Source organism: Petromyzon marinus, chromosome 8 (genome assembly GCF_048934315.1).
Source record: "Petromyzon marinus isolate PM22_M1 ecotype Great Lakes invasive population chromosome 8, UKy_Petmar_22M1.pri1.0, whole genome shotgun sequence".
Lineage (NCBI taxonomy): Eukaryota > Metazoa > Chordata > Hyperoartia > Petromyzontiformes > Petromyzontidae > Petromyzon > Petromyzon marinus.
Genome location: NC_133674.1, coordinates 15,490,334 through 15,548,500, shown reverse-complemented (window position 1 = coordinate 15,548,500; position 58,167 = coordinate 15,490,334). Strand labels below are relative to the sequence as shown.

Genomic DNA, 58,167 nt, shown 5'->3' with positions numbered 1-58,167 from the left:
CTTGACATGCTCTATTTGATAATTATTTAAGGAATGTAATTGGGGAAAAATAACTTCCTGCTTTAGTCCTGGTGAGAAGCACAGCACCTTGGTTTTGGAGGTATTCAGGACTAGTTTAAGAGCAACTAGTTGATATTGTAGTATGTTGAAATCACCCTGTAGCTTAGCAATCACGTCATCCGGAGAGCGGCAAGCAGTAATCAGTATCGTGTCATCTGCAAAAAGATTTACCCTGGAATGATCCAGGTCAGTGCCCAAGTCATTGACATAAAGAGAGAACAAAAGGGGGCCGAGGATGGAACCCTGTGGAACCCCTTTTGTTATCTTAACACTGTTTGACCTCCAACCATCTGTGAATACAGTTTGGGTGCGAGAAAGAGGTAATTTTGTAACCATTTTACTGCGTTTTCGGAAAAACTGAGGCAACTTAGTTTACTAAGCAGGGTGTTGTGGTCTACTGTATCAAAAGCTTTGGACAGGTCTAGAAAAAGACAGGCACAGTACTGCTTATTATCAAGGCTACTGTAAATGTGATTCAGATAGTTTAATGCAGCAAATGTGGTGCTGTATATTTTTCGGAACTCAGATTGTTTTAGATGTAGTAGATTGTTGGTGGACAGGAAACTGCTAATTTAGTAGGTCAATAATTTTTCAAAAATTTTCATCAACGGGGACAAAATTGAGATAGGTCGGTAGTTATTTGGATCATCTTTAGGGCCCCCTTTGTGAAGTGGACGGACATAGGAATGTTTCCATTCAAGAGGAACGGATGCTTCTTTGATGGACAGGTTGAAAATAAGGTATATTATGTGACCAACAGTTAGTAGAGCAAAGACGGGAATACTATCTGCTCTGGTAGAGGAGGACCCTTTGAGGTAGGACAGTTGTTTCAGAACATTACTTTCGTGGATTGGCTGGAAACTAAATTCGTTTAATGTTTGACAGGGGTGTAGGAATTTACATGAGCAGGGGTGACTCCCAATACATTATCAAAAATATTACCAGCTTCAGAAAAATGAAGATTAAAATTGTCAACTATTTTTTTGGGATCTGAAAAATATTCCCCATTTCGGTTAAGCTCAGCGGGCAGATTGTCTGTTTTGGATGCCTTTTCGATACATTTGATTGTTTTCCAGAAAATCCTGGCATTTCCATGTGATTCCAGGCGAGTAGAGGAAAAGTAGGCATGTTTTGCATGCCGTATTTTTTTTTACGCATCTATTCCTTAAAATCCTGTAATCTAGCCAGTCATTGACCAAATTACTTTTTTGAGCACATGCCCAAGCCTTGTCCCTAGTTTTCATGAGCTTTGTAATCAAAGGATCAAACCATGGTGGGCGGTTGCCTTTAGTTTTAAATCTAACCAACAGTGCAAAGTGTACCTGAAGGTCTCCCAAGCCGTAGTCAGGTTGGGGATATCACAGACCTTGTCAATATCCGAGTGAAGCACATCATTAGTAAATGCCTGAGTGCTGAAGTGTCTCATAGAGTGCTTCTCAACCAATTTAGGGGGGGCTTTGGGTCCGGCTGATGATCTCACCTCCAAAATGAACGAGTGATCACTAAGGTTATTACCCAGAACACCAGTCAGTGTGAAATTGTGAGGGGCATTTGTCAATAGGACGTCAAGCAGAGATGATTGTCCCAGATTTTTTAGGTTGGGTCTTGTGGGGACATTTATTAATTGAAACAGATGAAATTCATCTGCAAAATTTGTGGCCACGGCCGGCGGGTTTAGCCAATTCCAATTTAGATCACCCACTAAAACGATTTCACCTTTAGGGAGTGCAGATGCAGCTTCAACATCCTTCCCACTAGGCGGTCGATAGCAGCACACTACCAATATCTGTTGATTATTTGGGAGAGTTATTCTGAGAGCCAGAACTTCAAAGCAATATTTTTTTTTAAATAAGGAGTTAGCTAGTGAACATGCAATAGTATTACGAACATAGATGGCAATTCCACCTCCTTTAGATCCTCCATCAAGCCGAAAAATGTTGTAGTTGTCAATCGCAACCTGCAAGTCATTGACGGCAGGCGTGAGAAATGCTTCTGTTAGGCAATAAATGTCCGGGTCAAAATTTGCCACTTCTAGTTTTAGTTGACTTAATTTAATCACAAGCCCTCTGATGTTGACATGTAGACCACCAACACCTTTCCTGCCAGAAAAATCTACAGAATTATACGAGTTCTTTTCATTTGGGCCAGGATGAAGCTCAATACCAGCCAGAAATAAAAAAAGAATTAATAGTTTGCACAAGTATTTTCTGTGAAAGGATGAAGCGTGGCGAACCTTGGACGAATAGCAGCAGCTCGCAGATGGTGTTATTTTTAAGAGCAGAATGAAGTTTGGAAGGAGTGCTGGTGAAGTAATGGGACAAAGATAGGGTTTAAAAGGATACAATGATGGAGTGTAGAAGTGTCTATGAGCTGTTTCATTAGCAGGTGTAGTGGCAAATCGAGCAACAAGTATGGACGCAAAGTAACGAGGGTAGCCGTTTGTAGAGTTGAGTGTGGCACTAGCTATGGCCGGGAGGGACAGCAGTAGGACACACAGCAGGAGAATTGCCATCTCTAAAATATCCGGGGTAAACACAGATTAACACACAAGCGGAAAATAAAAAAAATATATATACTTGTAGGCCGAGCGCGAGAAAAAGTCTTGCCGCACTCGTCATACATGCACGGCTTCTCGCCCATGTGCTAGGGTTGAACAGATACGATTATCGTGGTACCTTGCACTGGTCAACAAATCATAGCATCGCCAAATCGCGGCCGTCCTTGTGCCACCCCGACGCTGGGCAAGAACTCGGGCCCGGCTTCAGCTCCTCTCAGATCCAGGAAGGTGGCAGTGGAGCCCCGGTGTTGAGTGTCACCGTAACGGTGACACTCACCGCCAAGGACGGTGAACCTGACTCGGCCCAAGGGGCAGTTGGTGGTGCGGGGCGCACCCCAGCGGCCCCCTAGCGCGTGCCCTGCCGCACGGCTCCTGCTGGGTCACGCCTGGAGGCTGCCGAAGCAGCGCACGTTGCAGGCCACCTCGAGGCGGCCCTCGTGAGGGAAGGCCATGGCTTCCACGCCGGGGAGGCCGCCCGGGCTGGAGGCCCGAAGGGCGCGCGCGATGCGGCGACCCAGCCTAAGGTCGGTCGAGTCGATTGTCACGTTGCAGTTCATCACGTACGGCATCGCGCTCACACCGGCGATGCCATAGCGAGGGCCCGGCACGGGCCCCACGTCCGGGATGGGCGGGGCGACCTCGGCAGCGGTTTGGCCGGGGCCCCCCGTACCAGGCCCACTCGCGCCGGCACGACACCAGACTCCGGCGGCCGGGCTCGTCGGCCCAACCGAAGAGGAACACAGACGTGCCCGGCACCTCATTTCTGAGAAGAAGGAGGGGCGATGTTGATGTTGACAGCGCACGAGTTGACAGGCAGGACTGAGAAGAGCACGCAACACGGCAGTGCAAGAAAAGAGGCAACGATACAAACGCCGCGGTGGGCGAGGTTGTTAACTTACCTCGGCTGGTCGCGTGGGGTTCAATGCCTACCCGGGACGCCTGCTGTATACAGGGTGTTTGAAAAAGATGGACCCAATTTCAAAGCAGTATATGTGACGATGGCAACATGCTACAATTACACAAAAATTACAAACGGTTTAATGAGTTATTAAGTTTTACTGACCATTTTATGAATGCTCTATGTGACCTACACCTGCTGTACGGACAACATCGAGACGATAGTTGAATTCGTCCCAAAACGCCTCTCAAAGTGTCTTCTTCCACTGAAGTCACCGCTGCCGTGATTCTGTTTTTGAGGTCATCCAGATCAGTCGCTAACGGTAGCACAAAACACGGTCTTTGACGTATCCCCACAAGAAAAAAGTCGCAGGGTGTGATGTCTGGGGGATCTTGGGGGCCAAGAGTGTAGCCAAGTCTAGGGGTCTAGTGCGACCTATCCAACGTTGAGGCGAATGACTGAGGCTAGGGGCTCTTTGTGCGCTGGGAGAGGCATCTAGCGGTCATCATTTGTAACTCTACGCCCCGCCCTTTCAAGAGGTAAGAGTTTCATGCAGAGATATAGCGATTTAAAATCGGGTCTATCTTTGTGAAACACCCTGTATTTAGAGTTTGCGTGTCTCTCGCGCTCATAGTTCTCATCACCCCGTGGTCTTTGTACGTGGAAATTGAGTGTTCAGGTCCATACGGCGTACAGCCGTTTCAATACGGGCAAATATTATTTTGTGTGCCTTATTTGTTTGTGTTTCTCCCTTGTGATGGGACTTTGTAGGATGAACGTTGAGATTTATAAGGGGCACGGGGTGACCAATAAGGTCTGAATGTGTCTGCAAATTGGTAGGCACTGATAAGGGGTTGACAGGTAGTGAGGGAAAGTAGTATTTGATCCCCTGCTGATTTTGTACGTTTACCCACTGACAAAAAAAATGATTAGTCTATAATTTTAATGGTAGGTTTATTTGAACAGTGAGAGACAGAATAACAACAAAAAAACCCAGAAAAACGCATGTCAAAAATGTTATAAATTGATTTGCATTTTAATGAGGGAAATAAGTATTTGACCCCTCTGCAAAACATGACTTAGTGCTTGGTGGCAAAACCCTTGTTGGCAATCACACAGGTCAGACGTTTCTTGTAGTTGGCCACCAGGTTTGCACACATCTCAGGAGGGATTTTGTCCCACTCCTCTTTGCAGATCTTCTCCAAGTCATTAAGGTTTCGAGGCTGACGTTTGGCAACTTGAACCTTCAGCTCCCTCCACAGATTCTCTATGGATTAAGGTCTGGAGACTGGCAATGTCACTCCAGGACCTTAATGTGCTTCTATTTGAGCCACTCCTTTGTTGCCTTGGCCGTGTGTTTTGGGTCATTGTCATGCTGGAATACCCATCCACGACCCATTTTCAATGCCCTGGCTGAGGGAAGGAGGTTCTCACCCAAGATTTGACGGTACATGGCCCCGTCCATCGTCCCTTTGATGCGGTGAAGTTGTCCTGTCCCCTTATCAGAAAAACACCCCCAAAGCATAATGTTTCCACCTCCATGTTTGACGGTGGGGATGGTGTTCTTGGGATCATAGGCAGCATTCCTCCTCCTCCAAACACGGCGAGTTGAGTTGATGCCAAAGAGCTCCATTTTGGTCTCATCTGACCACAACACTTTCACCCAGTTGTCTTCTGAATCATCAGATGTTCATTGGCAAACTTCATATGGGCATGTATATGTGCTTTCTAGAGCAGGGGTACTTTGCGGGCGCTGCAGGATTTCAGTCCTTCACGGCATAGTGTGTTACCAATTGTTTTCTTGGTGACTATGGTCCCAGCTGCCTTGAGATCATTGTCAAGATCCTCCCGTGTAGTTCTGGGCTGATTCCTCACCATTCTCATGATCATTGCAAGTCCACGAGGTGAGATCTTGCATGGAGTTTCAGGCCGAGGGAGATTGACAGTTCTTTTGTGTTTCTTCCATTTGCGAATAACCGCACCAACTGTTGTCACCTTCTCACCAAGCTGCTTGGCAGCTTGGTGGAAGTCTACAACCTTGTCCCTGACATCCTTGGAGAGCTCTTTGGTCTTGGCCATGGTGGAGAGTTTGGAATCTGATTGATTGTTTCTGTGGACAGGTGTCTTTTATACAGGTCACAAGCTGAGATTAGGAGCACTCCCTTTAAGAGTGTGCTCCTCATCTCAGCTCGTTACCTGTATAAAAGACACCTGGGAGCCAGAAATCTGATTGAGAAGGGGTCAAATACTTATTTCCCTCATTAAAATTCAAATCAATTCATAACATTTTTGACATGCGTTTTTCTGGATTTTTGTTGTTGTTATTCTGTCTCTCACTGTTCAAATAAACCTACCATTAAAATTATAGACTGATCATTTCTTTGTCAGTGGGCAAACGTACAAAATCAGCAAGGGATCAAATACTTTTTTTCCCTCACTGTATGCACTCCCCAGGGCCACGTGGATATTTCTCCGGGTTTCAGAGTATTTGGCTGATATTAATTTCCACACAAAAAGCCACTTGAGCAATAATTTGTGGCCAGGTCGCTTCTGAAAAAAGAGCAATATAATGTAGTTCAGTGGATCCTACCTGGAAATATAAAACGTTAAAACTACAAATCAGACCACACAAAACGAGACAACAAACCAGAACAAACGAGCATGGAATTACACGCAGCACAGACAGTACACACGAGAAATACATTCTACTCGGCACATTGACGAGACAGACGGTGGTACAACAAGCTGGCAAGATTAGAAGTACATACGAGACAGTATACATAATCAATCGTGACTTAAAGCTTTCGTGACTACAGGAATTCATATTCTTTGGTTCTTTCGGTAAAGTCACGTAGATAGAAAATATAACCTTTGGCAGCAGTGGCTATGCCTTTGGCTGCAGTAGCTCTCACTATATTTATCTCAGCAAGTCCGCCTGATGCATTTGTTCACCGGAGGACAAACGCTTGTGTTGCGATCGAAGCGTCGTGGTTTTTTTTACCTTTTTATTATTTTCTATCTACGTGACTTTACCGAAAGAACCAAAGAATAGTACATAATAAATGGAATAAAAGACGACAACCAAGGCAGAATATGCGAATTACGCAGTACAAACAGGATGAAACACAGGGCTTTGACCAAGCAGTACAAGCAAGACAACACGAATCGAAGTTTTAATCTGATCTTGACCCTCCAACAGTGAAAATTCATCGAATCTGCTCTGCATCAATTTTATATTTGAACGTCATTCCTCCCCAGTTTGTACTCGATACTGGATCAACTGCACAGCACTCACACAAGGACAATTTAAGGGTATAAGCCATGCCTAATTTTAAATTGATATTAAACGTACTTTATAACCTCAATGACAAAGGAAGAGGCACAGAATAAATACGCACGTGGGGAAATACAATCCGAGCATTCGACCCGATACAATAACGGAACTTTTGGCCGAGCAGATTGAAATTTCAATATCGTCGCGCATTTAGCTTTGCTTTAACTTTTTTTGATCCTGTAATTCCTCTATATTGTATTCTCTTTTGTTTCCCAGGTCCCCCTTGATAAAATATATCTTAGCCCCAATGGGCTCTCACCTGATTTTTTTAAAATGTTCTTGCATGGTGTGGCTATATTTGAATAGCAGCTATTATAAATCTAGATACATTCGATAGTGATACTATACAGGGAGTGGTGCACAAGCAAAAACAAACATATTTGCCAATAACACTGGCTTTCAAAGGACAAATATATAATATGCAACAATATTAATACGTATGTTATGAAGATCCTTTATTCACAAAGTTATTTAGCTTCTGGTGACACTGAAGTGAAGGCATATTTTAAAGACATTTCTCCATTAAATATCTGAGCGGGCAGGTGCTGATGGTGTTCTCCATTTGTTTTGCAGTCGTCGGTTTTTAAAATAAAAATTTCCATAAGTTTAGTAGGCGTTGCGATAACATAGGTCAAAGTCAGTGAGGTTTCAGTTTGTTTATAAAGCAAGTTAATGTATTGAGTGCTGTTACAGTCAGCTCGCAGTCACACAAATCGTGAGGTGATACTGAAAGTTATGGGGCGTTCTGGGTTTACGACGAATAAAAAAAACGGTTCGAGCTTGGCCGTGTTACAGGTGATGGCGGGTTTTTAAATGAATGGGCTTAAATCCCTAGGGGATCAATCAGTATGTATACAGCACTAACCCTACATACCAACCCCACCCTGGTGTACACTTGGCGTTTTCAACAGTGGCCCGCCTTTAGTTCACCAGCAGAGACCCACTGACTCAAGGTTGACAGCAAAGGTTGTTTCCTTTCCCACAATGGTTCTGGCATTGGTGAGCCCAGGGGTTGGCAACATGCGTCTCTTTGACTGCTTCGTGACGTCATTGAGCAAGGACCGTCTCTTATTAATGTGTATTATAGCTCTTTGGTTGCAGACCCCTGGGTTAACCCATCACAACAGCCACTAATGTAACCATGAAGTTGCAATTAACAATCTGCAGCACATTACATATGTACAGTATTGGGACTAATTTAGTGTTGTGCATTTTTAATGTGCACAAACGAATCCATCCGCTCGAAGTTATTACATTTCCATGCATAGATACAATCACTCCATTTTCATAATTTAAAGTTTTAAACTACTTGTTTCACATGTAACTGTTCCGAAAACTATAAACGCCTACTAGTTTCCTACACTTAAATAACATAAAATATTTGTTCTATGAGCACCCATTTAACATTAAAAAACCACCCCTGACAAGCCTCTCAGGGGATGCGCATGTAAACTTCAAAGTAAAATATCTAATTCTAATACGTTAGCTATAGTCTTGGTTCTTTCGGTAAAGTCACGTAGAAGGGAAACAATAAAATAATAAATATAAAACAATAAAAATATAAAACAATAAAATATTTTATATTTTGATTATTTTATTGTTTCCCTTCTACGTGACTTTACCGAAAGAACCAAGAATATGAATCCCTGCAGTCACGAAAGCTTTAAATCAAAACGTTAGCTATACATTAATAAATTATATTCAGTTGCGCGGTGCACCCCCCCCCCACCCCGCGATCCATACTTAATAAAATGTAACACCAGATGAAGCAATATCAGTTTAGACGTCAGGCGCGTATGACATTACTCAGTCCTACGTACGTTACAATGCCTTTTCCCAGCTGCCTCAAGAGCTATGGGCACCCTGCACGTACAATGCTGGAAGACAGCCGAGCCATAGAACGGAGTCATAACAATGCGTCACCGCGTTTTAAAACGCCAGCCTCGACTGGGTAAGTGGGAAAGCATTGTAAAGTGCATCAGCAGGCACACAGCCAAGCCGAGAGGTTACCTTATACAGGGTGCTTCAAAAACAAATGTTAACACATTTCTGAGAATTTGCAACAACACCACGTGACATGTGCTGCTGCCTCTGGGCTCTGGAGATCACCTGGAGAAGATCCCAGGCCACATGTTGACAACGAAGGCGAACAAGTGGAGACTCTTTGACTTTTTGAAGCTATTAACATACATTTGTTATGTTACAGTGTATTATCCGTTCTTTCTTCCATGAAAAACGATAGTCCCATGTAAGTGTTAACATGTTTTTGAAACAACCTGTATTTAATGACTGGATGAAAGTCAGATCCCTGTGTAGAACAATGCCGATTTTAGGGACGCAAGCTTAAATTCGTGAGCACTATTGCAAGCCGTTGTATCAATACAATAATACGTACTGTATTGTCTACGCTTAAACCGTTATTTTAGGATTAAATAAAAAAAACTTGTACAAACAATACTGAAAACGCTATAAATTCAGATTTTCCACAGCCGATATGCACAGGACATTTAGAACCCTATTTTGCATTTCTGTACAATTCCTACAATAAAATTAGTCTTGAATAGTAGGCGTTCTTAAAAGCAATGTTTTATTTTTAGACTTGAGGTAAAACATTAAAAGGTTTGAAAATCTGATGGGTGAATGTAATATGAAAAGGACCTCAAAATAGATAACATGCAGCATGTAACTTTGAACTGCTGCAAGTGGCTTTACACGTTTAAGATATCTATCAAAAGTGTAAATGGAAATTTTTGTACTGCTATCATGAGAAATGCGGAGAAACAAATAGCCTTAAGAGCACTCCACACTGAGCAGGCTTCTTTTATTTACACGATTCCTAGGACAGGTTTTTTTTGTTTTGCAAGTTTTTAGCATATTATCTTTTCAAGAGTAGGAGTGGTGGCAGAGTGGCTACCACACTTGAGTTTGATTCCCAACTTCAGCTAACATCAGTGGTATGATAGCTGAACCAGTTCAGCACAACTCTACCCACCTGCACTGACCAATACGGTTAAATATTCAAAATAAAAGGTTTTTGGGTTAGACCGCGTCAATATAAGTGTCAAAACCCACCACCACCACCACCACCCAAAGCCAACCAAGTAAACAAAACGTGCCAATTCGTTACTTCAGCCGACCGGTGGTGTAGAGTAAATCCACCTTTTAAATTTAAGTACTACGTTTCACTGTTAAATCGCCCGATGATGCTGGATGCAGCGAAACATAGTACTCAAATTGTAAATGTTGTGGATTCACTCAACACACCAGTGGGCTGAAGTAGTAACTAACTGGCACGTTATGTTTAGGTGACAAACTTTACTGGTTGGCTGTGCCGGGTGGTGGCAGGTTACGACACATTTATATTTACGCTATCCAACCCAAAAACCTTAATTATGAATATTGGTCGTGAAAGCCTACGTGTCAAACTGACGGTGGAATATCGTGAAATCCTCATGACTGACATGGAGAGATCTTGACTTAAAGCTTTCGCGACTGCAGGAATGAATATTCTTGGGTCTTTCGGTAAGTCACGTAGAAAGGTTCAAAGAAAAAAACTAAAAACTACGACGTTTTGAAGACGACCGCTTGTGTTGCGATCGAAACGTAGTTTTTGAATATGTCATGGATGGGTCTTCATCCAGCAGTGGATTTACAAATGGCTGTAAATAAAAAAAACACACTAAATCACACTTGTGAGGTGCACTTCAAACCAAGAACGCTTAAACATCATTAAGACACGGTGGATACAAGAACGTGTAGCACACCCTGAACATTTTATTCAAGTTCAAACATTGATAAAATTGTACACATCACAGCTCTTTGCAAAGTTTCACAAGTTCAGCCGATTAAGGCATAACTGTGCTTATTGTACGACTGTACAATTAACACGTACAAAGCCCTTTTACCCAGGCACATCGTCATGACATTTAAATCCATCCTTTGCGTCACGTGAATACCAGATTTAAAATGTGTTTATATAAACATCTTTAAATATTTCATATTTCAGAAAATGCACTTGCAATAAATTCAAAGCACAGTGGATTTCAACGCTTGAGAACAATCTTTATGTCAGGACAGATGACTGTCAATATTGTAAATTACAAAGTCAACAAATCTCTTTTTAGTGTTTTGCTATAAGCAAAATTGATGTGAACTCGACTACAGATATATAATGAAATGTCTAGGCACCAAACCAAGAAAATAATTACAAGGTTTCAATATTACGCTCACGCTAAACTTATAAAGGGGGGAAAAGAACACACAAACCAAAACGCCAAGTGTGAATAATATGAAATGCTAACAGGCCTATTCATGTTTGCCAATGCTAATGCACAAATAATTAAAACAAGAGTTGTGTATCTAGGTACGTGCATCAAGACCATTCAATAATTCATGATGACTATCAATTACAAAACGCTCTAATCAAATTATATACAGTACAATGAATTTCAATTGAGCACTGCATTGTAGCAGATGTAGCTAAAGCAGGTTTTTTTTAATTTAGGCAATATACCAAAAATGTAATTGCTATCTTAAGTACCATATTCAAAATACAGATAATCCAAGAAACATCAGTAATTTAAGTTTAGTTGCAATAATTATTCACAACTAATGCAAAGAGTAAAACGGCACACACAATGCAAAAATGGCTTCATGCCATGTATCTGGGGATGGTATGACAGGGACGTGAAAGATAAGGTCACAATTAAAGTGGATCTTATCCCTAATAGTTCAAGAGATTTGACAAAAGTCAACACGACTTATGACAAATTATAATGGATTCCCACCTACACTATCTATTCAATGTCAGTTGCTCTTTCGTTTTAGTAAGATAGCACGCATTAACTGATTTGGCAACACAAGAGTTTTATTTTTTTGGTGGCAACAAAAGGTATGAACTAAGGAAAAAATAAGTCATCATATATACTTATGTCTGGTGCAAACTCAATGCAGTCCGACATGGCACGTTTAATTTGAGCGGATAGGTGGGAATCTAGCTTCATGATAAGACCCGCACTTCTTTAAGTCCTCTCTCTCAACGTTTCACACGTTCATTTTGCGGGCACAATTCTACTTAGGATTTAGTACAGCAGATTTTAACCTGCCTAACAATCGCATTAAAACCAAATAAGCTAGTCCCAAAAATACCCAGCTGAAGCTTGTATAAGCCACTTTGCATGCCATATGCCAAGAGACCAGAAACGACTATGCGCTCCGTAACAAAGATACAATTTCCATAACGTAGTCCGACATTCAACATTGCATACCTCGCACATTTTTATTCCAGACATGGTAATAATGTTGGGGTGGAGCAGTGGCGTGTTCGTTTGCACAATGCACTGTAAAACTGGTGACCTGAGTTACATTCCCTGACACGGCTAACATCAGGGGTGATTGATATATGAACCGGTCTTGAATAGCCCCAATCACCAACCCGCATTGACCAGTATGGGTAAGTATGGTCAAAGAATCTCTCAGAGCCACATGGCATGTTGATCCTTTCGCACTGGATTGAAAATTTGTATAATTATATGGCTATAATTAAAAATGAAATAAGATTATACTTTCACAAGACAGATGTGTAATACAGTAGTTGCATAATTTAAAGTGCACAGTTATAACTATGCACAGTAGTTGTATACACAGTACAATTAAATTTTTAAAAGCATTTAATCATAAAACTCCAATCCATTTTATTAGTCTTCAAAGCAAACATCACGCGAAACACTTATGTGAATGGCATACGGGAGAAGGTAGAATAATTGCATCTGCTGTTTTGAGGCCAGCAACAAATAGTTTACAGTTATACAGCATATAAATGCCACTTCATTCTCATGTCACAAGAGGAAAAGTGGGGGGGGGGGGGGGTTCAGAAGCTTTTTGACTTTTGCACATTTATTAAAATCTCACTTCAATACTTATGTGCTCATGTAACACTATGCCACAGTTCATAACCAAACCTTTACAGCTTTTACCTGTATTTAACACCTACAGAAAAATAAACAATCATTACTTAATTTATCAAAGCCCATTGGCCAGTATTCACAAGTATTCAACATCTAACAGCATTTCAAACATTTACAGAATTTTAATAAGTCTTGCTTTTTCACCAGCTGTGAGATTTAAATTGTTACTTTACGAGTCTTAATTGGCAGGGCTACACTGCTTGATACCAACTGCTCAACTTTCCGTCACGCTCACAGAATTATAATTGTTCTTTTGTTGCCAACCATGCCACAACTCCTCAAAGCCTGTATTCTCCTACAATCTACAACAAATGCATGTAGAATGAGAATCGTGTACACTTTTACTGTAGCTAGACATAAAATGACACCTCTACATATGGTTTTGTTATGAGTAAAGTGATAAACCGATTTCCACCATTCTTCCTCAATAGTACTTTGTTTGGAAGAACACAAATTTCACAGCAGCCCTTGAAACATGGTCCATGGGATAGCATGTCTCCCTCTACACATCCCTATATACCCTGTACACAAGATTCGTCATTTTATTTAAAATAACATATTCTATGTTAGCAGATCAGTGTCTCACAAGACAGAGGTAGCAAAATAGCGAGCAATGCAGTCTCCCATGTCGTGGACCATTACAGTAAAAGGAAAATCAAAGCCGTCTTCCTGCCTTTAACACAGTACCTTGTGTCTGTCCAACTGGTTAGTGTTTTGTAAAATGTACTCCTTAAATTCTTTCCAGTTGTCTATCTTTCGAGGAACCATCTACAAAAAACATCTATTGTTGCTGGTTAGCTGCGTACATACCTCTGTTACATTTTTTGATCTTAAGGATTTCCCAACACAATAAGCTGTAGAAAATATGTACACGTATAAAAATTATACATTCTCCACCCCCTCGTCGATCGAATCAATAGCATCCATAGCGTGACAGTTTTGTGTTTTACAAATTAAATTTAAGATTTTTCACAATGTCAAAAACAAGGCATGATTTTTTTTTTACTTCTAAGCCACCTTCACAACAGGCCCTTCAACAAATGCCCGAAGGAGACGTTGTTTCTTCATCTGCCAGAACTCATACGGTAATGCCAGCGTACAGGCTGTCTATTTCTGAATGAAAGAACTTGCATACCTCGGCCCGTTTCACTTTGAATGTTGGCGTCAGAAGTCCGTTCTCAATGCTAAACAGGTCTGAGTGCAGGTGGACAGCTCGGACCTGCAAGCACAACACCACATGCAAACATGGCACTCACACTTAGATTCAGACGAGGTTCATCAATGCAAATTTACCTTCAAGCAAACTACAGTTGTCACAATTTATCCAATTGTCAAAGAATAACATTTCCAAATCGCTTGTGGTAGAATAGATTTTCCCCAGGGGATTTGGCCAGGATAAAAAAAAACCTAAATAACTCCCCCAAGTCAAAGGTACCATGCCCTCTGGAAGGCTGGGCTTAACTTTACAGATATGCACATGCATTCCTATCATTCTTACACAAGCATATGCTTTCTGCTTTTACATTGATTAAAAGACCCCCCCCCCATAAATGTATGGAATTGTAGCTGAATTTCCAAATATGAATCGACATCAGTGCAAAATTGTATTACGTGATTATAACAAGCGTAGTCCATGTTTTTAGGTTCGGCCAAGTAGTGTTTTTCGAAAATATATTGTCACCAACGATGCCACAAGTGACAAAATGTTTGGCATAAAACATACATACTCCTAGCCCAAGAACACAGTATTGGCTATGAAGGCCTGCTTTAAATAAGGTACAGTGCTCTTATTTAATTGGTGGAGTGGTAGCGTAATGCTTAGCACAGTATATGACCTTACCTGGTGACCAAAGTTGGATTGGTGGTCGCGGTTAAGATAAGTGGCACATAACTGAACCGGTCCTGGGCATTCTCAAGGTAAACTCAGCTCTTACCATGTAACTGGAGCATGTGTGTAAACTTCAGCATTTGAGATACATATGCGCTGGGCGAAGCAGTCCACACCACCTTATCTTGTGCTGTGCCAGTCCTCATTAGGTGAACAGTAAAGCTATCACCCCAACCGTTGGGAAAGTACCATCCGAGGACCCAATCAAAACCATCACCTTGCCATACATAGCAGGGGCCACTAAAAAGATATTCAAAATCATGAGCAATCACAAGGTCCAGGTTCGATTTAACAGTGCATAAAATTCATGATCTGATCCCATCTGTGAAGGATGTGATCCCTGACATGCAATACCCCGATGTCTACAAACCAAGCTGTATCTGCCAATGGCAGAGCCAGGATTTTCAGGTAGGGGGGCAACCCCTCCAGCAATGAAAATTGATAGGAGTTGTTCGAAAGTAAGGACTTGTCCCTTGCTTTTTATTCGACGCGTGTGCGTTGATGGCGCAGCCATCGATCGAGGGTCGAATTCGAACCGCGGTGTGTGATCAGCATCGCGCTCGCTGAATCTATGCCTTCGGGGAAGTCGTGTACTGTATACGCAACTGCAACTGCGCACAATTCTGAGTCACTTATAACTGCTTTGGGTCCATAATTGGCAGTATGTAACGGCAGACTAATGTCCTATCATCTCATAGAGTCCCTGGCACATAATAATATGCTACACAGTGGCAGTGGGGGGGGGGGGGGGGGGGGGTCGCAAAATGCCGATTTATTACTAATAAACCTGAATGATCCGATCGAAATCTATAATTTCGATCGGATCATTCAGGTTTATTAGTAGCACGTGCCACCCCCCCCACCCCACTGGCTCCACCAGCGGTGTCTGCGGCAGTAGTTACAATGGGGAAACTAAGAGACATGTCTTGGACCGTGTTCGCGAACATAAGGCAGATCTGAAACACGGTATGACCAATACCTTGGCCGTGGCTGATCATTGTTTTAATGCGGTGGGCTCACACGAAATTGATTTCTCTCAGACGAAGATACTTTGTAATACCACTGGCTATCAACAAAGATTCGTTCATGAAGCCATCCATATATATAGATAGACACAATTTCAACCGAAAAGATGGGTACAAACTGAGCAATCATTGGAAGGACGTCATCAACCAGTTTAAGTCATAATTGGCAATCATGTTCCCATCCTACCACCTTCCTATGTTAGTTGCGCTTTACGCCCATTTCAAACTTGCGCTTTCACAGTCACTTCACGCGCCGGACCCCTTGGTTGAGGCTCTGAGATCTCCCATTAACATGCTAATCTCTCTTTAATATGCTAATTTTCACCTGGCAGCCCTTTGATTGGTGGAAAACGAACCACCGTCGGGTTGGCTGTCCACCACTTACATTATCATTTGCTGCTGATATTTGGGCTACGCCCATTTCAAACCCTTATAAACGGTTTGCCTTGGAAGCTAACCCCCATTTTTCTGAAGACGACCGCTTGTGTTGCGATCTAAAAGTCGTAGTTTTTTGTTATTTTTCTTTGAACCTATCTACGCGACTTCACCAAAAGACCCAAGAATAGGTGAACAGCACTTTCCCCAAACGATCTGTTCAGTCTAATTTGGAGACTGTACACATTATGCAATTTCTGTGTGCGTAGGGTTGCCTGGTGACTGGTGTTGTATGTTACCTGCTCAAACGACTTGAGCCCAGCCTCCTTGCCCAGACGCACCATGTCGTGAAGGATGGCTGCACGAACATCCTGCCGCGAAAATTACACTTTTATTACCGACTGCGTTGAGGCCACTGCGACAAAACACGTGACAATTGGCGCACTAAACTTTCACTGACTTTTATAATTGCTGTTAAACTTACAAAAGTTAAGTTTCCTCGATTCAAAGACTAGTGCTCTCCCTAGCAAAGCTGCTGCAAGAGTTAGGGGCATTCACCTTGTTTATGAACACAGAGTTTGGGTTACACTTGATGCCTCGTTTCTGCACCCAGCTTGGCAGAACCTCCATGTCCGGCACCACGATGCACACCAGGCAAGACTGAGCAACCAACAAAATCAGCTTGCGTCAATATCAAATACCTGCCAAGAAAGGCATTGGTGGCGTGCCAGCGCAATGCATTTGCACGGTTTGCGTAACGCCGAGCATGTACACACTCGATTGTATGCATAATTATGCTTTGTTGCAATTTTTACACAAGTCTCAAAATTAACATTTAAGTAAAAAGGCTTCGTCTTTAAATTTAAGTAAAGCCAAAAAAACCTGATGCTTTCCTGAAACGATTCTTTGCACTCAAGAACTAAAATGGGAATGTCCATTGTTTATAGTTCCGTTGCAATCAGTGGGACAGTGTGTGCTTACAAAAGTACTTCGTCTCATTTCCAGGCCACCAACTGCTCCTTTGCCAACACCACACAGTGGTCACATGAGAGATTATTTTCCAAACCGCTGCCTATAGGACAAAATGTAAAAGCCCATAGCGAACAGGACCGGTCCAGATATCACTCATCAAGAATGTTTGTGAACAGGTCCTGGATTCAGAGCATAGTGCGGTAACCAGTGCGCCATCCTAATTGTTTTGTAAGTCATATATATTATTTAACACAATTTACACGTTTTAACATGATCCTTCACTTTGCAGCTTTAGAATAGTGCTATAAACTGTACTGACTAAAAAACACATTGCTTGCACAATTCAATGGCGGAGCTGTTTACCTGCAGGCTGTCTCCGTGCACGAACACCTGGGCCACGGGCTCACTGCGCACGTACACCGTCTCAATCTTCTCTGGGGCGATGTACTCTCCCTGCGACAGCTTGAAGATGTGCTTCTTCCGGTCAACAATCTTCAGTGTTCCATTCTAACAAACAAACACACAGGTCCGAAGCATGGCAAGGTGAGCGAGTAAATGCATTTTTAGTTTGTTGTTGTTCACCATGCTGCTACCACTATAACACAAGCAGATGTCCGAGTGTTATTTTTAATAATAATCTGCAATCCACTACTGGATATGAGGCTATTTTTTCTTTAGCATTTACATGTGACCATATCTGAAGATGCTATGTCGAAACAGATTTATCTTATGGACAAAGGCGATTAATCATAGGCAGAGGAAAAACATGAATGTCCAAGACTTGAACAGGGGGCGAGAAGCCAACAGCATGGATTTTTATTTGTGCATTTATTTATTTATTTCAGGAGGAAGGGCCCAATGAGCTGTCAGGCTCTATTTCAAGGGCGTCCTGCAACGGCACACGGTATAGATCTTAGTTACAAGCATGGTTATATAGGCATGATATAAACAGCAAGTATCGGGAAGTGAGATGAGGGCCTCCCCATGCCGTGTCGGTCATATCACACCTATGTTAGCCGTGGCCGGGAATCGAACAGGTCGCCAGATACACAGTGAATTGCGCTAACCACTGCTCCTTCATTCTAGCCATGAGTTTTGTTATGCTGGTATTAATATTCAAAGTGAAAAAGTATTGTATAACTTTATGTTCATGTCAGTAGCAATTCATTTTTCAAGCACTGTATCGTTAATACACGAATTATTAGTATGCATAATGCATGTTCACAAAAAAAGCGTAGACTGTTTAAGAATAGAGTACGTTTATACAAATGAAAACATGAAACAACACGATGGTAAGAGAGAGAAAAAAAAAGCACTCGGTGGCGAGATGTCATTTCCCCTTGTCTGATATGCAGTAGCTTGTGGAGTTTGCATGTTCCTGCTACCTGTGGTCGTGTGGCGTTTTCTCCAGGTCCTCGATTTTTTACCCTCCACATTTAGAAACAAGCATTTACATTATTTGGCTCCTACAAATTCCAACATACAAGCTACTTTGATCAGCTATCATGTGGGACCAGATTGCCTCTGAAAAGCACCAATAGCCAAGTGGTCTCTACCTGGTGAACAAAAGAGGTCAGTTTTTTTTATTATAAAATTGCAACAATAACTTTCGAGAGATTTCATTGATTCACTTGGGAGGGTTGAATTGTTACGTAAACTATTAACAAACTTTTATCCAGCGGTATATTGTCAAAAGCCTGTAAATGACTAATTTCTATTATCGTGCTATTACAGTGCCCGTATAGGCATGCGTAAAAGGGGCAGAACTCACAGGCAGCCACTTGCCGATGTCGCCCGTGTGGAGCCAGCCATCCTCATCCAGAGCCTCAGCGGTCCGCGTTGGGTCCTTCAGGTAACCCTTGAACACATTTGTGCCATAAACACACACCTGCACACGCACACACACAAATGACCATGAATATATTTTCATGTTTCTATAACTTACTTTTACTACGAATATTTTTTGTTTAATGTGTGCAATGCAAAATTTGTTGTTTATAGTTGTGCACCGTTTTTCTGCTACGTAGTAATTTTTTGTCCCATTTCTATTTGGTTACATTTGCAGATTTATATTTGTTTCATTGTTGTTGTACTCATTTTAATGCGATTGCTTGTCATTTTGGCAAGCCAGATCGCTCTTTCAAACCAAACTTGCATTTGTCTCTTGATTTCTCACCTGGGTAAACAACATACACATGAAAACCCAAAACGGTCACCCCACTTAAAAACTGGATCGACGACTAGCCACGTAGTTCTTCAAATTGTTCTCGTACAATGTGGACTCAAAACGATGAAATATTAAAGGAAATCTAACCCAAAGTATATTGTGTAAAGTTTCATAATCGTATTAATAAAACATCACAATTATAACTTTTGAAAATTCTGGCAGTTCTCTATATGTATGCCAAGTTTACAAAAGTTGCATGCATGGACACGTGAAATTACATTCATGAGATTATGCACACACACGGTCTTACCTCTCCCTCTCCGTTGGCAGCAAAGTAGTTCATTTCTGCTACATCCACCACCTTGATGTGGTTACACGGCATCGGAGGTCCCACGTGACCTGCAAGACACCGGCAAATAAAACCCTGCAGTTTCAGTGCCAAATGCAGTGGAAGGCTGAGTGGGATTTATACAATATTTATGAAAGAATACATGCCAGTGGCCTAAATGTAGGATTCATACAATGTCATCAACCATGCCTTAAAACAGGGGCCATATAAAAAAAAATGTACGTAACAAATTCCAACAATTCGTTACTTATTGTGGCAATATCATGACGAGATCTGTGACAATAATGGCTACAGGAGCTCTGACTGAGGGGTTTGGACCTCTGGTGTAGTACTACCTATACCCCCCAAGGTGGATGATCTTCAAGGAGGGAAATTGCACCCACAATAAGGTCGTGAGTGGGGCCCTGGTTAAACCCTTCATGATGAACAAGTGATTATTACCTTCAAATGAATTAAGTCTGTCACCGCGGTCTTACAAATTGCACACGAATTGATGCAATGAATATCACGTCGTGGTCTGCTTTTTGCTTGCAAGTTTCAGATTTACTGAAATACACCCGTCCTTGGATGGGCAAAAGGCTAGTTATCCATAAAAAAACATGAACCTGTAATGCGTATTTATCATTAATCTGGAGCAAATGAACTCTAAAGCATGATGAGAGATTTCTTAGATTCATGCCCCCAATCATTAGATTACATAAATGTCACAATTTCAGGGTCAAGAATCAATTCAAGTATTTTTTTTCCATTTCAGTTATATTGTTTATTTTTCCCCCTCTCTTGTTTGTACAGTTATCTTTGTTGAATCAACCTATATATCATTAGTGTAAACGATAACTTATTAATTATACCATGTACAATTCAGTGCATGCATATTAAGCATAACTGACGTATTATATGCTTAGAACTACAGCTTAAAGCAGGTTTCAAATGCATATTCCAAGCGTATAACACTAAAAAAAAATTCTGATTAAACGAAACCAGTATGCTCCTTTGTTGCAACAATTTGAAATTGCTTTCATCACAGCTCGTTTCCGTAGCACTGTGAGAACAAGGGAGATTAAAGGTAATCCTTACAAGAGCTTAGTAAGTGCTGGTGCTTCACACTGCCCTCCCCCTCCCCCAACATTCTATATTCATCCAATATCCCCGTGCATGCCTCAGTCCACACGTGGAAACCTGGAGCTATAAACTCTAGCAGCTGGAACAAAAATTCACACAAAAAGTGCGCGAGTCACGAGTGGAGCCCAGACCCAGGAAGAGTTACCCGCGGTGCTGTCGCTGGGCATGGTGAAGGTGCACCCAGCTGTACACTCGGTCTGCCCAAAGCCCTCGTACACCTGTGTGGTGTGAACAGGCAGAGGCAAGGGTGGACGAGGTCCATTATAAAATGCTGCTCTCTTCCCCCCACCCATCATTCTTTCCACTTCTATGACCAGAGGGCAGGACTTTAACAATTCAAACACAAACAGTCCAACATCCTCCCCACCACCACCACCTACTCATCCCATTACTGCAAGAACAAAGTAAAGTCTAAAATCGGCATCAGTACACAATGAAAACAAATACAATGTGGATTTCAGTGTTGCATATTTTCTTATGCTTATTTATCATTTCCATTTTCTATGCAAATAATATGGCTCCTTTGTAATATCGATTTTTTATCAACGAAGAAAAATTATGTAATTGTGACATGAAATATACTTTACAGAAATTGTGCTCTTTTACAAAATAACATATTCAATGAGGAACTCATGTTTGCAGTGGAGCGTGTAAACTTTAATGGCCTGTAAAAGTCCACGTTTTGCACTGAAGACAGCAATAATTACAAAAAATAAAAGCTGAGAAATATAAAAAAACCCCAAAAAAAGCTTTTCCAAATATATGTTGAGTTTCACGTTAGATAGTATAACAAAAAAGATCTATTCAATAATGAATGCCATTTAATCGGCACTTTCTAGAGGTGAATTAGGATTCCCCTTTCAACGTTGTAATACCTCAACAATCAACGTGCATTGTTAAATGTAACTGGTGTGAAATTCTAGATGTTCCAGTAATAAGAGAAGACCACTTACAGTGAGGGAAAAAAGTATTTGATCCCTTGCTGATTTTGTACGTTTGCCCACTGACAAATAAATGATCAGTCTATAATTTTAATGGTAGGTTTATTTGAACAGTGAGAGACAGAATAACAAAAAAATCCAGAAAAACGCATGTCAAAAATGTTATAAATTGAGTTGCATTTTAATGAGAGAAATAAGTATTTGACCCTCTCTCAATCAGAAAGATTTGTGGCTCCCAGGTGTCTTTTTTACAGGTAACGAGCTGAGATGAGGAGCACACTTTTAAAGGGAGTGCTCCTAATCTCAGCTTGTTACCTGTATAAAAGACACCTGTCCACAGAAGCAATCAATCAATCAGATTCCAAACTCTCCATCATGGCGAAGACCAAAGAGCTCTCCAAGGATATCAGGGACAAGATTGTAGACCTACACAAGGCTGGAATGGGCTACAAGACCATTGCCAAGCAGCTTGGTGAGAAAGTGACAACAGTTGGTGCGATAATTCGCAAATGGAATAAACACAAAAGAACTGTCAATCTCCCTCGGCCTGGGGCTCCATGCAAGATCTTACCTCGTGGCATTGCAATGATCATGAGAACGGTGAAGAATCAGCCCAGAACTACACGGGAGGATCTTGACAATGATCTCAAGGCAGCTGGGACCATAGTCATCAATAAAACAATTGGTAACACTACGCCGTGAAGGACTGAAATCCTGCAGCGCCCGCAAGGTCCCCCTGCTCAAGAAAGCACATATACATGCCCGTCTGAAGTTTGCCAATGAACATCTGAATGATTCAGAGGACAACTGGGTGAAAGTGTTGTGGTCAGATGAGACCAAAATGGAGCTCTTTGGCATCAACTCAACTCGCCGTGTTTTGAAAAGGAGGACGAATGCTGCCTATGACCCCAAGAACACCATCCCCACCATCAAACATGGAGGTGGAAACATTATGCTTTGGGGTGTTTTTCTACTAAGGGGACAGGACAACTTCACCGCATCAAAGGGACGATGGACGGGGCCATGTACCGTCAAATCTTTGGTGAGAACCTCCTTCCCTCAGCCAGGGCATTGAAAATGGGTCGTGGATGGGTATTCCAGCATGACAATGACCCAAAACACACGGCCAAGGCAACAAAGGAATGGCTCAAGAAGAAGCACATTAAGGTCCTGGAGTGGCCTAGCCAGTCTCCAGACCTTAATCCCATAGAAAATCTGTGGAGGAAGCTGAAGGTTCGAGTCGCCAAACGTCAGCCTCGAAACCTTAATGATTTGGAGAAGATCTGCAAAGAGGAGTGGGACAAAATCCCTCCTGAGATGTGTGCAAACCTGGTGGCCAACTACAAGAAACGTCTGACCTCTATGATTGCCAACAAGAGTTTTGCCACCAAGTACTAAGTCATGTTTTGCAGAGGGGTCAAATACTTATTTTCTTCATTAAAATGCAAATCAATTTATAACATTTTTGACATGCATTTTTCTGGATTTTTTTGTTGTTATTCTGTCTCTCACTGTTCAAATAAACCTACCATTAAAATTATAGACTGATCATTTCTTTGTCAGTGGGCAAACGTACATAATCAGCAGGGGATCAAATACTTTTTTCCCCTCACTGTATTCGTCCTGAATAAGCACAAAGTCGCGTTTTCTTAACACTCATATTTAAGCCATTATTTTGCGTAGGAATGTTTTTTTTACCCAACAACACTACAATCACTTCCATGGAAACCATATGCACGAGTCAACCCAAGAAAAATGCTACACCTTTAATTAGGCATGTTGGTCAATATTTTCTTACAAAAAAAGCAAAAGGTCCTTTGAAAAGTTTTTATTTTGATTTCTATTGTAAACACAAATTATATCATTGTATTTATCATGCAAAAGCTTTCCAGTGACAAGTCAAGGCTAAGCAGCAATATATTGACACAACGTGAACTACGGCCTCCCAATGCCGTGCAGGTCACGGGGGTTTACTCGACCATACTTCACAACACGGTTGGTGAAGGCGGGCCATAGCATAGACACAGGATAGCAACATGAGGTTTTTGGGTTAGATCGTGTAAATATAAATGTGTTAAACCCACCACTACCCGACAGCCAATTAGTAAGGTTTGTCATGTAAAACCAAACATGCCAATTCGTTACTAGTACACCACACCACTTTTGGAGAGTAAACCCACAACATTTACAATTCGAGTATGACGTTTTCGCCAGTAATTACAACAGCATCATCAGGCGACTGCCAGAGTTGTGGAGAAATCCTCTTGTTTCGGTCTTAAATAGCGGGATAAATGTGATGTCATCGCTTGGGAGCCAAACTGGTGAAGGCCAGTGGAGGGGTTAATGTAGGCATACAAATTACAATGGATATAGCAACACATTTCGATGCACTGCCCCCTGCTGCCCACCACATAACCCCACAGCTGCCTGTGACAACTTGGCCTGCGTGTTGGTGGTTGGCCACCCAAACACTATCCCGAATCAACTCTTGACAACATCGGGCCATTTTCCTGGCGATTTGGTCATAGGCAAACAATAACATTCTCGTGTGAAAACCGACTTTGCAGGGAGACTCACCTGGCAGCCAAGGATGGCTCGAAGGAAGGTGAGGATAGACGCGGAGATGGGGGCGGCTCCAGTGACCATGAAGCGGACACGACCTCCCATGCTCGCCTGCACGGCGCAGGGGTAAAAAGGCATGCATGAGAGACCACGGCACGAGGCGCCGTCAACCCTACAAAAGGCAGTCTTTTCTCAGCAACTTGGAGCCAAGAAAATATACCCCACGAGAAGCATGTTTATTTATGACATGATTAACAACGACATTGGGCTCATGTTTAAGTCCACAGGTTAACCTCCGATTAGCAAGGTTGGCTACGTACAGTGAAGGAAGTTCAACATACATTAATATATTTAAAAAAATGTTTTATCAAGGTGTGCCCCAATGATAGGACTCGTGTGACAATGCACGGAGGAAACTCTGTAGAAATCACTCGATCGAAATTCCAATGGAAGTCCTTGTCTGTCTAGAATGCAGAATATGCTGTGCAGCCAGAATTGGTATTAATAATAATATGCAAACCCATCTTTCTGGACCTGCCCAGCAGTCATCATTTCGATGACAGCCATCACACTTTTATTTTAGGGCTTGCCCCTACGGTGTTAATAATATAATTGTTTGCCGAATGTATTATGCAAAACAAAGTGGAAGACCATTGGCCCTATACAGCTACCCGGTTATGGCAAGGCCAATGGTGAACAGACGAACACGTGAATGTGGACAGCAGCGGGCACCTGCACACGGTGGAAGATGAGCTTGTCCCAGATGCTGTCCTTTCGCACGACGCCGCAGCGCAACTCGGCTATCTTCCGGCTCACGGCAAACTCCAGCAGCCAACGCTTGAAGTGAGATTTGGCACCGCTGAGCACCTGCAGCATACAACATTGGCAGTCATACTCCTCCTCTACCATTGCACTCATTAGGGTCGGATCATCACGCCTGAGATAAACAAAATCTTTTTGAGCCTGGGCCAAATTTTGAAGGGCTTAGCCACAGGAGTATAAAGGTAAATGTGAGGCCTTGCAGCAATTACCTGGTCATGCCACTGCTGGCAGGAAGTTCTCTGCAAGAAGGGAGTTCGAGAAAGCCCCTCGATGAGTGTATTTTGCCAATGCTGGCAATACATTTCGGATCTGGCGGGAGTACCCACCGTTTACCCCACCACATGCAACCTGCCAATAGACGAACTGTGCTGTACCGATTTAAACCGCTACACTTGGGAGATCGAACCGGTCACCTGTAGAATGGAAGTCCAGTGTGCCACCATTATACCACGGCAGCATCCATCAGCATAGGAGGCTGCTGCATGGAATAGCATTTCCAAGAAAGGGCATTCCTGGTGTCCATTAGATGTCATATCATGCTGCCAAGAGTTACGATGAAGCAAAGTTAAGTAGGGTTCTAATGCACCTACTTTGTCATGGATTCTAATGCACCTACTTTGTCATGGATTCGGTTGAGCAGACGTGGGACGACAGGGAAGACGGTGGGTTGCAGAACCTTCATATCATCCATGAGTAACCTTATATCACCCTGATAAAAACCTACTCGGCCACCGTTGCATAAAATGGAGGCCTGAACACGTACACACGCAAACACACATACCCTTAATGTTTGGTTATTTAAAAAGGTGCATTTGCCTACTTATGGAGACTTTGGAAAGCAACTCGACTAAAACTTTATTCTCATGGGGATATCAAATGGCACTCGTATGGTATTCAGAGAGACGATTGAAAGACTGTCAATACATTGCTAACAAAATATACCAAATACTCTATGTATATATACACATATGAATGAAGGACTGCGAAGGTTTTCCGATTGCGCTGTATAGCTCTCCAAATGTTTACGGGCCATACCGTATGTTTTTCCTTCAGGAACTATTTTTCTCTTGAAGAAGCCCCCAATACTTTCGGCAAAACGTCAGACATGTTGAATAATACGCGAGGAGCTCTATGAACTAATTGCACAAAACTCTAACGGCAATATTTCACCTTGCACTAAGATGGTTTGAAAGTTAAAGGGCAGGACATTATTACCGAACAATATACCACACTGTACCCAGCGGCATGGTAACTTGGACAGGGAAGCTCAATCGGTGCAGGACACAAATTTAAGAACCTCTAATAATTGTCAATCATTGAGCCCGGTCAACAAAAAACGTTGACTTATATTACCTCAACGAGCCTTTCAAACATGTGAGCCAGTGGGAGGAACGAGATTAAAACGTCGTCCTTGTTGGGTAAAAACGTTTCCTGTGAAATAAAAAAAATAAAACCAGTTAGTCTCCAAACCAAACAGATGTGGAATTACCCAGCTTGCACTTAGTTAAAGGAGTACTAATTCCGACAAGCGTACACAGTGTAGCGTAGAGTGGTGTAAAACACAGCATGAGTACTGCACATGACAAACAATTTAGAATAGTGCAATCGACTTAAAACTTACAACACAAGAAGACTAAATATGATGGAAAATATAACGTATAACCGTTTGTCAATCCACTGCTGTAATGGATGTTGTTCGACCAAATTTCACCACGCTGGTCTGTGCAGGGTGGGTGCAGTGGTGGAGGGGGGGGCCGAAGCCCAGGATGAGTACAGTTACAGGTGTCAGCGTGACCTCGAAATGAACTGGGGTCACAGTCCACAGCACAGTGGCCACACCACTGTGCCACCACAAGGGTGGCAGGGGCTAGCTAAACCACAACATTGCCATTTGCTGTATAAACACAGCGAGTGCTACGAACGCAAGGCTGTGTACCAGCTCATACCGACCGTCTCGAATATGAAACTCAAAGTTAAATCGGGCGGGTCAAGTTGTAAACAGGAGGTGAACGCTGGAACACTCCAACCTCAAATAAATCAATGGTGCGAGAAAACAGCAAAGAAAAGAGCTTCAAGAGTTTAGCACAGATTCCACACGACAGACAATACGGTTTGAAGACAAACAATGTAAGTATGCGATACGCTTTTCATGGCAGTGTTGTTACCTTAGTAATGGCCAAAAAAGCAGAGAAGTCGGAAATCATGTTCTTGTGGGTTAACATAGCACCCTTAGGATTTCCTGCCCAACAAAAACAAATGGCATGAGAGTTTACTGTAGTCACCACAGCAACTCAGCAAAGGCATTGCATTGCATCAACTTAACCGTTTCGGTTGATAAATTTGACTATTCCTCAAATACGTACCTCACGTAATTTTTGAAGTGGTCATAAATTCTGCAGTGTACATGACAACACATTTCCAATACTGGCACTTTCAAACACTAATTTCTTAAGTAACATTACCCTCGATGTCTTTTAATGCTTCAGTAAAAACTTAATCGATCTTTAAAAACAATTGAACTTAACATTTACACAATAAAAATACAAAATAATTCTAATTACACTTGTTATAACAATCCTCTCTGCTGATGAGACCCAACCGTTTTAACCCAGGTCCTATTTGCTGTGCTTACACAAACGCTGCTCCATTAGGCTAAACACATTTTAATTTTCACAAAGACACGGAGGTATCATTAAGAAAAATATAATTGAACCACGAATCAATATCTTTATGAATACTGGAGGAATAAGACTGGCTATAGTTATTTTTCAACAGATGTCCCACACAAAACACAATGCAACACCGCACTTATTTTTGTATTGGTCAATACTGGTGTTCACTGCATGTTGAACTTTGCAAACACAGCGACTGAACCATCAAAGATGTTTTACGGTGCACAGCTCTCCCAACGTGTTTTCAGGTTGTAAAAGAGTGTTCTTTGACACATTGTCCGACGCTTCCCTCCACCTACGTACGTACCAACCGATTAGCACGGTTGCGAAAGAAGTTCAACATACATAGAGTGGGATGATTTCAGTTTCTCATGAGGCTCCCACACAGCATGGTGCAGCGAAACGATGGGACAGCTTCGACAGCAACTTAATTGCTCCCAGGACGTTAGGTGTAAGTTTTTGGTCTAAGATTAAACGGAAAGTGAAACATCATACACCATGCCAAACACGCAGAAACAACCCAAAAACACATCCCAGAGCTTTAAAGCACAACGCAGTAGTATAGTCTTCGTGCATTTTAAGATCCACCCAAGGTGTGTCCCAATGATGTTGCCGGTGCTTAGACATATATTCTGTGTGTGCACGACCGGAACGGTGCAGAGGATATGACAGCCAGCTTGCGCAAGTGGATGCTCACCTGTCGTTCCACTTGTGTAACAAATGATGGCGATATCATCTGGCTGAGGCGGCTGCAGAAAAACAAGGAAATCCATTTGGCGAAACCGACTAAACACATCGTACGTATTACTCTTGATTTGAATTATATTTTGCCACTGTGCGATACAGATTTTCACCGTACTTACAATTGGCTCTCTGTGATTTGTCTTTCCAATGACCTGAAAAACATGTTACATGTTTACAAACGTTATTTGCCCCATGTAAAATCGCACGACACCTGCACACTCAAATTCACTGCAACAAATTAAGAGCCATACAATGCAGACAAGGCAATGACGGATTAAAATAATAATTACCTCCTATCTGGCGGCACACGTGAGACTCGTCCCCCCCCCCCCCCCCGACTATTGTCACATTGTCAAGACTAGTCGACGAATCAAACTGACAATCATTACATCCATAAAAAGCTTCAACAACCAGATAGCAAGTCTACAAGCAAACTGTTATGACAGCGTTGGCCCATAACACACATACGCGCGAGGGCTGGAGACACGCGCACCTCCGATTAGCGAAGGTGGCTATGTACGGTACGAAAGAAGCTCAACGTACGTAGTTCATACAAATGGGCGACATCGGGCCACATCTCACCTCAAGCTCGCGGAAAAGGATTAAGTCGATTCCACACTTGCGGGCGCGCTGCTCCATCACGCCGTCGAAGGGATCCATGACCACGATGGTTTTGACGATGCGGATCGCACCCTCCTCTATGCTCTCCAGCAGGCCCTTTACCTTCTCCAACTTGTCACAGACCACCATGGAGATCTCCGCTAAATGTTCAGACCCCCACAATGTGCACACAGCAATCAACAGAATTGGAGGAATAAAGCATACGTTTTGGAGGAATGAGCAGAGTATTGAATGACTGTGACAAGTCCATTACACTATGGGGACCTCTCTTACCAGTATCAGAATATAAGAAAAGGTTTCACCCCTTCTGGCAATAAAACAGTTGTGTTAAGATGTTAAAACAACAAATTGAAACCTTTTGCAAGGAATCATGCCTGCGTGAACCACACATACTTGTGGTGAACATGCAAACAAAAAACATGCTCTGGTAGTATATGCGTTGTCTTTGAAACCGATTGGTCCACACCAGCGACAGCTTTCTTCAGAGCCTAGCAGCTGCTCACCCCGAGCTCTTAATGCCCTGATAGTGGCATTGTCTTTTTGTGCTGTACGCCCTTTGGCGTCCTCTGGTCTAACACCGTTTGAGACGAGGCTCTAAAGAAAGCCGTCTCTGGTGTGGACCAATCAGTTTCAAAGACAATGCACATAACTGTCAGAGCATGTTTTTTTGTTTGCATGTTCACCACAAGTATATGTGGTTCATGCAGGCATGATTCCTTGCAAAAGGTTTCAATTTGGTGTTTTAACATCTTAACACAACTGTTTTATTGCCTGAAAGGGTAAAATATATTCTTATATTTAGACTATTACACTCTCCATGTCTTATTTTTTTTACAAATGCAGAAAATTGTAATAAACGGTGGCTCATTTAAACCATCTGATCAGAAGAGAAAGTGTTAGAATTGCTACAATGGGCCGGAGACTTGACTTGAGATTTTGTAGTATAAATATGGTTTGATAATATCCAAATTGCAAGTCACAATGCATAAGCAGCTGCAGAAAAACAAACCCATCCAATTCATGTTTGTGCACCCCACGTGCACCATGTTTGTAAATAAACTTGAGCCGAATATAAACACAACAGTATATCTCTCGTCACTGCAGGGTTTTTCAAACTTCAGCCCTCAGATCCACTCCGGTCCACATTTTCATATTTACCACTCTTCTCCGTTATAATACAATTAAGTCATTACAAAATTGCACAATCCTGACGATTGACAATAATCGCACATGATTCAGCAATTGCCAATTCAACGTAACGCTGTCATTCGCCACCAAGTGACCGTGATGTCACACACCACAGCGGTTGTGCAATGCTAGTTTTGCCACGCTAAGTAGTTAGACTGATGACCTTAATTTAAGTTGTCTTGTGGTTGTTGTTGTTTGACTTGCATCCCATTGGGATTTTTGCACACAGCGTTGGTGTACGGTGCTTTTTCTGGAATATTTTGCTGTTTTTTTCCTGGATTTTCTGTTTGCACAGTCACATAGTCACTTTAAGATGTTTTCTTGTTCATGTTTTTGTTTTTTGTTTGTTGCGGTTGCACCCGATTCAAGAGCCGAATGGCTCACAGGGCTATACCAAATAAATGAAACTGAAAACTGAAAACACACTTTGAGACCAGGTGAAGTATCAAAGGATTGCTCTCTGGCAGGAGGTCACAGGCCAGACCCAGGTGTTATGGGTTAACAACAGATTGAGATGACTGGAAGATGCACCGCCGGTGCTCCCCACTGAGGCATCTTGCGTGACACACACACACATTAATTTGAATCAGTGCTCTATATGTCACGTGGAACTCTCGCTTGGCAATCACCAAGTACGCATTATTGTAACTTATCTGTATTTGAATGAAGATTGTAAACATGAAAAGGTAGGTGGGTTAAGGGTTGTAATGATGAGATTCTGTAAAACCGGCTGAACTGAATCCTATAATTATAATGTTTCAGTCTGATAAATAGGATGGCCCTGGGCATATTGGAGCAGTTATAGTTTGAGAAATCCACCGCCTCCAGAGAAAAGAATATCCTGACATAAATTACTATTTTATGTATGCTAATTTTACATTAAAATGGGCAGGAATAGTGTATAGTCACGAAGGCACACGTTAAAAAAACAAGTAAAGATGTGGGCAGTGCCATGCATTTGTTATGTTCCACTATTACAAAACATTTCCCAGGTACGAATGGCTATTTGTTTGAAGTTTTCCCACCAGCATGAAAACAACTTGCATCTTGGTGCACATTATGAAGTCTGTTTAATAATTTTTTGTTGAAATAAAAAAAGGTCTGAATAACTGAAATTCAAGAATGCATGGCAAATGTTCATCGTTTCCAAACTCCCACGCTTTTTTATTATATACATACATATGCACGCAGCAATAGATTTATACTTATTAACCAAACTAGTACCTATAACTTATGTTTTAAACATCCATGCTACATTCTCTGGAACACAGTTACAGTCTCACCTGTGATTAAACCAGTTTCTCTATTGTCACAAATTACTGTACAAAAAAAACATTAAATACAGTCCTGGACTCAAATTGGCTAAATTCCAGTAATGAAAAGTGAAAATATTGGTTTGACCGTCACACTGAAAACATTACTTTCGATGGCAGGCAGGGTCGGTGGGTGCTGGTACTACTGTATGGACCAGAGGTCACTTGAAAGACTCGCAGGAGGTAGCTCTGTGTCACATGCTTCAATGGGCCATTCTCTAACACTACTCTGCGACAAACTCAATGGATGCCTCATCTTGTGACATAACACCATAAACAACAATTGGGGGGGAAAGCCACGAGGGCTAAAACAATTCAAGATTCTCAACGTAAAACAGTGATACTATTTTCCATGGTTACGAGTTGTACCCTGATTATTGTGGGGCGCCACGGTGGCGAGATGTTAACTACCTTGCCTGGTATACAGGTCATGGGTTCGATCCCGACCTTGATGCCTGTATATGTGGAGTTTGTATGTTCTCCCTGTAGTCATGTAGATTTTTTTTTTCCGATCCGGGTCCTCCTGCTTTTCCCTCCATGTTTATAAACATCCTTTTAGAGTATTTGCCCGTTTTACATTTCCACATGATAAGCCACTTCATTGAGCAATCATTTGTGGCCAGGCCACTTCTGAAAGAGAGCTATATAGCTCAGTAGGACTTACCCTAAACAATAAAAATACAATACCTGTGTATAGATGCATGCACATACCCTGATTGATGATGTAGTCAATGGATTCTCGTCCCAACGTATCATAGAGTGGGACCACCACCAAGGAGTATGTGTAGCAGGCTTGCTCCGCAATGATCCACTGCAAGAGACAAGTCCGTTGTTTAAACTCCCCCCTAGAGATGACCAATTCAGCAAGCGAGTTGTGAATTCACGGAGACCGTGCAAGCCGATGTCCACAACCATGTCGATTGGTCGTGTACCGATTCTGCTCTGGTGATTCAATGAACTGTCATGATTCGGAGTTGGGATTTGATGCAAGAATAAAAATGTGTTGGCATTGTGGTGAATGCAGAATAAATAGATGCTGCAAGGATTATGTAAAGAAATTGCATACAACATACGAATCGAATATAAGAGCCCTGCATGCTCCATGTGTCAACATCGATTAAATGTACCATTAGTTTCACATCTCGTATGAATAGTTTCCTGTTGTTTATGTCCGATTTGCAGTTGTTTGCTATATTGGCATACATTTTAGTTTAGTACACCAATTGCATAAATCATAATCAAGTCACACAGGCACAATTTGATACATGCATTGCGAGTGTAAATATCGACATCAATAGATGAATAGATGCAATGCTCCACACGCCTGGCGATGGCAATTTGAAAGGGCATTGCATGGAACATGTTGTGGAAGAGCCGAGAGATTAGTGCCATCACCTCAGGCCGATTCTGTGAGAAGATCCCGATGACTTGCTCAGACGATGGCTTTGCCCCAAGGTGCAGGAACCCTGACCCCAGATACTCTGCACGATCCGAAGTCTGCGGAATAAACACAGATGCACATAATAGGACAAACATTTGTTATGGTACTCGGGGGGGGGGGGGGAAAGGGGTAGCCAGAGACATCATATCTAGAGTATCTGGCTGCTATACATGTCCACATTATAAGACACTTCCTTGGGCTATAATTCCTGGACAGGTCACTTCTGAAAAAGAGATATATAGCAGTGGACCTTACCTGGTAAAATAAAGTGATTAGTTTAGTCGTATATCCTCTGGCATGAAAATCAGCACCTGGTCTCAGAAAATTACCAGTGAAAAATAGACTCACTTGCTTCAGAATGAGTCTTCGGAGGGTAAAAAAAAAAACACTATAAACATAACTTAGAAAATTATTAACCGAACAAGATGCTCAGACACGAAAAACAATGCTCGTATGCTGCTGTGTGGCTCGTGAAGAAGAGAGGCCTCACCTCTCATCGCACTATTCCCCTGCCACAAACTCTACATTCCAGCAAACAAAGCTTTTGAATTAAGCCACCAGGGAACCTTCGCTCGGTGAGAATTTTCACGTTATCCTCTGCTGCCGCAATTGTATGGAACTAACTTCCCACAGCCACCTGTGCTGTCAACTCCCTGCCCAAGTGCAAATACCCCCACCTTTTTTCCCACCTGGCTCTACTTGACCATCCCTCGAAAGTAAATCTGCCCACTGTTCTTGAGCGTCTTGAGATGCAACTGCGTTTACACCATGCAAAGTATATAGTAATGTATCGATGATTCTGGCGAGTCATGTGACCGGGCATGTGTGTAGAACTTCTTTCGCACTGTATGTAGCCAACCGTGCTAATGGGAGGTGCAGAGAATGTTGGCAATTGAAGGGACTAATGTGGAAAAGGCCTACTGACGAAGAAAAGAAGTGTAGTTGTATTCAGTAACTGTGCAAGGGGCTGTTGCTCAGATGTCGTGCTCATATTTATAGTGTTCCAAGAAGTGTTCATTTAACAAGCGCGGCTCGTCAAATCCGTCTATATATCTATAGAAACACCAACAACCGTTTAACTTCAGCATTTGCTCCCTTGTGATAAGACACTGAGAGCATGTTTCTGCAATTAGTGGAAAAAAATTAATATATTGGAGGCACTTAAGGAAACATAAGAATGTTTTAAAGCTCTTAATATGATGCAATCCATACATATACATGGCTGCAAAGCAATTATAATAGTTAAGAATAATGTAATGGTTTGGATAATCAAAGAACATTCAATAATATGCAGTTTCTCAACACAAGCTCCAAAGATGTCAATGAATATTTGAACCACATTGCAGTTATGCGGCCAAACCCAGGAATGTGGCTGCCAAGTTCATGTGCATAAGTCTGAGCTTCCGTTAGAGATGGTAAAAAAACCAGTGAACACAGGGCATGTGTTTGTGTCAGTGACCATGGGACTGCATAGAATGAGCTCAGGGGGAATCTTCTATTGATGGCAGTTCAGCTGTCATGGGCTTGAGCCGCATAAATCTGTGTTTTTAGAAAGGAAGTTGGGGATTCGCAGCTGGGTGTGACATGCTTCACTCCTAAGATGAGTGCAGAAGTGATCGGCCATACCCGTGTTTAGTATGAAGTTCTGTACAGTACAAGTGGATTTGAGTTTCACTTCTCTTGTTGTGGCATCAGGGCTTCCAATTTTACCGTGAGCATTGAGAATACTTTCACAAGTTCATGTTTTAAAAAGTGAAACAGAATGGCAACGAATGAAACTGCATTGTAAACATCCCAAGCTGGTGGTCCCCCAACAGTATAACTCTCGCCACCCCCCGCCCCTTTGTAATACATCCACTCAGCACTATCAATCTCTTATTTCAATTCTGTAAAATAACAAAACCCATCAACAACAGAAACAATTAATGTAGGCTGGAAACAAACAAATTGACCACACAGAGGTATGCATCGCATGCACTTGAGCTGAGCCTGATCCAAAACACCAGCTCAAAAGAACTGAAAGTGTGGCCAATTTGTCGCGGACCACCAACTCAATGAATTGAGAAAATGTGGCCATCCCAACAGGCAACAGTAAAGCGAAGACTCCTGTAGACCAGGTTTCTTACTCATTACAACTCATTAGTACAGCAGTCAATGTTTGCTGCTGCTGCCATATGACTCTGCATCACTGTTGCCTGCTGGGATTGCCACAATTTCTAAACTCTATTTGAGCTGGTGGTATAAATGACAAAATAGCTATATTCAGTTCTCTTGAGCTTGTGAAATACACACCTTTGCGTGCAATTAAATATTTAAGCTCAATTAATTTCCAACCTGCATTTATTATTTGTTGCGATGGGTTTTCCTGTCAGTTACATTTAAATTGTCGCTTCCTTTAGGCAAGTGCTAATGAGGTCTCCATAGTGTAAAGGTACAAGTCCTCAATATATGGGGGCTCCCCAGAGGCATATGGCAGCAGCAGCGAACATTTCTTAACTGATGAGATAGGAAATGAGTTCTAATGAGAACATGTCTTTGCTGCAATGCTGTGTGTGGATGGCCACATTTTCATAACTTTATTGAGTTGGGTGGTCTAAACCAGTGCTTCGACACTGGTGTGCCACCTCCCGCCCTCCCCTTCCAATAAAGTGCGGTTAAGTACAGCAGACAGCCAAATAGCACCCACCGATCTCAACTCCCTCGGTAGCACATTCACAGTTTTGGGGGAAAAGGAGCAGCCCTGCAAGTTTATGCTCATGCCACTGCTGGCGGAAAGGTCTCCACGAGAGAAAGTTCAAGAGCCCCACCAGTAGAGGGTACTTGGCTATCTTTGAAGAGGTGGGCGTACACACAATTTACCCCACCACTGCTGCCTATTGTTGACTGCACTCCAAATTCTATTCAGTGCTTGTGAGCTAATGGCCTGGATAAGGCTTTTGTACATCCAATGCACACCTTAACGTGTGGCGAAATCTATAATCTCCTAAAACGTCAATGCTATTACACTGCCGAATTTCCGTAATCACGTACTCCAAATACAATTAACCACCACCACACACAACTCCTGCACACACGTGCATTTTTGATGGATATTTGTATTTCCTTTGCTTGTTGTGACTGACAGCAGGTCTGCAGACACCACCTCCCTCTATTATTCCTAAACAGATTCCTACCGCTCTCTTCCAGATCACCAGTCAACCGGTGTTCCACCGCCAAGGTGTTCTCACCTCTTTGTAAGAGATCCATTCATAGGGATGATTTGGTTTCCTGTAGCCAAGGCACGGTCCATTATCTAAATTGCAAGAGCAGCACAATATTTTCGGGATTAACAATTTATAAACGCACCTTGCTTGTGGTGTCGAGCGTGACATTTGTACAATTTGGGGCACAATGATTTCATGCGGAATATTCGTGTTGTTTTTAAAACGGTCGTAACTTTTATTTTTAAATGCCATACATCTTTTTAGCCTCAATCATTGACATTCGCAATTGCACAACATACTTTAATTTTCACTCTGACATGAAGCATGCACGATACTATAACTAAGTCATAGGAATAGGTTTTACCCTTTTAACTGGCACAAAAACTGACACCTTTATTCAAGGCATCATGTTTGCAATAACCACACCACAAGCAGTCAAAATGCAAAAAAAAAGACAACTCTGATAATAATATGCACTGTCCTTGAATTTGATTGGTCCACACCCGAGACGGCTTTTCTTAGAGCCTAGTCTCCACTGGTGTTGGACTCTTTCGGTCTTTCGGTAAAGTGACGTAGATAGAAAAATAATAGATCACGACGTTTCGATCGCGACACAGGCAATCGTCTTCAGGTGAGACGATTGCCTGTGTTGCGATCGCTATTATTTTTCCATTTACGTGACTTTACCGAAAGATCCAAAGAGTATGGTAACAATTACTATATTCCATTGTAATGACTAATGATCTTCACTGCTTGCAACAGTGAATTACAGCACGAGCTAAAGTTAACATAAAAAAACTACTTGCCATGATAATTATTTCGCAGCTAAACACTGCCCATAAAAATAGAATTAGACAACGTCAGCTGTTGTTTTGCCAATGAATGTGGGTCTTGTTTTTAGAGGTCGATAAGGATACCCAGAGACACTGCTATTAAGAGTAAATGAGCTCACTATTACGGTTTATGTAAAACATCGAACAAAGAAAAGGAAGGCAATTACAACAATAAAAACGTGTTCCGATGGGAGGCCAGATGAACTCAAGAGTTCATTTTTAAAACAATTGGTAGTGCTACATCCATTCATTTTAATATACCAAAACACAAAGACAAAAAAGATCAGGATACTCACTGCTAATTCGAAGTCCTCTTTGGAATACTTCATATCCTGTGCGGGCATCCTCATAAAAATACGTGAAGAATGTATCGTCGTCTGGTACGAGTGGACTCCTGCGCTGGTACTCGCGGCCCTGGCAAGAGGGCAGGGTTTCAGCGAACACATGCGAAGAGAAATTTCCTATCACCCAAGGCTCGGCAGAAAGCTTGCCATAACACCGCTGCCAGCACCATGTTCTAGGACATCGTAGGTGGTTCTCCTAAGTCATGGAGTTATTATGGGTGCCTGCGTAAGTTCAGGGCACATGGCATGCCATCATTGTCAATGCATTCGTTTTGATATTCCACAGAATTGATACACATTGCAGAGTACTAGATCATTTGTTCAAGCACAGAAACATTAATTAATTCACTCACCGTCATCGAAGAGCATAACAAGTTATTGTAATCATTGAGAGTAAATACGTAAAGGTATAGGGTCAACATCATGGTGCCGAATTGAGTAGCTTGCACCAACACGATTATACAATATATCAGCAGGACAGGAATTGATGCGCCGCCCACGCATTAAGAGCAAAGAAGTATTTATAATTTTAAGTTGGATATCTAAAAAGCAAAAAAAAGACTCATGATTATAGAGCTGCAGAATGATAAAAGCATCACCCACATAATTGACCAATATCAAATGCATTGCCTCAATACGACTTATAAAACAGGAACATGAGAAAATGAGATGTCTAAAATTGCTGAACTTCACGGCAATGAGAAGTATTGACAAGAGAAACATGCAACATATATAAAACTATGCGCACACAACAGTGATGCAAATGCATCCAATTTAAAGAACATAACATTTTCATGTTTTTTGTAATTCAAGCCCTAAAATAATACCCCCACAAACGATCCAACTAATAAAGGCAGCTAAAACCAGTTAAAGTCAAGAGGTTTAATCCTTATTCCAAGGTTTCTGCCACTTATACTGATATAGATTATCTCCAATGACCAAGCATGTATTACAGGTAAAGTTACCAATGATGGCGAGTGGGGGAAAATAATGTTAAGAGGTTGTGGAGTGGTAGGGGACGTCATCAGAATTGTATGCATCTAAAACGTATTTTCCTGGACCCCTATTATATTTAGATTATCAAGTCAAAAGTGAACATAAACCAATGGAAATTCCCTTTCCTGATTTTATGTGGAGGGCACGGTGGATCGACCATATAATCCTTTGTTTAATAAAATAATTGGCTAATTTTACCAGCGGTAAAGAGTGGCTAAATGTGGATAATAGGAAGAATCTGTTCCGTTCCTGGGAGTTACACTTCTTGGCCATGCAAGGGCTCGGATAAGCGGTACTGCTTGTGTCAATTGTTCGCTGGCAGCATTTTTCATATGTTCACCAGGCTGCTCCCGAAGCCGATTACTGAACTGCGAGTCACTTAATGAATAACACAAGCAAGTGAACACACCTATCGAATACCAGGGCAAAGCCCTTTTAATGAAAAGCGAGTAATAACTTGGCAGAGAACCACATGGGACATGCATAATGATGCTTTAGTCTAATGGTTTTGTTTTGAGGAACCCATTCACCCAGGCTGTCCACTCATAACAGTGCTACACCTGAGGCACACTCACACAAAGTTGACGGTGTGCTTGCTGTTTTGTGCACATAAAGGTGCACATTCTGTTAAGAGCCATTCTAGCATGGGAAATGCTTGCTTGGCCAAAATACACACTTCTTTCAAAGTAAGAAACTACTTGTAAACAGAAGAGTGCTTGTTAAGCGCTCAGCAATCATGCCTTTCTTGGCCACGTTAACAACACATGGGCTTATAAATGTGTCCTGCAATTATTTTGAACTCATTTGATTAATTGCCTTGATATACTAATTTAAAAAAAAACATTACTCTTGCTAACAGCTATTCTTCTGCCAGTTGTTGGTCATTATACTCATTATTTTGTACCATGTTAAAATAAAATGTATGAAATATGTGTGCAATGTTGTGACCATAAATAGGAAATTCTAGAGGATCCCAGCGACTCACTCGCAAGAAAGGATGTTTACATATTTTATGATTATAGGACGAACAAAGTTAAACTTGTTTTTACCAAACAAGTGTAAAAAGTCTCAGCTCACTTTGTTCAGTATTACTAGGAGTCAATGACTGAGGCACCCCGTGACATTGAAAACATACTTTCTGGCTATACTCCAAATATTTGTTTTCTTTTTTTAGAATGTATGTCCATCTAAAAAAAAAGCCAGAGGAAAATAGTTGGCATAAAAATGTCTCGGCTCTGTTCCCATTCGTGCCGGTGGAAGGGAGGTAACAAGAGATGCTCGGGTGACGTCATGCCGCTTGGCGTGGCCTGCAGGGTGTCCCTATTGATTTTTTTGGTTGTAACTTGCCGACCCTGTGCCCCGACCGGACAGCTGTGAAAAGAGCTTCATAGCCCATCAGATTCCTCCAGTCTAAATAAACATTCCGATTCTCATATCTCTAGCCTCTAGTGGGAAGGATTGTACAGGTGGGCCGCAATCATTACAGTGAGCTGAATAATCAACCACAAAAAAAAGAGTCGATTCAAATGTTTCACAATCGTATAATCAGCATGACAGACTCATGGTCCCAGCTCTAGTCTTAATCGTATTTTCAGGAGATTTAAGCTTTGTGATTGTTTGGCCAAGTGTGGAAGGAAACTGGAGCAACAAGTAAACCCATGCAAACAAGGGGGTGAAGCTTCAACTCAGCACACACTTGGCCACACGTGTACAAATGTAATCCAACCCTGCCAAACCCATGTGATGATGGGCACTTTAGCAGAGGTGACCATGACCGGCTTCTCAGAGTTCAGAGCGATGAGCTGGCACTGCTGAGATGTGTTAAAATATGGGCAGCTTCCCACGATTAAATGTGGTTTCCCGAGTGTTAAGAGTTGACGGTTTAAACCTGGTCACCAGTGACTGCACAAAAAATGATATAAAATTTGGCTTTGTGCTTAAGTTGGCGACATTTCAGCTCTGAGAATTATGCATATTAGTCCGACCGTCATGCAGCAATCTCATAGTAGAGCTTGCAGGAGTGTCCCCTCACAACTGTGAAAATAATAAAAAGGCCACTTCAAATCGCTTTTTTAGAGAAGACCTACAAAACATTTTCCCCTGCCTGTTCTGGACACATGGGAGCAAGCTGCACTGTGAGATTTCAGAATGGATTCTTCCTTTTCACAACACGACACCGGTAGCACAATTGAAATAAGTTGTGAAAGGGGAGGGTGGCGGGGTGGGAGGGAGAAGGTAAAAAAAAAACGTAAGAAGCAGGAGGTGACCTCACCTTGACGGGTAGAGACTGCTTTGAGAGGTCGCAGGGTGCGGACAGAGCGCGGGGTCGCGTGGCGAGCCAGTAAGCCGTCATGGTGCCCAGCGCGCCCAGCCCCATGAGCGCCGGCGCCGGCAGCGAGCGCACGTACTGACGCACCTCATCCAGCTCGGGCACCCGCAACGTCTTCAGCACCTCCTGAGCAGACTGCATCTTGCCTGCGGTACACACGGAACATTGAAATTATTTAAATTATTTTGTTGATATACATTTTCCACGTGATAAGCCACTTTGTTGAGATATCAATTGTGGCCAGGTCGCTTCTGAAAAATAAGTTAATACCCGAGTGGGCTTTTCCTGGTAGGATGGGGATGGTTTAATTTAATTTGTATATTTTTTGGGTGATTTGTTCACCTTTCGTATACTTTGCACTACCATCGTGTTTTTGCATTTTTTGTTGTTGTAATGTTCTTATCCACCCCTACTGGACATCTGTGAAAGAGCTTTATAGTTCATCGTATTCCTGCGCGAGTCCTGCAGTCAGGACTCGCGCACTGGCCATCATTCACACGAGTCTAATTACGGTAGACACTATTATCCGCCGAGGCTGCTGGGGTGCGTCATACTGTGTGTAAATGACATAATGGCACGAATCATTTCTGGGTATACTTATCTTGTCGGTGAAAAACAGCAATGTAATTAATTTGGGGTTCCAGTGACACAGATAAATGTGGTTACAGTGGTCATTTATTTTAGACGGGCAGTAGGAAAGAGGAACGACTGAGCCTCGACTTGAACAGGGGCAAGATGAGCCCCACCCTTATTTGCAAACCAAGACATTTCTAGAACTGAGTGTCACTTTGAGAATTTTTTTTAACTGTAGTAAGAAGCATTTTAATTTATTATTGTTAATTTCAGTTTTATAATCACAACGTGCACATTCGCTCATTTCCAGAGAACAAAAAGCAATCAGTGCATCTTTGCCAAAGTCAACAGCTGTGTATTAGTTGTTTTTATACAATGTTGCAAAGCACAACGCACAAAATGCCCTTTCTACCACAATTCACATTGCAAATGTTGATTACGGCTGCACTTGCAGAACGTTGGTTATGACATTGGAAAGTGAGGGTTCAGCATAAGATCGTATGCTACATCTGAAACACAATTATACTGCAATTAATGTTGAACTTGGTATACTGTGCTGGTTTTAATAAACAAAAGAATAAAAAAAATATCCTGCGATACCCACAGCCGATATACGGAATCTTGTTGGCCATTTAAAAGTGGCCAAAACAAATGCGACGAGTCAGTTTATTCAAAGTCAGAGAGAAGGTAAGCATTTTTTAAAAAGTTGAATAAAGAAAGTTTTAACTATTGGCAGCTTCAGTTCCAACATAAAATTCAGGGGCACGAAAATGTATTTTCAAAGACAGCCATGACACAGACATCCAATACAATCCAACAGTCATCTGTTGACTAACTCGGAGAGAAACCAAACACTTCAATTTCAACATATAAACAAAACCCATCTAAATGTAGCTATGTCCTTGATACGAGAACCCTAATGAACCAGAGTAACCTGTCACCTCAACCCATGGAAATTAACAAAGAGCCTTTTCAAATCCTGACAATCAATTGTCAGGCCAGATCAGCCAATTGCCACACACTGCATTGATAAATATTTAAAATGAACGTGCCCTTTTTCAGCTACATATTACTCTATGGCAGGGGTCAAGAATCAAACTAACAAGCCATTTATTTCGAATTCGGTAAAAAAAAATAATATTGCATGTGAATACGAGACAGTGGGTCCTTAATAAATAACGTCATGAAGCAGTCCTTAAAGAGCCGCACGTGGCTCCGGAACCGCAGGTTGCCGACCCGTGCTCTATGGGGATGGCTCTCCGTGTGGCCTTTACCCCAGAATGCCAATGAGCAGACAGAAACAGAGGTCATTTAGGGCATTGAATTGCAGGTGCAAACTGGCAATCCGTCCCTGTGCTGCAGCCTAAAGTTATTCTTACTCCAGTCAAACGTCCCCCACCCCTCAATACCAGCCTCACTTACCTTTCACACAGAATGCAGCCAATGGAACAAAGTCATAAGACCATCACACAGCCGACTAGAGATTCCGTACGTAACTTAAAGCTATACATAGTGCTGGATGCACGGTCAAACGTCCTCTAACAAATTAAACCCTCAGCATACCCTCACCCTCAAGGTTTAAACAATAATTAATATGATAAGCAACACCTGCATGCAGTGCAGAGGTGAACGTACATACATTTTCACTATTACCACCTACCTCAATGGAGTTTTCTTTGAGTATGGAAAAATAAATTGCAATGGTCACATTCCTGCTATGCACTGCTTGCATTGCAGATATAACTCATACACATGCAGCTTAGATTCAGTGCCTCCAATTTGACAGTTATAAAGGTGATATATTCAAGCGAGAACAGTTGTTACCGTGCACAATAATAACCCATTAAAATTAACATTTGTAATTCAAAGACTTAGACAATTGCATACCATCTGGAATTGTAACTTTGCAAGGAATTACAGAACTACGAAAATTACCACTTCTGTGATGTTATTTCAATAAAACGATGAAGTTAGAAATCATCCAAATTATTTTTTATTTGTCATAATTTGAAATATCCCCCCCCCCCCCGGAAGCTAACATAATGTTCATTTGAGCAACGCGTTTTAAACCAGGGGTCATGGGAGCAACGTAGAGTTGTTTTTGCAAGTATAATGTGTACGACACACAGCTGTTTGGCTCAGTGAAGCTGGTTGGGGGCATCTAAGCCCAAGGCAGCTCACACTCGGATCACATGAAAATTGAGGAAAGCAGACTAAAAAGGTTGCACTTGGTAAATTAAAACAAACTCCTGGCTTAAATATATTTAATTTTTGTTTTCAAATACGACAGGGATAAACAATGCAATGTTGCGCAAGACAATGTTGAATATGAACCCTATTATTATATTTTGGTACTGGTAAAGGAGATCTAATGATGTAGATGCTTAACCCCGAGCCCTCATTACTTTGATAGTGCATTGCCTTTGAGCTGGACGCCATTTGGCGTCCTCTGGTCTTCCACCAATTGAGATGAGGCTCAAACGAAAGCCGTCTCTGGTGTGGACCAATCAGTTTCAAGGACAATGCATATACTATCAGTATGTTTTTTGTTTGCATTTTGACCAAAGAATCGTGGTTAATACACACATGATTCCTTGTAAAAACGTTTCAGTTTTGTTGCCAGAAAAAAGGGGAAAACCCCTATTTTTATGCTAATACTGTAAAGGATTTGTGTGTTCAGAGCATAAGTGTCTTTAAAAATCCCAGTGTTAAAGACTTATGAATGACGCGGGCATTAAAGGTTTTACCTTTCGTACTGTTTGCAAATTTTCACACAATGCACTGCGGTTGAATGTGGTACCTCATTTACCCGTACCCAAGTTAGAATTAAGTTGTTTAAACCTATAATATGTGGTATTGGATATCTGAAACAAAACGTATTGAACACCGTGATCAAACATGACAACCGATTGACAAGCACAGTAAGCATCGCAGCAGTATGCGGCCAAGTGTAGATATCCACAAGGGCAGAGACCTTAACCCCCAAATCAAAGTTCAAAAGCTTAACAGACCAGAAATGTGTTTTCAAACCTTGCAAAAAATGTGCACAACATACAAATAACACAACCCCTTGATAGACTACGCCTTTTTGCCTTGAAAGAAACGATGTGATGTGTGCACTGCCAGAGATAAGAACTGCGAGATGGTGAAGGGATTTGCTGGAGTCATAGCCAGGATATTTAAGTTGGTTCTTGCAGGGATGGGTACCCAATTTTACATTAATTTTTTTACTTCAAGTCATTGTAAGCTCTGGAGATTCCTGACGTGGAAGTAGTAATGAACCCACAAGAGTTAACCGAACATATCTCATGGCACTGTCTAAGCCAGGGTTTGGATATATTTTCTGGAAGTACGTGTACAATTACCGTGTGATGGCAGGCCACGCCACATTACACGTCATAAGGAAATGTTATTTTACATCACACGGTAGACACTTTCTTGTTTATCTCACTTTCATCTCAATACATAACGTTTGTATCTTCACGTCTTGGAGCTTTCGCTCTTAGCAGGCCATTTGGGCAAGATGTGACCACGGAGCTGATGGTTGAAACAACTTGGTCTAGATCGGGAATGGAGTTGAGCATTAGATTTCACTCTCCACTGTAAGAGCGCATATTTGTAAGGGTTATGTGGAGAAGAGGGTGGAGACGATGAAAGCAATTCCACACACAAAACCCATTTTAAACTAGGAACACCGGTTTATTTTCCTGCTTATTTGCCAATAATCTCCACATAGTTATGTTACAATTTGTTGTGCACATCCATGAAGTGTTTTTTTTGTACATGAGCACCTATGCATTAATAGTATCTAACACGATTAATTAAAAAAATTATCACGACGCTAAACATGTTATATCACATCAATCAATATAGGCCCGCTCTTCCGAACCGAATTGGGTCACGGGGGCAGCGACTCCAAAGTCTTCCAACCTGTCCTGTCCTCTGCCAGTGGCATCAACTGTGGCTCCCGGATCGGTGGTCTCTCCTCGACCAGGCGCACCACCCGGTCTCTGGGTCTAATGACTGGAGGACGTCCTTCAAACGTTTCCCGGGGGAGTCTTTCTTCAGCATCCTTAGCAGATGACCCCATCTAACCGTAGCTGGCTTCGCTACACGCTCAATAGTACAGACTCGATGTTATAAAACGTTAAAGTTCATAACCAGGTAAGTGACCATTACGAGCGTAAAAAAATGTGTCAAAGGTTAAATTATGTGCAAGGAAAAGTACTGTACAACATGGCAGCGCAATAAGCATAATAAACATCAAGATAATAAACCCAAAGTTCACCAGGAAAGTAACTATAAGAAGTATGATAGAATTAGCTCCAAATGAACAGCCAAATTTACGTAACGATTATATTGCACATCTACCATTTGGGAAACCAAAAGTAGGTCACAGGTAAAAAGGTAAAGAAAGGTCATGAAGGTCACGCTGTTCAGCATTCACAGATGAATCAATATAAACTATGTGCAGCAAAGTTCAGACAGATTAGCCAGATCATAGAGACGTCTTCTTATCCCACAATCCAAAGTTCAGCTGGCAACTTGTACATAGGACTTGCAGCGATTTAAATGCGATGTCAAAAGCTCAACTTCTTAACAGCTTGAAGAGAAAGTTAAAAAGGTAGCAGCAAGAAACAAATATTTTGCAATATATTTTAAAAAACCAGCCTACATTTGTGTCAAGCTTGTCGACAACACCTCTGAAACAAGTGTTGCGGGAAAACCCTTGCGAGGGTAGACAGCCGTTAAGTGGTACTGGTATTTCTCGATGGTATTCACTATCATTACGGTCATGGTGCTATTTATGTTAGCATTCCAGGATTCAATTCCACAATGTGCAAAGTTAATAAATAATATTACTTTAAAATACCTTGTGTCTGGTGTGTTGAATAATATGTATTAATGCACAAGTTTCAATCTAAGAATATGGGTAATTGCAATACAATTTAGAGTAAAGGTAACATTTAAACAATTGGGCTATGTAATATAGAAAAACACTTTGTGGTTAATGGAGAGAAACTAAGCTGCTTTTAAGCCTATTCATTTTGATAAAATACATATTGTCAAGTATAAGTTTTTGGATTGTTTGCTCATGCGTAACATTTAAAAAGTATAAACTAAAATGTACACGTGACCACCTTTAACCCATTTTCAAAATTGCCGTTCCTTTGCCAAATCCATAGTTATAGCGGTGAGCGCTGTAATTTTATACGATGTAAGAACGAATCTCTTACATTTATGAGCGCAAACTTTGCCAAAGGGGAAAAGTGCAAGCCAACCGATAAAACGAGCCACAGCACACTGTGTGTGTGTACATGCGGTCGTGTAGTGGTTTATTGACCTGGTCAAGGCCTATGATACCATCAGTAGGCCTGGGCTGTGGGTTGTTCTTCGTGCTTTCGGAGTCCCTGACCCTCTGCTCACGATCATTAAGGACCTTCATGATGGTGAGCGGGCCTGGGTAAAACTACGTGGCCGGAAGTCGAAGCCATTCGCTGGTCACTTTGGGGTGCGACAGGGATGTCCTCTGGCTCCCACATGATTTAACATATTTTTCGACCACGTAGTTCGTGAAGTCTTTGATGGCTGTACCAGAGGAATTTCCATCTGGTACAGATACAATGGGAGGCTGATCGATGCCCGGGTGTGGTCAAGGGATGGCTCCCTATTGGTCAACCACGTTATGTATGCTGATGATTTGGTAATTGCTGCTCAGAGGGGTAGTTCGAGGCGCTGCTACTGAAACTGGAGCGTACCACTAAGAGGTGGGGCCTTTCCATCAGCCCCACCAAAACCAAGCACCAACCTGGGTATTTTGTACCATCTAGCACTCCACCCCCACAACGCCCAATCGGTGATGAGGCAGTTGTGGAGAGTTTCCCATACCTGGGCAGCGTGCTCATGACTGGCTCCGGTTTGACAGCCGAGGTCTCACTCAGAATCAGTTGAGCGGCATTATCTTTTCATCGGTTGCATAACGCTGTGTGGAAGCTACTTGGTCTGTCGCTCTGCACGAAGCTTCAGGTCTTCTCGGCCACGGTCATTCCCTCCCTTCTCTACGTTTGCGAAACGTGGACCACCATAATGGAGCATCTTTGCCGATTGGAAACATTTAGGCTGTCCTGCCAACGATCCATCCTATGTTTAACCAGGCTGGATTGTGTGAGGAGCTCACAAATCCTTGAAAGATCTGGGCAAAGTCCCATCAGTGAGCTCCTCCGGTAGGCAAGGCTGCATTGGCTGGGTCATGTAGCCCGCATGTCCAGTCACCGCATGCCTAAACAGCTTTTGTTCGGAGTGATGTGGTACAGGAGGACGTGGAGCTGAGTGGACTTGCCGATGACTGGAACCAGCGGTGTCAAGATTGGCCTCTGTGGAGGAGGCTCGTGAAAAACGCTACTGGGCAGTTGGAGGCAGTCACCCTCCAACAACAACGGAGGGCGGAGGAGTGATGCTCACAACAACGAGCGGAGCGCCAGGTGGCTAAAGCACAGCAAGTTGGCACAATAGGGGGCACAGGTGGTGCATCAGCCAGTCGTCTTAGTCAGTCGACCTGTGGCATCTGGGTCTGCCCCGTGACCTCCTGCCAGCGGACGTTCGACACTTCACGTGATAGCCTCAAGGTGCACATGGCCTGGCACAAGCATCGTGGCGACGTCACCGCCACTTAGTGGCGAATGGCGGTTGTTGTTGTAGTGGTTAGCGTGCGGCGCTACAAACCCGGAGTCCCAGGTTCAATTCCCGCTCACGGCCAACACCAGTGACGATTACCTGAACTGATCCTGGGCCTATCCTAGGTCGACTCGGCCTCAAATGAGCATCTGGTGCGGTGTGCCAACATTGCCACTAGGGAGACAAAGACGGTCGGGCGTTGTGCTGGCCACCCACCCCCTCGTGTACCGTTCCGGTCTTAATAGGTGCTCGCTAATAAGCACTTGCCCAAACAGTCTGCTAAGGCTATACGGGGGATCTTTGTTTCATCCATTTGAAACATCATACGTATGCAATGTGCCACAGCAACAGTCAGCATTACAGCACCTTCAAATCAACTCAGTGCTTAATGAGAAGCACGCATTTTTCTTTCGCATGTCTCTTCACACATTAACAGCTGCTTCCCTTTCCAAGCATACAACGATCGTTTAACAAAATGCATCTGAAATGCAGTCTCTTCTACAAGGGACTTGCCAATGCTGGGGTATCCATTATCCTTTGGTGGAGCTTGGACAGATAGCTGGAGAGGTCAGCTATCTATAGGGGGCGAAACTCCAGATTATTCTGAGCGTACCCAGCATCCAAAAACTGTGGTGACCTTCAGGGGGCATTGTGCAGTGTGCAGATGATCAATTATTTACCACCTGCAGATTGGAGCTCATCAAAAAATGATTTACTTAGAGCTTTGAAATGCGTGGTTAGTTCAAGTTGTATAAAATAACGGGAAGTTGTTGCTTACGTCAGAAAATGTAAACATTTTATTTGTAAACCGTATCAAGAATATTAAATGTTAATTACCCTGTATTTGCATGGCACAGTGTAATAAACTAAAAAGAGTTTGAACGTTAAATCTAGTTTTTTTTACAAGACACCAGTATACACTAATAACCCACTCAACTGACTTTTGGGTGAAGTCATGATTTACATATACTATAATTCTATTCATGTTGGCTTACTGAAGGCTTTTTTTTAATATACATTACAACCCGAGGGCATTTACAAGCAAGCAAAATGCTCACACACAGAACAGTCTTGCAACACCACAACTCAAGACGCTCCAGTGGTAAGTCAACTACTTTTTTTATTGTTGCTCACAAGTAATTAGCATTCTCCCGGTTTCCCTTCCACCTCCACTCTTTCCCGAGGCTGTGGGTCACCTTTGCCCCAATTTCAAGGCATCATGAAGTGCAAGCCAACACCAGCCCCACCTCCTAACCCACCACTGGATTTGGGAGAAGGATTTAAGAGGTCTAAAAATAAACCTTAAAAACCTGTTTGCTGACCACTGTGTGAGTGGTTGTATCAATTGGGCAAGCTGCTACCGAATGTCACCAAAGCAGATGATTTGACAAGAAAACTGTTGTTACCGAAAATATCCAAAGCAAGGTCCCTGCAATTAAAAACAAACACTTCACCATGGCTAATTAAGGGCAGTGGGTACTGTAGTGTCAAAGCAAACGCAGAAGTCAACTTTAAAAATTTGCAAATGGGCCATATATTTTTTACCGAGGGAGGCACGACAACTCTTGATCCAATATGAAATAAACTTTATTATAAAACATTAATATCAAGGACTTGCCCTTTTGAATAGAGGAAATTTATTAAAAACGTTGCCCAAAACTCACCGATAAATGCACTCGGCGATAAATAAAGTATTTTTGTCCAAGGCAATGGTATCACAAGTTATACGCTTGTGAAGTCATCTCACAATGTCACATCATACGCCTGTGACATCTGCGGCAAAGAAAACAACGTCGTTAATATAATCCACTGCTGGACGAATGCCTCCACGAGCCCCACCCCCGGCTATACCCCAGTGTTGTGATGTCATAATCCACCTAGCAGCTCCAGCCAGCAAGCCAATTTCATCACTTTATCTTCACAGTGGACATACATTGAGTCCACACCCTCCCTTTGCTTGTCATTCCATCATCACTCTTCTTGACCAACAACCATCATCTCTTGTAGGGGGCATGTACAGCCCAAGCCCACTTACGTTTAAGTCAATACGAGGTCTTAAACAGGTGTATGTTCTCGAATACACGTTCTCCTTTGTCTCTCAACGTAATGCCAACCATGCACTCTCCATGTTTCTTGGTGCATCTTGCAGTTTTTTTTATTTCTATTTGCTAACGTACATTGGTAACCAAATGTTCATTTTGGATGGAGACCTGGTTACACTCTAGAGCCTTGGTCACAGCAAAATGGTAAATATTTATATCACTGTATTGTTTATACTGTTTTGTTTGTAATGGAAAATAAGACATTCCACAATGCATCGTAAAACACTTGCGCAAAGTTGTCAAAGAATAAGTAAAAAATTATAAAACACTTAAAGCAGCCTCGTGGCACTAACTAGCATTCGAAACCATTTGAACTTCAGTAAACCCAGTGCAGGAGTTCAGACGAAAAGCTATTTAAAGCACACCGCTTTTTTGAGCCTCATTCATTGTTACAGAGCTAATGTAATGTTTGTGTTTAGATGTTAAGATAACACAATACGAAAACGGAACCAGACTTTCACATACCCTATATCATAGTCAGAGCCGTCCCTAGGGTACAGCGAATCAAAGTGACCGCCCCAGGCCCCGCGCTTTGGAAGGGCCCGCGCTTTGGGGGGCTCCGCGCTTTAGGGGGCCCCGCACTTTAGGGGGCCCCGCGCGTCAGATCTAATACTACCGGTTTAGTTTGAAGGATTTGCCCCAGGCACGCCTTAGGGACGAAACTGACTGTCGTAGGTGTGTGGAGTGGCTTGTAGAGCCAGTCTAGGGGGACAGTTTTCAGGTCACCTCTAATTAACAATAAGAGACGCAATACTTACAAAATACAACTTGGCCTAAGTTGGCCTCTCTGCCACACTACAAACCCCAATAATGCTTGCTCATCCTGGACAAAATACCCATGAATAATATATATAGAGTATAACAAGCCAATATTTAAACTTTTTTCATCAGTGAGGAATTACACTTAGTAGTTTTCTTGACGGATGGGCTTTTACAGGATTTTTTTTTAAATTCACATTCTACTTGTACCTATATTCTGAAAATAGCATAACCCGTCAATTGGTGGTTTCATTAAATTCCTGACAGTTAAATTATTTACGCGGTTATCCATCATAACAGCTCACTGAAGGGACTGCTGAAACTGGAGCGTGCACTATAACAACCTTGCATGTACTTCAGTTAAAACAATTGCACGTATGGGCTTTGTGGCCTTTCTCACAGCACTCCACCACCTTAAACGACCATCACAGTTGTCTAACAAAATCAAACTGGTGGAATGCAGAACTTGCAGTACATCAGAGCCCGATAAAAGCACACCCCATAGGAGTAAGTTACAGGCGTGCTTGTATCAGAAGTTGCCCTTCCTCCCATCAGCGCAAAGTATGCATGTTGCCGAGGTATGTAACGTGCTATAAAAGTTGTCTGTAGATCAAACTTTTACAGTATTGTTTAAAACATTACGCCGTCGACGTTTCACGGTAGACATCGCCTTGACAGACAGATAAACCTTGGAAACAAAAACACATTCAATGCAAAAGGGCTTTGCAAAGTGTAAGTGACGTCTTTAAAGGTGCATTGGAAATGCTTGATACTCCTACCGCTGCTCCTGCTGTTGTGGACTCATGCAGACAGCTATGGCTACAAGGTTTGGTGGTACATGTTGTTTATGTCGTTTACTGTGAAATTTCGGTCATAGTTCCTATGATCACTGTTACATTGCTTTTATGGCTTTATTTTGGGGATTTCAAAAACTTTTTGGTTGGCCATGTTTGTTTGTTGTAGTACGGAGTTAGACTGATAGCTTTAATGTAAATTGTTTTGTGGTTGTTGTTGTTTGACTTGCATCCCACTGGGATTTTTGCACACAGCGTTGGTATACAGCGCTTTTTCTGGAAGTTTTTGCTGTTTTTTCCCGTATTTTTCTGTTTGCGCATAGTCACTTTAAGATGTTTTCTTGTTCATGTTTTTGGTTTTTGTTTGTTGCGGTTGCACCCGATTCAAGAGCCGAATGGCTCACAGGGCTATACCAAATAAATGAAACTGAAAACACAAAAGTGTGAAAATGAACACACACGTATTTTCATCCAAAGTTGGACAAGTAGCAGCCAGAATTCACGTGCCACAATGTTTTGGTTTAACAATGACCATAAATTTTCCCCCAAACACTCCAAGCCTGCAACCAGACGTAATTACTGAAACATGTACTCAAATATACGTGTGCCCATGAACACAAGGCTTCACCCCCCCATTCCTGTGGTCATGTGACATTGAGTCTGTGCTTTATAAACACAACTTGGACAAATTGTACGCTTATTGGGCTATGTGGCCAAAGCAAACAAACACACATTACATATCAAAGCAAACAAACAGGCAAACATTAACATTGGAAAACAGGGTATTAACGTGCAAGCTCAAAAAAATACCTTAACAAAGACGTCTTAAGCCCAAATAACTCGTATTGAACTTTAGACAATGATGATATGCAGCTTTTGAGAGGCTCATGAACGCATGAAACAAAATGCCAGACTAATCCTGTATTACACTCCATACAGTATTACCTCCATCATGAGGAATGTGAGCAACATCACCTCACAACTTCCAAAACGTGCAACTTTCTGCAACAATGGGAACGTCAACACCTGCAAATGCATAGCCAAGGCTGCAAATACTGTAACTGCACGTTTGGCTATACACACATGCCCTTGGATACAGATGTAGTTTGGGATGTGTGCACATGATTGGTCAAGTTAAACAAAAATTCAACACAATATTACGTTATTAAAGTGACCAGAAACACTACAAATGGCAGTGCGGTAACCAAACGCATTTGTGAAAGCTACATGAAAACGTGGATTGTCTGCAAAAACTGATGTTTTAAAACAGTTAGTAAATTCAAGTGTAAACTTGTAGTGATCAGGTGGCCTGTAACTTGGCCCACAAGACTCGGACGTGCCCTTCGATTCATTGAGCAACAACATGTCCAAGTGTGGGCCGGGGAACCACGCAATTGATTAGCTGCCTCTAACAAAACATACTTAGCATCTCAAAAGTAAATTTACATGGAATATTTTTTTTTTATTAAAAAAGCAATTTTACACGCGTTCACAACGTAGCTGGGCTACTGCAACTTCAGCTATGTTGCAGAGCACCAGTGAAACGAATTCACACATGGCACTCAGAAGCGACGGCGTTGGCCATCATTGACCAAACAATGGCTCATAACAAAAACTCTTTTAACTGCAACGGGAAAACCGGTCTCGACTTGTTCGGTAACAACCCCTCGGTAGCTCTCAAAACACTAAAAAACATCAAACCCTAAAAACACACACATTCCCCAGCTCTTTCTAAGAACATGGCCAATACACAAACGGACACTTGCATCTTTGCACGTGGCAACGAAAAAAAACTCCTCTTTCAACATTCGCGCCACTGCCCGAAAACAAATATTTAAGGGGTTAATTAAACCCCATTCAATCTGCACCGCCGCACTCTCATACGCGCAGACCGGCATATATACGCACGTATAAAGTGTTAACCATGCACGTGTCACTTTTAAAAGTTGCTGGGAATGTTGTAAAGAAATCGATGGTGGTGGCGGTGATGGTGCAGCAGCAGCATTGGCGCGTACAGTACCTGACAACGCGTGCTCGTGGCGGTGCCGACGCCTCTCTGCGCTCCCCCTCTTAGCGCCGGGATCGCCCCGCCCCCTATCGTACCCCTCGTCTCCGATTGGTTGCTAAATAAAACAACGCCCCGCCCCTCTCTCCCCCCCCCACCCCTCCTCTCACCGCACCCCCCCGCCTTAGGTGACACGGTTGAGTTCCCCCCCCCGCCCACTTTGCCCATTGCGCGACGGCCGCAAGTTGCCACGCCCGTCCGCAGCTTCGCGTTGTCATTGGTCAACGAGGGGGTTAATGCACGCGCGGAATGTGCCACCACGCCCAATCCTGTGGGCGAGGAGGGGGGAGGGAGAAAGATGGGTGGGGGGGAAGTGGGGGAGGAGGGTTCGCGCGCGCTCTGATTGGTCGCCGGCCCACCCCCCCCCCACCCCGTGAGCGGGGCAGTCGCGCGCCGTTCCCGATTTGGCGCCAAAATTTTGATTTGAGCAGCACTCCTTTCACTTACAGTCTTACACAATGAGCAGCGTTGGCTTTTAATTGGAATTCGTGAGAGGTTAGGTTATTTTAGCATAGGTAAAATATATTGTGCAATAAATGTTGATTCTCGATGGGGGCCTGGTTACAGAAAAAATAAAAAAACGCGAACAAAAGAATGCAAAAACAATTGTGCTTCGTAATATTCCAATTTGGCACGGCGGTACATCAGCATGGTGCAACCAGCAGCAATATAAAGCGACTAGAACACATCACATACAAAAGAAACATAACTTAAATTCTTAAAAGAGAACTGAAACGAGAACGAGACCCAAACAAAAATAACAGTAGAGTCATTAGTTGTTGATATGCACCGATGCTGTGTCCCCCTGACTCCGAGCTGAGTTTGAAGGGTCATTAACGAGGAAGACTACTTGAGTGTTACGTCCATTAAGCCCTTATGGAATTCTAATAGCATCACGACGATGCCACTGCTATATTTAATTAATGCAAGTCATGTGTTGTCATGGCAGTGCTGCAGATGCTCCGCACCTAATTATGAAATAAAACATGATTTACCTAAGCTTCATGTTCACGTCACAATTTAAGGTCGACCTTCATGAGCCCACAGAGATCCAATTAATTGCAGAAATATTTTACAAATTGCATGTTCTCTTTCCCCTATATGAATCTAGCAAATTTCCCATTATAAGTCAATCCGTAATTGCAGACTCAGAATATGTATACTGGAGGAATCCGATGATATGCCAGGCTCTTTTTCACAGATGTCCAATAGGGGTGGGTCAACATTTACAGCAACAAACAACACATAACAAAACACTATAGGAGTGCAAAGTAGAGGAAAGGTAAACTAATCACTTAAAATATACAAATACAACTCAACAATTTTTTTTTATCTGACCAGGCAGGTATTGCCCACTGAGCTTTTATTTTTCAGAAGCGACCTGGCCACAAATGATAGCTCAACAAAAGTGGCTTATCATGTATAAAGGCAAAACAATGTAATCGATGGCATGGGCCAGTGACAGCACGTTTGCTGCTTGCTACAGCAGAGGTTCACAGTTAAACCCCACTGCGGCCCTGGTTGATACCGTGAGTATTAACCATACGAATATGCGCTATCTGCTTCGCTATGAACTGGACGTTACAGATCTCGTGACTTTATTTGAAGAAAAAAAAAGAGTCGGCCATGTGTGAATGCATCACAGTCGAAATTTGCTACATTTGACAAAATAGCTCACAAGTTGAGACATACATGGCAATCGTAACTTACAACTGACTTCACAGAACACTCCTGAAAATTAGTATAGAGTCTCAGTGAGGCTATGCTAGGCACACAAATGGAATCATAACACAATTATTTTCAGAGATATAACGACACGTGTTTCAAATCACACGTAAAAACCATTGTGGATAATCATAATGGTACCGTATACTGAAGGCAAGAATATTGGGTACATCACAATCTGAGAAGTCTTGCAAACAGGAAGGACAATCCATAATATATGTTTTTGGGTTAGATCGCGTAAATATATATTTGTGTCGTTAAAATCCGCCACCACCCGACACAGCCAACTAGTAAGGGTTGTCGCGTAAACAGAACATGCCAATTCGTCACTAGTACAGCACACCGGTGTGTTGGAGAGCCAAGCCACAACATTTAGTAAGACTTCTCCACAAATCTGGCTGTCGCCTGATGAAGCTAGTTGTAACTACTGGCGAAACGTCGTACTCAGTTTGTAAATGTTGTGGCTTGGCTCAAGTGACGAAATTGACATGTTTTGTTTACGTGAAAACCCTTACTAGTTGGCTGTGTCGGGTGGTGGCGGGTTTTAACGACACATTTATATATTTACGCGATCTAACCCAAAAACATCTATTATGGATGATATTGGTCGCGAAAGCCTACGTGTTAAACAGGAAGGAGAATACATGTATGTCTTTGCAAAAGATGGACATGAGGGATTTATGATGGATTTGCAAGCATAAAAAAGTAGGTTGAGTTTTGTGGGAAGTGGGGAGGTGCACTGGGCAGACATTGCAGGGCCTGGCAAGCTTTGCAGATATCATTGGTTTTAAATGATACATCAACACCCCAAATTGTGTGGAATTTTAAGTGTTTAAATTACTTTTTTATATATATAAAATCATACATTCTAATTGGTGTCTGTTAAAAAAATACCTGAGTACTCTAGTCATATACTATCACGTATTTTACAACCACATTTGTTTTCACCTACTCTTTATTTTTGTCTTGTATGGAAGAGTTCTAAATCACACTTGCAAACTGTCTGTGAAACGGTTGAACATTTATTCCTTCGTCATCAATATCAGCCACATTGTATCCGGTACCAGGTGAGGGCCTCCCCAACCTATCGCCATCTGGTGGCCCTAGAAAGCAACAATCCACCTAGAAACTGTTCAAGACTTGAATTCAACGCTCCATCTCTGCGGTGCAACTCTGATTTCATCAACCATGGTGGTAGCAGGATATACAGTATGTAGAAAGTTATGATTTACTTGGTAAGAACGGGACACTTATTTATTCCATGACCAAATAATGTCGTGTGTCTTGTGAGCCTCTTAAAGACCAAATAAACTCCAAATCAAATGGTTTAACATTATTTCATTAAAAAAAGACATGGAGAAGAACACACATGTTCAACGGCTGTTAAATTTCCCACAAGTAAATCATATTGACATTGGTTGGAACATGGGGTTGTGGCATGTTACACCCGAGGGTGAAACAAGCTAGCAGAAAACGAATAATTTGCAGCACCAATGCTGCACAAATTATTATGTGTTACACAAGAGTTGTAACCTTTTTTGGAAATCGCATTGGGCATAGCCTTTAATTTGCTTTCTCTCGTTGTCCGTGCAAATTTGTACTTGTTACAATTGAATGCACTGCTTTATTAATTACCAACTGTTAACCAATGGGATTGTTTAAAATGCCCTCTACACGCTAGAATGGTACTTGCTTCACCAAATAAGTGCCGGTGTTTCGAGCATATGCTTTGTATTCTTTAGAAAGTTCACCGATTACAGGCGAAATACCATCACCATTTACCAAACTTTGGAGCTTGAATCCATAAAAACAGGTTTCATTTACCTCTTTTCTACCGAAATATTAAGCATCACAGGGGTCGTGCTGAGCCAGCCCTGGTGCGGCTCAGAAGGTGTCGGGTATTTTTTTTTTCACTACAGAAAGCGGAGCCGTGCTGCTGTTTCACACAATGAACAATTCGAGATGCATCTTTATGACGTACTATGTTTGAGTTTCGAGTTATTTATGTCAGACACAACTGAAACATGACTGATGTCACACACCATGGATGCAAAATTAGCCGCCCCTCCCCCTACCACAACAATATTGGCCCCAAGGCAGATTCAGATGTTCTGTAAGGCCAGCGTAACGTGATTCTGTTTTGCCCTAGCACCGCAAATAGCCATTGGAAAACCACCCTTACTTTTAAGGCCCAACACTAGCTCGGATGATGCAGTGATTGACTGATTCAACAGAAGTATCAAATTGACACTGCTCGACTTGCAGATACTGGACGAATGCATTTGCTTGGAAAGCCAAGTGCACACGTCTTAACTTTATGGGAGAGGAATTGAAAAAAAATAACCTGAGACGAGAATATGTTAAAAGAGGAGGTATCTTGGCATGAGGAGCTGGGAATGCATTCTGGGGCGTCGATCAGTGGGTTGATGCTCTTGGCTGATGTGATTAACGGATAATTTGACTTGGTTAACACTATAAACAACATTTTAACACATACAGTGAGGGAAAAAAGTGTTTGATCCCCTGCTGATTTTGTACGTTTGCCCACTGACAAAGAAATGATCAGTCTATAGTTTTAATGGTAGGTTTATTTGAACAGTGAGAGACAGAATAACAACAAAAAAATCCAGAAAAACCCATGTCAAAAATGTAAAAAATTGATTTGCATTTTAATGAGGGAAATACGTATTTGACCCCCTCTCAATCAGAAAGATCTCTGGCGCCCAGGTTTCTTTAATACAGGTAACGAGCT

At 42.2% G+C, this 58,167-nt stretch overlaps 1 protein-coding gene across 1 annotated transcript; it reads right to left on the bottom strand.

Moving 5' to 3' along the window:
• Positions 1-10,603: 10,603 nt before the first annotated feature.
• LOC116940276 (long-chain-fatty-acid--CoA ligase 1) lies at positions 10,604-53,746 on the bottom strand. The gene is made up of 21 exons (XM_032949853.2): positions 53,646-53,746; positions 40,666-40,868; positions 37,350-37,467; positions 36,245-36,309; positions 32,972-33,073; positions 32,288-32,387; positions 29,037-29,215; positions 28,574-28,606; positions 28,408-28,459; positions 27,204-27,277; positions 26,392-26,469; positions 25,655-25,789; positions 24,949-25,083; positions 24,232-24,327; positions 20,859-20,931; positions 19,553-19,641; positions 18,847-18,963; positions 17,439-17,582; positions 16,662-16,763; positions 16,403-16,474; positions 10,604-14,034 (listed from the first exon to the last, which is right to left on the bottom strand). The coding sequence occupies exons 2-21, from the start codon at positions 40,861-40,863 to the stop codon at positions 13,894-13,896; spliced, it is 2,103 nt and encodes a 700-aa protein (XP_032805744.1). The 5' UTR covers positions 40,864-40,868; positions 53,646-53,746; the 3' UTR covers positions 10,604-13,893.
• Positions 53,747-58,167: the final 4,421 nt, after the last annotated feature.

Bases quoted from the DNA above. Each gene is read 5' to 3' on its own strand.
- LOC116940276 (XM_032949853.2), bottom strand. From the start codon at position 40,863: ATGCAGTCTGCTCAGGAGGTGCTGAAGACGTTGCGGGTGCCCGAGCTG. The intron at 28,607-29,036 runs GTGAGATGTGGC...CATGTTTTTCAG, and splicing joins TCCTTTTCCGCGAGCTTGAG to GTCATTGGAAAGACAAATCA. The intron at 20,932-24,231 runs GTGAGTCTCCCT...CACACCACACAG, and splicing joins GAGCCATCCTTGGCTGCCAG to GTGTACGAGGGCTTTGGGCA.